We start from the raw sequence: 68,360 nt of genomic DNA on the forward strand, positions 1-68,360 counted from the left end.
CCACAGGGAATACTGTCACTTGTGCCAATAACTCCTCTTATCCCGTTGAAGGAGTTGGACAGATTGTGCTGAATGTTGCAAATGGCAACACCTTTACACTTTTTGATGCATTGTATGTGCCAGGGATCAAAAAGAATCTGCTGTCAGTCTCCGCATTTGCCAAAACAGGTTTGGTTGTAAAATTTGTGGATGACAGATGTACTGTTCATGATCTCTCTTGTGGTGACATCATTGTAGCATCTGGTTCACTATGTCGAGGGCTGTATAAGCTCAATATGGATGGCAAATGTGTAGAGGATTCAGCATGTGCTATTATGGATACGCAGGCTATTTCAGATGCAAAACTGTGGCATGCACGTTTTGGTCATCTGAATTTTGCAAGTTTGCTGCGCCTGCAGAAATCTGAAATGGTGTCTTCTTTGCCTAAGCTTGAGGCACCTGTCAAGCATGTTTGTGAGGGCTGCATATTGGGTAAAATGCAGCGTGCTTCCTTTCCCAAAGATGGATCAGTGAGAGCTGAACGCAGATTGCAGCTTGTTCACAGTGATGTTTGTGGTCCCATGCAAACTCCATCATTGGGAAACTACCTTTACTTCGTGACTTTCATTGATGATTTTACCAGGCATGCATGGGTATATCCTTTGAAGGCAAAGTCCGAAGTGTTTTTGTGCTTCAAACAGTTTTTGGTTATGGCTGAAAATGTGTCAGAAAAAAAGATGGGCACCCTCCGTTCAGATCGAGGGGGGGAGTATATGTCTTCAGAATTTAATGCATTTCTGGCTGAGCGTGGGATAAAACACCAATGTACAGTGCCGTATACACCACAGCAAAATGGTGTGGCTGAGAGAAAAAACAGGTCTCTCATGGAAATGGCAAGATGTATGGTTAAGAGTCAAAGTCTACCACATGGTTTTTGGCTTGAGGCTGTCATGTGTGCCACTTATGTACTAAACAGGTGTCCCACCAAAGCATTACAGGTTGTCACTCCATATGAGGCTTGGCATAACCGCAAGCCATCTGTTGGCCATTTACGTGTTTTTGGTTGCCTGGCATATGCATTAGTGCCTGTGCAACATCGCAGAAAATTGGATGACAAAGCTGTCAAATGTATTTTTGTTGGATATAGTGCTGAGAGCAAAGGCTATCGTTTGTATCATCCACAGACAAAGCGCATTTTGGTTAGCCGTGATGTTGTATTTGTGGAAGATGCAGTTCAGCCCTTGGTTTCATGTACTAAGGAGACAGATATCAGCTCACGTGATGTCTATGATACATTGTTGCCTCTTTTCAGTGGTGCACAGTCAAGTGCAATACCTCATGAGGCAGTTTTTCAGCCTATGCAGGTTTTAAATGATGGCACAGATCAGCCTATATCTGATGCAGATGTGCATGAAGCACTTGAGGATGAGAGACAAGAGATTGAGGGCTCTAGGAATATGCCTAGATGGCTGGTGCAGACTTTGCGTGACAGCAAGTTGGATGCCCCTTTGTCTAGTCGCACTCGTTCTGGCTCTCATGGTGCCTCTTATGCATCAGATTGTTATGCATTGGCTGTTTCTAGTATGTGCGATGAAAGTGAGCCTGTTTCATTTGATGAGGCACAAAGTTCAGAAAATTGGATGGCTGCTATGCAAGCAGAATACGATGCTATTATGAAGAATGGTACATGGTCTTTATGTGACTTGCCCCTTGGCAAGAAGGCCATTGGCACTAAGTGGGTATACAAATTGAAGCGTAAGCCTGATGGCACAGTGGATCGCCATAAGGCTAGGCTTGTTGCAAAAGGTTATGCTCAAGAGAAGGGCATTGATTTTGATGAGACCTTTGCTCCCACTTGTCGTATGACTACCATTCGTAGCATTTGTGCATTGGCAGCTCATAATGGTTGGAATGTACATCAGTTGGACATAAAGACTGCGTTCTTGAATGGAGATTTGCATGAGGAAGTGTATGTATCGCAGCCTCGTGGTTTTGTTCAAAGAGGGCAGGAAAACAAAGTGTGCAGGTTGAAAAAGGCTTTATATGGTTTAAAGCAAGCTCCACGAGCTTGGTATGAAAAGATACATGCATATTTGACTGCACATGGGTTTCAGAATAGTCCAACAGAAAGCACTTTGTATGTTAAACGTGTGGATGGTGTACATCTAATCATTGCTCTCTATGTCGATGACATGCTGCTCACAGGACCAAATGAGAGTCATATTGCTGATTTTAAGGCTGATTTGAATGCCTCTTTTGAGATGTCAGATTTGGGGCATTTGCATCATTATTTGGGAATACAATTTAAGCAGTGTGATGGAGGTATTGCTTTGTGTCAGACAAAGTATATTGAGACATTGTTGCGGAGATTTGGCCTTGAAGACTGCAAGCCTATTGCTACTCCAATGGAGACAGGTTTGAAGTTGAGTCTTCATGATGCTGGAGATCACTTTGATGTCACACTCTATCAGACAGCTGTTGGTTGCCTCATTTATGTATGCATTACGAGGCCAGACATTCAGTTTGCAGTCTCACAGGTGAGCAGATTTATGCATAGCCCAGGCATTAAGCATTGGCAGGCAGTGAAGCGTATCTTTCGCTATTTGAGTGGTACTCGGCATCTTGGGTTGTTTTATCCCAAGGGGGGATCATTGCCGCCAGATTTACATGCTTTTTCAGATTCTGACTGGGCTGGTTGTTATGACACACGCGTGTCCACGAGTGGTTTTTGCTTCATGCTTGGAAGCTCATGCATATCATGGTTGAGCAAGAAGCAGCCTACTGTGGCCACTTCTAGTTGTGAAGCTGAGTACAGGGCAGCTTTCACAGCTACGGTTGAGTGTGTGTGGCTCAGACGCCTTATGGCTGATTTGGGTGTTGGGCAGCCATCTGCAACCACCATCTTCACTGACAGTCAGAGCGCATTGGCAGTTGCGCGGAACCCAGTGTTCCATGCTCGTACGAAGCACATTGAGGTGCACTACCATTATGTCAGGGAGAGACTCTCTGCAGGAGAGATCAGTTTGGCTTATGTGCCAACACAGGATAACCTTGCAGACCTTTTCACAAAGGCTCTGTCTCGTGAGAAGTTCGAAGCTTTTCGCAAAGCTTTGGGCTTACTCCCTTTTGTGGATTCGTCCACATAGCTAGACACTTCCCTATACATGAGTGCTAGCTCTTGTTCACCGCATCACTCCAGGGGGGATTTGTTACCATATTATAGTAGTGATGTGTGTGAACACACTTAGGACCGCCGGGGCACTTTTTCCCTCACTAGGAGGTTTTTTCCCCCGTGCATTGTATATACGCCCATTATCTTCTAGGGCTTGTTATCTTTCATTTTTGGCACTCATAATACACTACTGTGTTGTGCTCAAGCTTCCTTATCTTCTTGAAGTTGTGTGTGCATTTCTGCTACCCTAATTCCAACAAAGATGTATAGAAAGAACACAAGATGTATAGAAAGTTTCTATATTACCTTCTATTTCAACCACTCCAAAGTTGGCTTGACCTTCACCTTCATGTGTTGTTTTGTGTTGTGTTACAAAAAGTGAGGCCTCCTATCCTTTATGTCCACCAAGGGCTAGGGTTAGGCCAAACCTAGATCCTTTTTCCACCCACATGCCCACTTTATTTGAGTGTGTTCACACCTTTGTTACCTCTTTCTCTTAACCCTTGTACATCATATATTTCAACACCCCCTCTCAATGCCACTCGGTCCGGTAAACTCGACCCAGTAAACTCAACCGAGTAAACTATGTAGCATTGAAAAATAGCACAGGGTAATGGCTTGAAACCACATGATTCGGTTGCTTAAGTGTATAGTGTAGTGGTAAGATGTTTCTAGTGCTGACACAAGGTCTCGAGTTCAATTCCTCTTTTGCACATAATATCTTGCTCCAAATTTTTCTAAGTGCCAAACCCAAATTCACCCTCACCCTATAATGTAAACTACAAAGTAAACTACAATTTGCTGAGTAAACTAGGAAGTAAACTATGCTCACTTAGTAAACTATAAAGTAAACTAGGAAGTAAACTATGATTGCTTAATAAACTACAAAGTACACTAAGATGGAATTTTCCCAATTTACTCAACGTAATTTACATGGCCGAGTTTACTTCATCCCTAATGGCCCAAAAAGGCATCGTGATTTAGATCAATGCCATCCATTGATGTCACCTTTAAGATCCTGTGATAGATAGTGCTAAGGTTCACCCACCTGCCATCGTGTGATGTAGTTGTTGTACATACGTGGACATCATTACCAACGGGTTAACAAGCTTGAAGAACATCTAAAATATTCTAGATAGCCAGAAATAAAATGTGTCTTTGAATTCTTTGGCCCTACTATTAATCTGGTAGCTTGCTTCACAGCATGTGTTGTTCTCAATTTCTTTGTGAGATGGCATCACGACATTGGTAAAGTCCAAAAGCTTACACATGGCTTACCTTAAACGTGTATTTCGAAAAGCTGAATTTTAAGGGGAAATTCACCTTTTTTTAAATTCCTTTTTGGGGACACAACCAAAGATACTAAATATCAATTCTCGTGATTACTCGACAAATCCAAAAGACTATGATCTTATTAGTGAAATGATTTTTTTAAATCTTATAAAAATAAATACTTTTCTATTACCAAAGCCTTTTTGAAGTCTTTACCATGAATGTACCATTTCTTGCAACATGCATCTTCATAGTATGTGGCAAAGTAGATAAGTAAACAAAAATTGTTATGCTCATTGTTTGGACATAGTGACATTAACATGTCAGTCCCACAATTCATTATAGTGTGAATTGGATTATTGGGCTATATAGTGGGATTATGGCTCATTTTAGGGCAGCTCTTCTGTGGGACTTGGATCTTGGGGTTTTTTAATTACTTGATAGTCCCTTGGTCTGTCACATTAATGAAAATTATGAGGATTGGAAATGCATGGTATGGGGGACATGCATGCCTTTGACATGTGGATTGGGCCATGGGTGTATGGTTTTTAGCTTGAGAGTGGCTAACCATTTTATTAGGTTTATAGCCTATAATTGGGTCTTATACTAGCCAAGCCCACTTTTGTCCTCATGTTGATTCTTGATGCATTGGTGAGACCATGGATTATAGGCACTTGGCATTGCTTCATGGATATATTTATGTGTGTCTAGATTTTTCTTGGACACCAAGATAAGTGTGATTCTTGCTTTGAGGTGTTTCATTTAGTATTTTAGATTGACGATTCTGAAGCTTATTCTCGTTAAAATCTGTTTTAATTGTTTGTTGAAAGAATTGAATACTAATTGGTAATGAATCATGTTCATGGGTTCATGTTGAAAACCATGAAGTTGGTAGATTTGATTTAGATTTTATGTGGAAAGAGAAATCAAACTTTGACTATTAATTTCAGTTTCTCCTTAGGAAGAGAAAGAGGTTCCTTAGAGAACATTGCAATCTTTTGACGATAAAGTTCAAAAAAAGTCTTAAACCTTAAGATCGTGAAAATTTTGTTTTATTTTTTGAAATGAGAAATATTTATTACTATTGTATTTTTACCGATTGTTCTTGGCATAGGCAGCACTATGATAGTACTCATTAGCTTGCTTGATGTATCGCCTGCTCGTGGCACTTCTTCCAAAGTATGAAACTGAGTCCAAGTTAGGCAAGCAACCATGGCTGAAATTTGAAGGCCAAGCCCAACCTTCAATTAGAAGGCAGGGTCTTAAAGACCCTTGTCAGGTGGTGAAATCAACGGCCACCCTGCACACTGAGGATTGTGCGCACAAATCTTGACCATCCATCTTCATCGGTCTGGTAAACTCGACCTAGTAAACTCAACCGAGTAAACTATGTAGCGTTGAAACCACAAGATTCTGTCGCTTAAGGGTATAGTGTAGTGGTAAGATGTTTCTAGTGGTGACCCAAGGTCTCGAGTTCAATTCCTCTTTTGCACATAATATCTTGCTCCAAATTTTTCTAAGTGCCAAACCCAAATTCACCCTCACCCTATAATGTAAACTACAAAGTAAACTACGATTTACTGAGTAAACTATGCTCGCTTAGTAAACTATAAAGTAAACTAGGAAGTAAACTATGATTGCTTAGTAAACTACAAAGTAATCTAAGATGGAAATTTCCTAGTTTATTCAACGTAGTTTACATGGTCGAGTTTACTTTATCCCCAATGGCCCAAAAAGGCATCGTGATTTAGATCAATGCCATCCATTGATGTCACCTTTAAGATCCTATGATAGATAAGGCTAAGGTTCACCCACCTACCATCGTGTGATGTAGTTTTTGTTCGTACGTGGACATCATTGCCAACGGGTTAACAAGCTTGAAGAACATCTAAAATATTCTAGATAGCCAGAAATAAAATGTGTCGTTGAATTCTTTGGACCTACCAGCAATCTTGTAGCTTGCTTTCACAGCATGTGTTGTTCTCGATTTCTTTGTGATGGCATCACGACATTGGTAAAGTCCAAATGCTTACATATGGCTTACCTTAAAGGTGTATTTTGAAAAGCTGAATTTTAAGGGAAAATCCACCTTTTTTTATTTTTTATTTTTTTTCCTTTTTGGGAACACGACCAAAGATACTAAATATCAATTCTCGTGATTACGCGATAAATCCAAAAGGCTATGATCTTATTAGTGAAATGATTTTTTTAATCTTTATAAAAATAAATACTTTTCTATTACCATAGCCTTTTTTAAAGTCTTTACCATGAATGTACCATTTCTTGCAACATGCATCTTCATAGTATGTGGCAAAGTAGATAAGTAAACAAAAATTATTATGCTCATTGTTTGGATATAGTGAGATTAACATGTCAATCGCACAATGCATTATAGTGTGAATTGGATTATTGGGTTATATAGTGGGATTATGGCTCATTTCCGGAGCTCTTCTATGGGACTTGGATCTTGGGGTTTTTTAACTACTTGATAGTCCCTTGGCTTGTCACATCAATGATAATTTTGAGGATTGGAAATGCATGGTATGGGACATGCATGCCTATGACATGTGGATGGACATGGGTGTATGGTCTCTAACTTGAGAGTGGCTAACCATTTTATTTGGTTTGTAGCCTATAATTGGGTCTTATACTAGCCATACCCACTTTTGTCCTCATGTTGATTGTTGATGCATTGGTGAGACCATGGATTATAGGCACTTGGGATTGCTTCATGGATATATTTATGCATGTCTAGATTTTACTTGGACACTAAGATAAGTGTGATTCTTGCTTTGAGGTGTTTCATTTAGTCGTTTAGATTGACGATTCTGAAGGTTATTCGCTAGAATCGGTTTTAATTGTTTGTTGAAAGATATCAATACTAACTGGTTATAAATCATGTTTGTGGGTTCATGTTGAAAACCATGAAGTTGGTAGATTTGATTGAGATTTTATGTGGAAAGAGAAATGAAACTTTCACTATTAATTTCGGTTTCTCCTTAGGAAAGAGAAAGAGGTTCCTTAGAGAACCTTGCAAGCTTTTGATGATAAAGTTCAAAAAAGGTCTTAAACCTTAGAATCGTGAATTTTTTTATTTTTTTTTGAAATGAGAAATATTTATTACTATTGTATTTTTTGCCTGTAGGGAGCACTATGATAGTACTCATTAGCTTGCTCGATGTATTGCCTACTACTATACTGGCGGCACTTCTTCCAAAGTATGAAACTGAGTCCAAGTGAGGCACACAACCAGGGCTGAAATTTGAAGGCCAAACCAACCTTCAATTAGAAGTAAAATTTTACTTTGACCTTAGCTAGCCTTCATAAATGTGTATATCTATATTTCAAAAAACATAAAAGAAATTTAGATTGATGGCATTCTACCTGCAGCCCAATTTTAGAAGCGGCCTTCTCTAGAAGGCTTGCAGAGATTTTTTGCCCTCTCTGAAGGCACAAGTCGTCTGGACTCTGGAGTCAAGGTATTATTGAAGTACATGTGAATCTATTCATAGTCGGCAAGGGGTGTTGAACTGTTACATCACTGTGCCTAAAAGTTGTGCCAACCAAGTGTGGAGTGGATTCACGTGGTATAGCACTTCACCCGACCCTTGCTACTATAGGCCACCATGCACTAAAGATTGTGCGCACAAATCTTGACCATCCATATTCAAAGTAAACTCGGTCTAGTCAACTTGACCCAGTAAACTCGATCGAGTAAACTATGTAGCATTGAAAAATAGTGCAGGATCTAATGGCTTGAAATCACATGATTCTATTGCTTAAGGGTATAGTGTAGTGGCAAGATGTTTCCAATGGTGACCCAAGGTCTCGAGTCCAATTCCTCTTTTGCACATAATATCTTGCCCCAAATTTTTCCAAGTGCCAAACCCAAATATACCCTCACCCTGTAATGTAAACTACAAAGCAAACTATGACTTGCTGAGTAAACTAGGAAGTAAACTATGCTCGCTTAGTAAACCATAAAGTAAACTATGATTGCTTAGTAAACTACAAAGTAATCTAAGATGGAATTTTCCCAGTTTACTCAACGTAGTTTACTTGGCCAAGTTTACTTCATCCCCAACGGCCCAAAAAGGCGTCATGATTTAGATCAATGCCATCCATTGATGTCACCTTTAAGATCCTGTGATAGATAGTGCTGAGGTTTACCCACCTACCATCGTGTGATGTAGTTGTTGTATGTATGTGGACATCATTGCCAAACTGGTTAACAAGCTTGAAGAACATCTAAAATATTCTAGATAGCCTCAAGTAAAATGTGTCTTTGAATTCTTTGACCCTACCAGCAATCTTGTAGCTTACTTCATAACATGTGTTGTTCTTGACTTCTTTGTGATGGCATCACGACATTGATAAAGTCCAAAAGCTTACATATGTCTTACCTTAAACATGTATTTTGAAAAGCTGAATTTTAATAGAGAATCCACCTTTTTCTTTTTCTTTTTGGGGACACGAACATAGATACTAAAATTCAATTCTCGTGATTACTCGATAAATCCAAAAGGCTATGATCTTATTAGTGAAATGAATTTTTTTAATCTTATAAAAATAAATACTTTTCTATTATCAAAGCCTTTTTCGAAGTCTTTACTCCATGAATGAACTATTTCTTGCAACATGCATCTTCCTAGTATGTGGCAAAGTAGATAAGTAAACAAAAATTGTTATGCTCATTATTTGGACATAGTGAGATTAACATGTCAGCCGCACAATTCATTATAGTGTGAATTGGATTATTGGGCTATATAGTGGGATTATCGCTCATTTTAGGGGAGCTCTTCTGTTGAACTTGGATCTGGGGGTTTTTAAACTATTTGATAGTCCCTTGGCATGTCACATCAATGAAAATTGTGAGGATTGGAAATGCATGGTATGGGACATGCATGCCTATGACATGTGGATTAGGCCATGGGTGTATGTTCTCTAGCTTGAGAGTGGCTAACCATTTTATTCGGTTTGTAGCCTATAATTGGGTCTTAGACTAGCCAAACCCACTTTTGTCCTCATGTTGATTGTTGATGCATTGGTGAGACCATGGATTATAGGCACTTGGGATTGCATCATGGATATATTTATGCATGTCTAGATTTTACTTGGACACTAAGATAAGTGCGATTCTTGCTTTTGAGGTGTTTTATTTAGTAGTTTAGATTGACGATTCTGAAGCTTATTCACTAGAATCGGCTTTAATTATTTGTTGAAAGAATTTAATACTAACTGGTTATAAATCATGTTCGTGGGTTCATGTTGAAAACCATGAAGATGGTAGATTTGATTGAGATTTTATGTGGAAAGAGAAATCAAACTTTGACTATTAATTTCAGTTTCTCCTTAGGAAGAGAAAGAGGTTCCTTAGAGAACCTTGCAAGCTTTTGACGATAAAGTTCAAAAAAAGGTCTTAAACCTTAGAATCGTGAAAATTTTAATTTTCTTTAAATGAGAAATATTTATTACGATTGTATTTTTCTCAATTGTCGTTGGTGTAGGCAGCATGATGATAGTACTCATTAACTTGCTTGATGTATCGCTTACTACTGGCGGCACTTCTTCCAAAGTATGAAATTGAGTCCAAGTGTGAGGCACACAACCAGGGCTGAAATTTGAAGGCCAAACCCAACCTTCAATTAGAAGGCCAAATTTTACTTTGACCTTAGCTAGCCTTCATAAATATGCATATCTATATTTATTTATTTTTCTAAATCAGATTGATGACCTTCTACCTGCAGCCCAATTTTAGAAGTGGCCTTCTCTAGAAGGCTTGCAGGGCTCTTTTGCCCTCTCAAGGCACAAGACTGCACTCTGGAGTCAAGGTATTATTGAAGTACATGTGAATCTGTGCATAGTCGGCAAGGGGTGTTGAACTATTACTTGACCGGCATAAAAGTTATACCAGCCAAGTGTGGAGTGGACTCACATGGTATAGCACTTCACCCACCCTTGCTACTATAGACCACGGGGTCTTAAAGACCCTTGTCAGGTGAAATTCACGGCCACCATGCACTGAAGATTGTGCGCACAAATCTTGACCATCCATCTTCAAAGTAAACTCGGTCCGATAAACTAGACCCAGTAAACTATGTAGCGTTGAAAAATAGTGCAAGATAATGGCTTGAAACCACATGATTCTATTGCTTAAGGGTATAGTGTAGTGGTAAGATGTTTCCAATGGTGACCCAAGGTCTCGAGTCCAATTCCTCTTTTGCACATAATATCTTACTCCAAATCTTTCTAAGTGCCAAACCCAAATTCACCCTCACCCTATAATGTAAACTACAAAGTAAACTATGATTTGTTGAGTAAACTGGGAAGTAAACTAGGAAGTAAACTATGATTGCTTAGTAAACTACAAAGTAAACTAAGATAGAATTTTCCCAGTTTACTCAACGTATTTTACTTGGCCGAGTTTACTTCATCCCCAGTTTACTCAACGTAGTTTACTTGGCCGAGTTTACTTCATCCCCAATGGCCCAAAAAGGCACCGCGATTCAGATCAATTCCATCCATTGATGTCACCTTTGAGATCCTATGATAGATAGTGCTGAGGTTCACCCACCTAGCATCGTGTGATGTAGTTGTTGTACGTACGTGGACATCATTTCCAATGGGTTAACAAGCTTGAAGAACATCTAAAATATTCTAGATAGCCAGAAATAAAATGTGTCTTTGAATTCTTTGGCCCTACCAGAAATCTTGTAGCTTGCTTTATAGCATGTGTTGTTCTCAACTTCTTTGTGATGGCACCACGACATTGGTAAAGTCCAAAAGCTTACATATGGCTTACGTTAAACGTGTATTTCAAAAAGCTGAATTTTAAGAAAAAGTCACCTTTTTCTTTTTCTTTTTGGGACCACGAACATAGATACTAAAATTCAATTCTCTTGATTACTCGACAAATCCAAAAGGCTATGATCTTATTAGTGAAATAACTTTTTTAAATCTTATAAAAATAAATACTTTTCTATTACGAAAGCATCCTCAAACCTCATCCTCTTCTTTCCAAACCTCCAAATTGTTGCCACATGTTAGCTTTGTGAAACTCTTCCTTTATATAATATAAAGATAGAGAACTTGTCAAGCCTCCATCATGGGTATTTTGGGATCTCATTTGGGCCCCCTAAGGTAGAAGGTGATGGCTATGGGAAGGCCCTAATCAAGGCTTGGGGGGAGGGGGGCTACTTGGACCATCATGTTTACATGCCTTGACGGCTATTTTGGAGGCTTAGTGAGTGACTTTGAGGCCTTCTAATGTTCTTTTGGGTGTGAGGCCTTCTAATGTTTTAATGTAGGGATGAAGTATAATGCATTGGGAGGGTGCATAGCATAAGAGACTTGATATTGGGGCATACTTGGGTGGGTTTTGTGCTCACCAAATAAGAGGCCCTTGTATGTGAATCATAGTGTGTGTGTGTGAGGAGCTTAAGGGTAGTTAGGGCTGATGTGTGTAACTCCAGGTGGTAACTCCAAGCATATGAAAATTATACTGGATCATGATAGACATTCACCACTCACTTATACTCTTCAACTTAAATACTAGAATCTCACTTTCACATGGCATGCCACACATTAATATAATAGTAATTTCAGAGCCTACAATCATTGTCTCCTACCTTGCAACTTGAAAACCACAAGTACCCCTCGACTTAGTAGTAACATGCCTCTTGTCTCATGAGTATTTATTCAAAAATGCATCCACAAAACATAAGTATGAAAGTGTATGCAAAATAAAAACCACAAGCTACATCCAACAATATAATATGGTTTAGAGTTAAGTCATATGCAACAACTTCATATGTATATATAAGAACGTATAAATGATAGAAAACTAAAAATGTTTGGCAAGGTCCGACGAGCTTCCAAACACAATAGAAAAGCTCATCATTTCTTCTTGGAATCTCACCAAGGAAGCTCACCAAAAAATCACATCGGGCTAAAATGAGCTAAAACAAGGGAAAAGAAGGTGCACAAAATCAACAAAGAAGAAAAAAGAAATATGGGCAAATATCTTATTTTTAAAGGCTTGGCGAAATGTTTTTAGGTAGAAAGTTTTAAATCCATAAAACATGTTTTATTATTCCCTTGTTGAAGGTACTAATATCATGTATGTGGTTAAAATGTTTTAGTTGTATATATGAAAATAATTTGGGTGATTGTACACTGTGAAGGTATCATACATGAAAACATGTTTTATTATGCCCTTGTTGAAGCTACTAATATCATGTGTGCAATTAAAATGTTTAAGTCATATATATGAAAATAATATGGCTGATTGTACACTGTAAGGGCATCATATACAATCACATTTTGAGTATATACTCAAAGTCATGAGCTTAACGATTATAGTTGCATTATTTATATTGAAAAATTTAATGTCTAGGCACTATTGCCATAAGTGTGTTAGATTTATGAAGAGGATCATGCAAATTGAAATAATACTCAAGACTTTTATTTTGATAGAGAGAGAGAGAGAGAGAGAGAGAGAGAGAGAGAGAGAGAGAGAGAGAGAGAGAGAGAGATCATATCAACATATTAGAGAACCAAAGGATTTATGAGACCAAAAAGGTGTTACATGTAATCCATGTGCAAACTAGCTATCAAAACAACATGAAAAGAAAAAGTGCTGGGTCTACATAAAAATCTCGTGTCCTCAATGGAATGTAGGGCTATGATATTGACCTTCTATGGTGATCCCTCCCTATGGCATTGAAGGCTATCTCAAATCTAAAGTGTGGGTGGAGGACCAAGGCATCTAACTCTCTTAAGGGAGGTAGCTCGATCTATAACTTCTTCATGGTGCAAGTAGTGTGTGAATCTCTCAGGATCAATCATGGGGAGACTCGCCTATTACGTGCATCCCATGTGTTTTATGTGGTTCACCAAGGGATGGGTGAGTTATTCTAGTGGCTTTGTTTGCTAGGGGCTGAAGAAATCCATGATAGTAGTGGTCCTACTAGAATCTTGTTATCCTCTCCTTTTTGTGTATGTGAGCACGGCCAAGTCTTTCAGGTGTGAGCAACATGCAAGAAAGATTGCCAAATCTATCTCTAAATAGGCAATGCAATCTCTCCCATATCTCATAGAGTACACCAGGCATCTAAACAAGTAGTGCTCCTTTGAGTCGATCTCTCTAGTCGAGCATAGTCTACATATCCCAGATTCCCACAAGATACCCTCGGCTTATCTTGTCTCTAGTAATTTTGAGTATATCATGATCTAGCCAATATAAATCCTCATGGCATGTGATGTGCCAATGAAGATATCCAAGATTCTCAATGAACCCATCTTTTGTGACCCACAAGAAGTAAGCTAGCTTTGTAGGAAGCTTTGGGGGTGTCAACCATCATAGCTAATGTGACGTTGACTAAGATTTAGACAGATGATTAGTTGATATCCTACCTCAAGATATCCTAAGTTAAGGAAGGGTGGAAACCAAATGGTGCATCTGTAGCCCATTTGTATCAAACCAACTGGTCACACCAAGGAGTACCAAGACCTACTATATCCCTCCTATGCTAGGTGAGTGGAGTACTCTAGTTCAAGTCTCGGGAGTTTACCTGTATCCAAAGTATAAAGGTGTGATATACAAGTGAGTTTGGAAGAGGGCATCAAGAACTTGGGGCGGCACTCTAAACTCTACAATGGGGAATTAAGGGATTACACCTAATCATGTATGAGAACATCACAACATGCACCCTCTCTATCCGACTGCCAATCCTTCTCCTCTCTTAAACCTAGCCCCCAAAAAGAAGCTCCATACATCATGGCAAGTCTAAACAATGTGTCAAGAAGCTAGCTATTAGTGCTTAGTTCCTAAAAGTGAGGCTGGAAACACTACCTCTCCATCTAAGCTAGGGTTTCATATCCTCGATGAATGAGATGATGGGAGTGGTAGTAGTAAGACAGAGCCAAAAATGTGAAATCCAAGTATGCATGGTCAATCTAAATTAATGGTGGTGGGACTGTGAAATCTTGTACATGTTGTACAAAATTAGGAGACCCCATTAGATTGTCCTCTATGCTAGACCCTCCTCCATAAGGCAAACATGTGAGGTCACCGGACCAAGGCCACTACGACATGCCATTGTAAATGGCTAGATCATGCATCACCCTATCTCCAAGAGATCTCTACCATACCCGGTGATGTGTCCACTGTGGGAATCAAGGTCTTACCTATTTATGTGTGTGAAACATCTTCTAGGAATGGTAATGTGTGTGTGTGAACCACCTCTTAGATATTTGTGTACTTTGACAATAGCAACGATGTCAAGAGATGTACCTATAAAGGTATGGTACTTGTGTGAAGTAATATCAATCACATCATTCAGTCGTGTTATTCACTCTCTTTCTCTCTCTTGAGCACAGTGTTTCTCTCTCCGGCTGTCTCTCACTTTCAACTCCTTAGCCATGGTTGCCCATTGCTTCAAGCCTCCATAGCAAAGCTCAGCACTTAAACCTATATTTGGTATATCAGAGCTTCTTCGATCTCAGTTGTCCCCATGTAATTCTTACTAGCTGCTTATACTACCTGACATTTGAGTCGCTTGCTCACTCCTATTTGCTGCCTCTCGTACAGAACCAACATGCATGGTAACATTGCCAACACCTGATGTTGTGCGCAACCCTGCACTGCTCTGCCCATGTGGATTCTATTGTGCGATGCCCATACTACTGCGCATACTAATGCTAGTCGCCACCTTGCTCTGTTGACATACTGATCATGTTACTGCTAATGCTAATGCTAATCGATAATACTTATGCCTGTGTGCTACTACTGCTCACAATAGTTGTTGTGACCAGCATAACAAAAGAAAAGATGCATACATCAGCATAGAGAGGAGCATCTACAAAAAAAACTAAAGCTTCTACAAAGTAGTTATTGGGACTTTTTAATTTTTCTATAAATTCAGCGTAATCGGAGCATTAATCTCAAATCTCCCATCATTTGTTAAAATTAAGGGCATACAACAAGCATTAGAGTATTGGTACAGCTCCGTGTAGTTTCTAAAAAGCCCTAATTTTTAAGAAGCCCTAAATTCAATGGAAAGAGTTTTCACACATAGTGGACTAAGCTCATATCATGGCCTCCCACACCCGGCAGACTACACTTAAATTTGCTTTAATTTAGTCTAATGAGAGAAGGACTTTGGCCTTTCATTGAGGGGGAGGAAAAGATGCCCAAAGCAGAGAGCTTGGAAGCTCCGGGATCAAAAAGCCTTTGGCCTCTTAGCCCTAGGCCTTTCCAACAATTTCATACACTATGTTACTGATCTCCAAACTTCCAAAGAAGCCTATGAGATGCTAGATAAGCTCTTTGGAGCACAGGGAACAAGCTCTAAGGTCTCTTTACAGATAGAGTTTTATGGCCTGATGATGCAGTCACATGAGAGCTTCAACACTCATGTGAACAAGATGAAGTCCCTGATGAACCAAAGTCAATGCCAATGCCTAAAGATCCCTACGAAAAGCTCATTACCACACTCAACGATCTCCCAGACCTTACCTTGGAAGGAGTCATCAACTCCTTCAAAGAAGATGAGAAGAAGTTCAAGAATAAGGCGATAGGAGGGGATAGCTCCTTCTACATAAAAAAGAACTTCAAAGGTATAAAGTGTTCCCTTTGTGGTAGGAACAATCATGTAGAGAAGGATTGCTATTCAAATAAGGACTTCTATTCAAAGAAGCCATCAAACATTGTTGGAAAAATAACTACCATGAGAAGAACCGCTTTCACACAAAAAGGCAGAAACAAATATCATGGAGGAGATAGAGCTTCCCAAAGAGAAAGCTAATTATTGTCATGATGATTGGGCTTTCTAAATTCCAAGTTATATGTTGTTTTTCAATAGTGTTATGTGTTGTTTTTTGTTGTTGTGTATGTGACCTGATCCTATGTTATCTCTACCCTTGGGACCCCATAACTGGCATGAGAAACTAGAGACATAAGCCCACATTTATCCTTGACATAGTATGAGGCAATACCTTGAGGGGGGGTTTGTTGGGAATCAAGGTCTTACCTTTTTATATGTGTGAACCATCTCCTAGGAGTGGTAATGTGGAAGTGTGTGTGTTTATGTGTAAACCACCTTTTAGAGGGGTTATAATAGTATCTAGAAATTTGCATACTTTGACATAAGAAATGATATCAGGAGATGTACCTTGGAACCTATAAAGGTATTGTACTTATTTGAAGTGGTATCAATCACATCATTCAGTCGTCTAATTCACGATCTCTCTTGAGCATATTGTTTCTCTCCCCAACTCTCTCTCACTATTTTTTCCTTAGCCATGTCTTCCCATTGCTTCAAGCCTCCATCGACAAGCTCATAGCACTGAACCCTACATCCACTATCTTTTAAAGTCCTAAGCTATGCACTAGTTGTCTTGTTGAAGTCTCCTAGGAGAGAATGTCTTTGAGAACTCCATAATGTTTACAAATAGTGGTACATAAGGAGACATGTCATCCTGCAATACATCATGGGCAAAGGTAGGTGTCTCTAGAGGAAAGTAGTATATTGTAATATGGACAACGTTGCCTCCTAGCTAGTTGAGGCATATCCACATAAATATGGATCCATCTAGCATCTGTGAAGCATAAAGTAGCATACTACTATATGGACAACTTTGTCTCCTTACTAAATGAGACCATAAAATGAGCCCCCTTGTCTCATTTGACCATAGTAAGTATCTGCTAATAGGTGAGGTCAAAATAACATTGCCACATCCCCTAATCCTAACCTCACAGAGGTGCAAGTTTGTTGTAGTAATCTCGGGTATCCCTCTCTCAAGGCTTTGTCTCTATGTAGTAGAAGACAACATCCTAACCTGTGTGTGTGTGTGTGTGTGTGTGCGCGCGCGCGCTAGTCCCCTTAGGTCTAACCTAATGTGCCATTCCAATCCCATATTTCCATCTCGAGTAGTTTTAAGGTCTCATAGACCTTGTGTCCCTATTTGCGGTAGTGCTTCATGATGATGAATCTCTCATCCCAGTAGACAATGTCTAATTCCTAGATTACCTATCCGCCTTGACCTTCACCATGCTGACTTTTCTTTGCTCTACCCGTAGGGATCTACCCATAGGGTTGTGAGATCATCCCCAACGGTAGATCTTCATCCCCTTAAGGGTTGCCTTCTCTTTCAAAGGCAAGGGTTGCCTACTCCTTCAAAGGCAAGGCATGACTCTATATCCACTTGAGAATAAGAGACGCCATGCCGCATGCATTTAATCTTTATCTTGTGGCATATGTCTTCCCCATCCTCTTTTGGAGAGCCCTTTGCAATAAAGCATGTCACCCTCACATGGAGTATCATCCCCAACGGTAGATCTTCGTCCCCTTAAGGGTTGCCTGCTCTTTCAAAGGCAAGGGTTGCCTACTCCTTCAAAGGCAAGGCATGACTCTATATCCACTTGAGAATAAGAGATGCCATGCCTCCACAAATTGCATGCATTTAATCTTTATCTTGTGGCAGATGTCTTCCCCATCCTCTTTTGGAGAGCCCTTTGCAATAAGGCATCACCCTCACATGGAGTATCCAAGAATGGCAATGTTTCTCCTCCTCAAGCATGGCATTCATGATTATTAGCATTCATGCAAAACATGCAAAAGCTAAAGGGCCCTTAGAGAAAATAATCACATGCAAGGAGCCTTGGAGTATAGAGGGCCTCCAAGAAATCAAGTCTCAAGAAATGAATTCGACCAAGAGCCCATACAATCAAAATAGAGCAAGGCATCAAAAGAGTTGACCCATGAGAGCCTTGATGAAAGACCAAAAGAACTCACATCTAATGGATCACCATAAAGCATCTTTTAACAAAGAAACCAAAGCACATGAACACAAATCATATATGCATTATAACCTATGATGGTGAGCCCTACACGAATGGCATGCAATGAATAGTGTAAGAAAATAATTTAATGAAGTTATTCACAAGAATAAATTGGAAGAAGATACTCAAGACCTTGGTGTGTCCCAGGAAATTCACACATCATCATCCACATCAAGATACCATTAACCACCACATTTAGAAAATTGGATGTGAAATATCATAGAATTTTATGCCCCAACATAGTAGTTTGATTAGCTTGTCAACAATAAAAGTTTCAAAGTGCATGTCTACATTCTTCACCTTGTGCTTCTTGGGTACAATGAGAGCATTACATGCCCTTTTTTGATAGACTTCCATGGAGAGATTTTGTGTGTCTTGGGTCCAACCTTGTGCTTCTTGGGGTGCACAAGGAGAGTAAGCATTACATGCCCTTTCTTGATATACATCTTGGGTACAAGGAGAGTGAGAATTACATGCCCTTTCTTAATAGACTTCCATGGAGAGATTTGTAATGGACTACCTGCTTTGTGGACCGCAATGTAGACAAACCAAATGGATTCACACCATCCATTCCTAGGCCAAGCCATAAGTGATGAGACTCCCTTTTGAACTTTGACCATTCATGCTCTATATATTGCAACGCTAATGAATCAATAAGAAACCTTCATGATGACATTGGTTCAATGATGGTTCACATACCATATCATTAGCTCTACAATACATTGAAACATATGGAGTGGATTTACAATATAGTAGGAAAGTGCCTCAACATTGTGGAAGTGTTTTTCCACCTTTTTCTTTAACAATTCTAGGCACTTGCTATGCATCACAATATAGTAGGAAAGTGCCTCGACACTACGAAAGTGTTCTTCCACCTTTTTCTATAACAATTCTTTCCATAATCCAGGCACTTGCTATGCATCACCCACCTGAATATTCATACACAATTATCTACATGTACTCTAGTATAATCCATAGCAAGCATGGGAAGTAAATTACTAGCTTCACTCCTTGTTTCTAGCATTAAAATGCTTAGTTGGAGTATCCTCTCTTATTTATGTCATAAGAGAGGATAGAAAAAGAAGACCTTTGCCAAAATAGGTTCGTGACACTATTATTGATAATATCCATCCATAAGATGATTCCAAGTTTAAGAGTTCTAAGCAAACCAAAAGAGTGGAGTATTGACACCCCTCATACAACTACATATTATTACACCAGAGAGTTCCAAGCATACCCAAAGAGTGGAGTATTGACACCCAAGATACAACTCTATATTTGCTTCTTGCTTACAAGGTCTCCTCCTTGGTTATCATTTAAGGCTAAGATCCCTTCTTTGGCCTCACATTGCAACAAATTCTTAATGATTTCCTACATGACCATGAGTGTCAAAAATTTTGAAGAAAAATTTTGTGTTAGAACTAATTATGCATTTTGTAGATTCTATATAGCCCTAGGAGGTACACCTCGGAGAGGTACCATAAAAAAACACATTCTTGTAGGGATGGGATGGATTGCACACCCACTAGTTGTGAAACAACTCGTAACTCTAGAGCTTCCCATGAGAGTTATTGCCTTGTCTTTGGAGAATGAGGAAAATATCAACCTTCATTCTCATCATTAAATGGGGCCTCTACTTCTACTTAGGTGATTCATGAACTTATATAGCCCTCTAACCTCATCATGTTGGCTACCCCTTGAAATTCCTAGCTTAATCTAGGGTACGTAAAAGTGCCTTGTTAACACAAGGAGAGTACAATAATTTTCAAAGACATTGTCACAAATAGAGCACATGCATGGATGCCCATGAGGGTATGTAGTAACCTTTTCGCACTCTCAAGACTCTTCATGATGGTGCAGTGGCGTGGGATTATGCTTCTAGGATGGCAATCATGGGGAAATGAGTTTAAGAAAAGAAAATATTGGAGAAAGCACGCACGTGGTAGGGTTACACTAAAATGGAGTCACTTTAATGGTGATGACAAGAACTTGTTTTTAACACTAATTTGGAAAAAAAAAAACAAGTTGCAAATTGTTATTCTGGCTGAGAAATGATCACCAAAAGAAGAACCCTATTTTGTAAGTAAGTGAAGATAAAGAATAATACCACCTTCAATAAGAAGGATCTTAGTCAAAGACCAATAACTTAAAGTGGTGGGTGGGTGGCATCCACTCAAGATCAATCACCTTTAAGGGTTGCTTGACAAATAGCCTCCTTCATTAAGTGGTGGGTAGGTGGCATCCACTTAAAGGTTTCTTGACAAATAGCCTCCTTCATTAAGTGGGGGGTAGGTGGCATCCACTCAAGATCAATCACCTTCAAGGGTTGCTTGACAAATAACCTCCTTTATTATGGTCAAACATAGAAAGAATAAGAAGACCAAGAATCGATAAAAGCCCCTATTTCATTAAGGTCAAACAACCTCTTTCATTAAGGTCAAGCATAGAAAGAATAATAACACCAAGAATCGATGAAAGCCCCGTATATACACAAGCCATGGTGATGTATTTATGTGCAATAGAAATGAATGGATTTATTACTCTACACCAATGACTGGATTTTTATCTTAATCTCTAAATACTATACATTATCACTAATTATCTATCTAAAAGGAATCTAATGGTATCTTATAACTAGGATCTTATAACTAGGAAGCACTCGTATGGGAATAATGAACCTAAGATGGTCTACCTCCAGAAGGAAGCTAATGTTAGCTTAGATCTAGGAAGCACCAGTATGGGAATAATGAATCTAAGATGTGCTATCCTCACTAAGACATCTTGTATTAATTCCAAGAATTCAAATCTTTCTTGGTTGGCTATCATCTTGAGAAAATACAAAGGCCATGGTGATGTAGTGCAAGTTTCTATAACATATTAAGACCTATAATGGTGGATAGATTGCTACCCTTTACATCAATGATCAAAGAAGGGACTTTGAGATTTTGACATAGCATTTACTACTTATAAAAGCCCAAAAAGTTTCAGTGTTTGATCAAAGAATGGACCTACACATATAATATCAATTAGATTCATGAGTTGTCCAAACATGAATTGCCCCACCAAGGTACCCGCATTGAACATATGAACCTATGCTTAGTGGGAAAGGCCATTCGATGGCTTATTATTTTGATACCTACAATTAAGGTAAATTTAAGAAGTATGAAGGCAACCTTCATCTATGGGTTCTCTAGGCAAGGCCCTAGGTAGAGTGCAGTAATAGAACTCTACATGATAGAGCGAAAACCTAAGTAATTATACCGGATTACATCTTATGCATGAAAACCCCGAACTCATGATGTGAGAACTAGGAATCAATGACACAAGTGATGTTTCCTCATGGGATTCAAGAGAAACACTTTGCACAACCTAATCATAGTCTCAAATCCAGATTCCTTTGATCAATGTTGCAAACAAAGCATTCCACTTAGATGACAACATGGAGGATAACGATGAAATAAAGTATTCCTCGTCATCAAAACCAATGGAGACAAGGCCTAAAGAGAAATTAATCATTGAAATGTCCATCATAGAATTCTATACCACCTTGCTTGAAAACTTTGGGAAGAAAATCCAAAGAGACCCCAACTCACATTGTCCAAACCAATGATTACAGTATAGCCAATATGTCTATACTACAATCATTGTAAAATTTTGGGTCATGACACATCAAAGTGTTTCCATTCATGCAACAAATGTACAAATGTCACCTCAAATCCAAGGAACCCCATCCCATGCTTACATCAAGTTCCCTTACCCTAAATAAAAACAACCCAAGGGGTAGAAACTGCTAAGAAAGTTGTTCGATAAACATTATAGTGCTTCTTTTGTCATGGACTGCTAAGAAAGTTGTTCGATAAACATTATAGTGCTTCTTTTGTCATGGACTGCATAAGGTGGCAGACTACTTCAACACCTAGTTCATGGCACCTTACAACCCGTATATGAGAAATGTGCCATCAATCACATATTCATAGACTACCCACCGATGAGAGTCATTTATTACAAGCTGCCTCACAATACTCAACACTCAATATCTTAAGTGTATAGAATGGACAGTTGTCCCAATGAATGTGCTCACCTGTTGCTTGTTTTGCAAGCCAAGGTACAAGTAAAAGGCCAAAAAACCTACAATAGATGACTCTACACAATGGGTGGAGGAGAATGTGAAGATGATGATGTACCATCTTTGCATATCTACGCTCTGATCCCAAAATGTACCTAGACCTAAAAGACTATATAAAAGAGCATTCTAATGCCAAAGGTGAATTGCCAAACAATTCACAAGCCTCCCAACATGTCTCAGCAAGGATGGTCAGTGAACCTATAGAACCATTGTACGCATTGGGAGCTCTTGACAAAATTGAGAGTCATGAAGAAGAACCTACTAACACAATGGACCAATTCCTTGACAATATACATGAAAAATCAAACTCAATACTTCCCCTTGAAACACCTCTCAAGGTATGGCTAAACATTTCAGTGGGAGTAAGAACGAGAAATGTTAAACGGGAAAGAGCGTTAGTTTACCATGACATTTCAGTGGGTACGAATGTTAAACGAGAAAGAGCGTGAGTTTACCCTGACACTAGCCACAATATTATGTCTTAGGAAACTTGGACGTCTTTGAGATAACCAACAATTATCCCTAAAGATTGTGTTGCGCTTTGTTGACACTAGTGGAGAATTGATCAAACCTTGGGACATCTCAAATAAGCCGTAGTCGCACTTAGTGGAACCATGGTACACAACTGCTTCGAAAACACTTAAGGAATCATCCTTGATGGAGTCTTGATGGGTGATGCATGGTATACAATTAATTAATAGATGTAACTGGTCACCCCAAGCACTTTCACAATGCTTTTGCATAAGGAGGAGGAGACCTTGTAAGTGTTGGAACCTCATCATACTTGACCATGATCTAAGTCTTCCTAGAATAAAGGTTGGAATTGAAGTGTACATGACGATACAAGCTCGACTTTACCCATGGCATGAGCACGAGCTATGACCTTGGAACTTTGAGATTTGATAGACCAACCTGCATTACACGCTCAGGGTTCCCTTTACAATGGATATGTACATGCTATGTTTGGGGTACTTTGAACAAACAATACTTTGAACAAACAGTACTTTGAACAAACAGTACTTTGAACAAACAGTCTACATGCAAACTAACCCCTTGAACTACAAGTTCTTTGTGCTTGAGTATTATGTGTTGAAAGCCGATTTAATTCTGAGATGTGAATGGATCATTGCTGCCGAAGATAAACTATGCTTCACCAACAATACAATCACCTTGAAGGTCAACAACATAAAAATGGTGGTACTATTTTGTGATAATGAAAAGATCCAACACTAACGATCTCTATGATGCTCAATTCAAACTAGCTTCCTCCTAGAAAGCTCCTCTACTTGGCATGCCTTCTCTATCAATAACCATCTCTAATGAATCCACTATTCTATCAACTCTAACCTCATCATCAAAGAAACATGCTCCTATCTCCAACTCAATAATATTTTAGTCGATAGCCATTGACATGTCCCACCAATCCTATTGACACCAACAACAAAGATCAAATCTCTCTAGCAAGTGTAATCTTGTGCAACCCTCAACATCCAGACCTTGTTCCCAAGAAAGTATAGCTTCTTCAATGACTTCCACTACTAAACATCAAGACCTACCCTCTACCTCCCTCTGTGTTGTAGTCCCCCATGATGAAACCTCCCCTCTTCGACCAACCTCACCAAGGTTTACATCAAACTTCATCATCACTAGCCCCTCTTGTAAACATCCCTAAGGTGGTAACGACAACACCGAAGGTCATCACTGTAAACTGACAAAGGTAAATCCATTGGCATGACCTCGACCCATCGAGTGCATACCCGAGCCTCAATGTTGCCCCTCTATTGAAGACCCTAGCTCAATCCATTGGCATGATCTCAACCCATCGAGTGCATACCCGAGCCTCAAGGTTGCCCCTCTATCGAAGACCCTAGCCTCAATGCTACCCACACCCACAGACACCTCTATTGAAGACCCTAGCCTCAATCCATTGGCATGACCTCGACCCATCAAGTGCCTCAATGTTGCCCCTCTATTGAAGACCCTAGCCTCAATGCTACCCACACCCTAGCCTCAATCCATTGGCATGACCTCAACCCATCGAGTGCATACCCAAGCCTCAATGTTGCCCCTTTATTGAAGACCCTAGCCTCAATGATACCCACACCCATAGACACCCAATGCTTCCTCGCAAAAGATGGGTACCAAACCTTCAGTTCCACGGTCGAAGAAGGTACATCCACCATATTAATTAACTTCAAGATCTACAAAGCATGGGTGAAACTTTTTTGCTAATACTCAAGGCTACTACCAAGGTGGAAATCCAATTTGGTTGCCTCACTAACCCAGGCCACTCACTCAACACAAATCTCAAAAGTCTAGAAAGAGGGGTACCTAACTGCCAACTTCCACCACAAACCCACAAGAGGTTGACCATAACCTCTACCAACTCAAATGTTGCAAAGAACTTGTCGCAATCTCAAGGATACTATGAACGTAATTGATGAATGTGGATTCCAAAGAAATCCACAAGGTCCCCTAAGACCACACAAAAGAAGAAGCCTCAATAGCAATGGCACCAACTCTCAAGCCAAAAGATTCAGAAAAGATGGGTCCCCATGCACCTACTCCATGCTCAAGGGTATCATGAAGGCAATTTCTTCACATAGGTTGCCTAACGAAATAAACCAAAACAAAGCCTCACCACCATCCTTAGCACCAAAGTCTCACTACCATCCTTAATAACAAGAGCACCAAAGTCTCACCACCAACCTGAGTGACAAGAGCACCAAAATTTGTAAAGAGTTGTGAAGTATCATCACTGGGATTGGGATCAACTTCTTACCTCATATTCTCATCCCACACACTTGTCATACTCCACTTTATCCATTTACTTTAATGCATGATTACAACAAGGTCTCCAACATTGATGTATGGGTTGCCTCTACATCCCATAGCACATAAATTCTAGAGTTTGTGAAGTAATTTATCCCATGCACTTTAATGCATGATTGGCACCAAAGTCTCCAACATTGATGTATGGGATGCCTCTACATCCCATAGCACATAAGTCCTAGAGTTAAAGTGATCTCAACAAGAAACAAGAGTTGGCACTTCCTTCTAGAAAAGCTAATTGAGAAATTCAATGTAGTCGATAAGAAGATCAAGAAAAGCCTCAAAGCATGAATATGAATGGCTAGAGAAGGCTATAATACCCTCAAGAAGTACCAAAGTGAGCAGTATAAATCTTGTGGAGTAACATAGTGATTTATGCACAAGTCTACACACAGCTTCAAGGGCAATATAACAGCATGTAGCATGTATTCTCAAATATTAATGTGGCATACATTGATGATGGTGCATTTTGAGAAGATATAGACATGGCTAGAAATGTCTTCAAAAACATGGAGCCCACAAAAGATAATGAAGACCACGATGACAATGATGCCAAGGATTAAGAAGACTAGGAGAAGGATGGCAAGGACAAAGATGCAGATTCTACGAAGAAACTTTTAACTACCTATTTGTATATACAAAGCTCTTTTCTTTTTAACAAACTTTAATCATCCTGATGATTTTAGAGAGAGAATAGATTGTTCAAACATCTTTCAACTATTTGTAGATTTTGAAGTCATTATAAAACGCCGTTATCTCCTCCTAATGGATTTAAGGCATACCCAAACCATGGGACCAAATAAAAACCAAGAAGGGGGAATGTTAATCAATTGTATTAACGACACATGGTTGATTTAACATATGTTTACAACATCTTTCAACTATTGTAGTCTTTGAAATCAACGTGATAACACCCTCAATGGATGAAAGACATCATGCACAATTTATGGGATGGGATTGCGACAAAGAAAGGAAAATGTTAATCAATTTAATCAATGAGACATGCTTCATTTGACATTTGTCTCCATTAGTCTTGGCACTTGTAAAAGAGCCACACAAATTGTAAAGTATCTTCAATGTGTTGTAAAGATCTCTTACCTTCTTCTTGCACCATGTGCATAAATCTTGTATCATGAAAAGATAAACTTATATAAGGCTTAAGCAAAATTAGAGCATAGGACATGAAATTGGGCACACTCAACTCAATTCATGGGCCACCATGTGTGAATAGGACTCCTAATATAATATGTATTATCTATGCATAAAAACCTTTTTTTAAAAATAGAAAAAAAAAAGAGAGAGAAGAATAGCAATATGATGGTGAACACTTCTTACAAAGAGCAACTTGAAGATACAACTCATTCATATCTTAAACAACAAAGACAAAAGCCGATTCATGTAGCAAAAGCAACATTACAAAAAACAAATGAGTGGAACATATATTCGAATCAGATGGTTGTGTCCTTGCTGCTCTAGACTCCTAACTCCCTCCCACTTAGCTAACCTTCAAGCTATTTATTGTTTCAGATGGATTCTGGTCCCACTAAATTCTATTGTACTCAAACCATAGTCACAAAAAAAAACACGTTTTGTCATTTGGAAACCTCCAAAATGTTTCGAAGCGAACGTTTCTAAATATAACCTCGAAACCTCTTGGCCAAGGAAGTTTCTAAAACGCTCGATCGGCTGGTTCCTGATTGCCACATGTGTCAATTTAGAGTCTCTCTCATGTTGGTGTGACGAGTGAATGTGAGTTTCATTGCAATCTCTTCAGAATGTTTGACAATGTCCTAAGCAAGGCATTCTATGCCACTCACACAGCCTCCAAAATAATGCCACCTCAAGAGTGGTCACTTCAGAATGTTTCAGACAATGTCCTAAGCAATGCAATCTATGCCACTCACACAGACTCCAAAATAATGTTACCTTTACTGTGTGCAGGACACTCCAATGTTGCAAATTTGGTTATACTTCCACCTAATAGACCATAGGTCGGTTATCACGACTATAAGGTGCTTCAAGTTCGTGTATTCTGAGACATGCATTCATCTCCTTTGACTGCTCTTACTTAACAGTAATTCACATTAGCAATAAGCAGAAAGGGGGGAGAGAGAGAGATAGAGAGAGACTTTCTTATTATCTAGAGACCAAATTTTAGGTCTAGAATCAGAAATAAGTACATCAAAGTGCCGTGCACTACCACCATCACTACGTACGTATGTGCCTGAAGCAAGCTTATTACAAGTTCTCATGGCTCCTCATCAGTTGCATCTAAAACCATGTCATGCTCAGGCCTGAGGTGCTGCTGCACATGATCATAAGTTGTCAAAAAAGGTTCTGAAATTTCTCTCACACGGCAATGCTCACCTCTAATTTGTGGCAGATCACCAGTGTGTGCTCCTCTGCCTCAAGGTATGAAGAGTGTAAACCTCTTTCTGGGAGGCTGATCACACCATCTATCTTTCTCCTCTCAGTTGTGCAAGCTGGTTTGCACTGCCAATGAAACCTTTCATGCTCTCTACATGATTTCGGTAGGAGGGCATGTTCATATGGATTCATGTGTCGCAGTAACTTGTGTGATGTTTATTACAGCCACACTGACAGCCAATGTTGCAAGTTGCAACCTTAGAAAAAGCTGTAGCCCATTGTCTACTGAAGCAAATTTGTGGAGACATGTCATTTAATGCATTCCTGTCAGCAAAGACCTCACTTTATGGTTAAATGCACCTCCAATCTCTCGAGTGTGATAAGCCAGTTACTAATCTTATCTATATCCACAGAAGGTCCAATTTCTATGGTTCTCAGAAGTCAACTTGTGAGCATACGTAGGGCGTACATCCAACATATGAAAGCAATCTCCTCGAGAAAATTGGCAGGGTTCTGTATCCTTCTCAGCCACTTAAGCACTGGCATCAACATCAATGTCTGCTTCCAGCGATGTACCCACCAACATCCAAGAGCACTTGTACCAAGAATGCAATTGACCCAAGAACTAGAACAAGATCCTTGGAAACTTTCCTTTTACTCTGCACTGGAAGAATAGTCATAATCAATGCCTTCATAGGCTGCATGTAGTGATAATGGGGTTTTTATGTCTCCTTGCAGAGGCATTCTCAGATCATTGTAGTCAATTTCAGGGGTCTGAGGCACAATATAACTGATGTCTTCATTTTTCGTCCAGGCCTGTTAGCATTATGTGTTTCTTCATGATTAGAAAGATCAGATGTTTGTACCCCTTCACCCTTGAAAGAGCAGATGTTTGTAACTTACTTGGAACCTATCCAGACATTGCTGGGAATTCAGTCCAATGCCATTCGCTCTTGTAAAATCTCCACTTTTGAAGAAGTTTGTGGACGTATAATGTGGATCTCTCTTTTCCAAAAACTGATTGACTATTTCTGAGGTGTTTTCAGAGGCAGATCCATCCTCGGTGCTGCCATAAGGATTTCGCTGCATGGCATGTGGCTTCAGATTTTTTTGAACACTGGCAATTAGTTAAGAAATAATTGGCTTCAAATTTTTTACCACTGCACTGGAGATGGAATGCCTTACCAAGGAGTACTTTGTAATTACAAGCTTGGGATGGTCAATGGACCATCAGATGTCCAAGTACAACTAAATTGATGAAAGCTAGTCAAACAAATGTTTTAATGTCACAATCACAAGCATATCTGTAAATGGAAGGAAATCCCCCCCCTCCGACGGCCCCACCCCGAGAGGTCTTCAGATAGCCAGCCACTGGCTATGTCAGCCCTGGGCATCCAGCCCGGCTGCTTTAGCTGCCCAAACTGCACCAACCATTTTATGGTGACTTTTCTATGGCTCTAGCATCCAAATTATTGTTTGTTCTTCCCGAGTAAGCTCCAAATGGCAAGTGGCTACTTTAATTGACATGTGTAAAGCTAAATTGACAAGTGTAAGGTGAAATGACAAGTTTACAGTCTAGATGCCACATGTCCCATTCTAGATGCCACAAGTCTTAATTTAAGAGGTGATTCTTCCATAACCGTCTATGGTAAAAATATCTCAACTCATAAAGAATTTGACAAAGATGCTTTAGTAACTCTTGATCCAAGCCTTGACGCGAACGGAATTTCCATTAGACTCTGCCCAAAATAGCAACTCTCCTAGATTCTCGGAGTTGCATGCTTTAGGTTCAAGAAGGCGTCCTTGTAAAGATTCACATGTTCATGGTTTGTTCAAATGAATTGAGCATCTGGTTTCGCCTTTGAAACCACTCATCAATCATCTGGGCGTTCTGGTCAATTTGACCACCCGACTAAAAACTTTGGGCGTTCTAGCCAATGTCATATTCCTAACTGTACACATGCGGAGGAACACCATGAAAGGGTAGGCATAGACCCTGCTGTGTGTTCTAAGCTTGGTTTAGTACATGTGGAAGGGCTCCATGAAAGGATTGATATCCTCGTGTGAGTTCCTAGCATGGCTTAGTACATGTGGAAGGGTTTCATGGAAGGGTAGATACCCTGGTGAGAGTTCCTGGCATGGTGATGAAGTCTCATGGAAAAGTGGACACCCTGGTGAGCATTTCTGGTACCTGTATGGGCGGTGCCCAAGACACGTTCTGTACAAGATGAATAAGTTGGGAGATGGAATCTAGAATATTGTGCATAAAGCATTTGTGTGATTGGCATGCCTGAATGACTTGTTTTAGTTGCCTGGACAATGCTTGGTATTTCTGCATGTAATTGTCCCCAAGCACCTACTTCCTCTCTCTTCTCTAGTGCAAGTGACTACTTATGGCTCACTTCTGGGGCTGGTCGACTGCTGGACAGGAGGCATAAGGGCTGGTTTTTGATGCTCCGAAGGCCCTAAATTCAAGGCAATCAACAAGACACCCTTCTCTACACCTGGGGTGACCTGTCCGGCAAGATTCTGGGCTGAAAACAGGGCCATACAGTCCATTTCAGCAGGGTTCTTCACCACAAAATCAAAGGAAAATGGTGCTTATACCTGCGTGAGGCCTATGGCTCTAAGGGTGGAACCTGTAAGTGGCCAGAGCTAAGGTTTTCATGGCTGGTTATTCGGGACAGCTCTACTGCTAGAGGATGTGATGATTGATCACGTACTAGAGTATGGTTGTGCCCGAAGGACTCTTGGAGAACTGAGACCAAAGTCTCAAGCATTTGTTTTACTTGTTTTCATCATATTCTAGATGTATCTGGTGCCGGCCGACAGAGTGCTTACTGCATAAGGGCTGATTGCTTGCTCCTACAGGTGCTACAAACCCAGGCGCCTACTTCCTCTCTCTTCACTAGTGCAGGCGACTACTTCTGGCTCACTTTTGGGGCTGGTCGACTGCTGGACAGGAGGCATAGAGGCTGGGTTTTTATGCTCCAAAGGCCCCGAACTCAAGGCAATCAACAAGACACCCTTCTCTACACCTCGGGTGACCTGTTCGGCAAGATTCTAGGCTGAAAACATGGCCCAGTCCATTTCAGCAAGGTTCTTCGTGATGAAATCAAAGGCAGATGGTGTTTATACCTACGTGAGGCCTGTGGCTCTAAGGGTGGAACCTTCGGGTGGCCAAAGCTAAGGTTTTCATGTCTAGTTATTCAGGACAGCTCTATTGCTAGAGGGTGTGATCACATACTAGAGTATGGCTGTGCCCTAAGGACTCTTGGAGGACTGAGACCGAAGTCTCAAGCATTTGTGTTACTTGTTTTCATCATATTCTGGATGTATCTGGTGCCAGTAGGAGTGTTTACTCTTGGGCACCCATTTTCTTGTACAGGAACACTTTGTTGGTAATAAAGATACCTTTGGGGGCGGGGGCGGGGGAGGGGGGGGGGGGGGGGGGGGGGCGCTAGCCCAACTTCAGCCCTTAGTGTTGTGCCTTGTGCAGATTTTTTCTCTCTTTTCAGTGTTTTTAAAGCATGCTCATGTGTTGTCACATCCCTATGTATTTTGCCATGATGATATGTATCGGTAAAGTTTTTCTGTGCACACGTTTCCGGATTGCGACAACCAATGGCCACCCATAAATTGAAATGAGCATTCTAGTTGTAGCATGCAAGAGGTTGATCGTCGTAACACGCAACAAAGCCTTCTTTAAACCCGTGTGAGTCTATGCAATTCCACTTAGAGAGAGAGAAAGCAAATGAGAGTCGACACAGTATTGGGTCCCGATTTGCCCATTGAAGGGCCCCCCCTGCAAGCAAGAGTAATTGCTTATATTGATCTTTGGAGAACTTACAATGAGTATGAAGGATGGCTGAGGACTGCCAAATGCAAGGACGATGTAGACCCAACGCAGGCTGATCCAGATGCCGTCCAAGATCCTTTGAATGGCACTTCAATGACCACTATGCAACCCCAAAACTGAGGGATGCACATATGCTGGCTGAATGCTGAAGATGCCCTTCGTGGAGACCTGGGAATGCTTGGAACTGATCCTAACTTGTGCTGAAATTGCTGAATACCTGAATGAAGGAATGGGAGAGATGCGCATACTTCTATATTTACAAAAGCAGCCAGTCCCTTGTGGACAAATAATAATATTTTACTGCTTTTTGTGCTGGCCGACCTGACGCTGCTCATGACTTGTTCCATTCCTCCTGCCATGCCGGCCGACTGGCCAGCCTGTGAGGAGGCTGTTTATGCTGGCCCGACAGCCTATGGAGAGGCTGTTATGCTAGCCCACAGCCTGTGTTCCTAATGCAAACCTAATACTAAGGCTGACACTACATGCACTATCTGATAAATTCTCCAAGTGGGTTAAGAGGACTAACACATGCAGACTCTCTATGGCTGTGGAGACTGATCTACATAGCTCGTGCCTAACATGTCCCGGACTGGGCTCACAATGGGACATGGCATACGACAAAATATTCCTAAAAAGGTAAATTCTACTAATGAATGATGTAGAGCCAGTGTGTCACATAGCACTCCAATGAAGGGTGCATATGACATTCCCTCCTGCTTAGCTTAGCAGCAGGTTCATTGCTTCCAAGTAGTCCGCCAAGAGCTGGGGGTACTCGGGGAAGAACTCTTTGTCGAGCCATATTGCTTCATGGGACCTGGGCACCTCGGTCTCGAAACTTCGTGTAGAATTGTCATTGTCTTCAACCGGATCCATGCTTCCACCCGTGGAGGAGAAATTGTTCAGGCTCAATTACTTCGGGTCATCTACCACGTCTGATTATTGCTCATCTATAATATCCTACAAAGCTGGACCATGGAAAACATTATGCATAGTCCAACTACCACGAAGCTTAAGCTTCATAGAGACATCATTGATCTTTTTAATGATAGGAAATGGTCCGAAGCTGTGAAAGGATAATTTTGGACAATGTTTGCCCACTTGCTTCAGTCTTTGCTTCATGATCCGAAGATATACCCAGTCCCCTTCTTTGAAGTTGACATCTCTTCTTGATTTGTTGGCTTGCTTGGTGTATGCTTCCTGTGCTTTGGCAAGGCGCTCTTTGACAAACTCAATTATCTCTAAAAATGTTTATGTGGTCTTGTTGGCCTCCAAGGAAGGTGATACCATTCTTGTCAGTAGTGACGAGAAACGGCGACCAAACGTTGCCTCGTATGGAGTTTGACCAATGCTAGATGAATGAGTGTCGTTCAGAATGGCCTGAACCAAAGGAAGATAATGCTCCCACTTTGACTATCTGTCATGGCAATACAATTTGAGAACATCAAAAGTCAGTTAATTGCATATTTCTATCTAGCCGTCTATTTGTGGATGGAATGCACTGGACAGATGCAACTTGGTCCCATAGTTATCCAACAAAGCTCTCCAAAAATTTGAAGTAAACTTGGGATCCCTGTCTGATGTTATTGTCCTTGGCAAACCTCCGATGGGATACCAATGGCCGATGAAGAGGCGAGCGATGTCTTCAGCAGTGGCCATTTGTTTGCATGGGATCAACATGCAGCATTTATTGAATCAGTCCACAATGGTAATACACTGTGTTCCGAGATCCAAATGCAGCAAGAAGTGGTCCTACAAAGTCCATACTGATATCTTGGAAAGGACCGTCAGGAGCTGGCAAAGGTTGAAGGAACCCTACCTCTTTCGTATGAGGTACCTTCACTTTTTGGCATATTTGACATCCTTGGACATATTGATAGACATCCCGTCTCATCTTTGGCCAATAGAATGATCGCTCTAGTTTCTCCAGTGTACTGTTGATACCACGATGCCCCCCAACGAGAGAATCATGAGCATCATGGAGAAGTGCACGTCGCTTTGCCTTGAGAACGCACAGCCCGTTCTTGTAAAATAACCAACCATCATGAATGGTGTAGTGACCCGGTTCTTACTACAGGGCCAATCTAAATTGAGTCCCAAATTCCAAAGAATCCTCGTATTGTGCATTCATACTGTTGAGATATTTTCCCTGTATTTCAAGCATAGTGGACTCCTGCAAATTTTGAATTGTGCCTTTTCAACTGAGAGTATCTGCAACGCGGTTATTTGAGCCAAGGATGTATTCAATCATACCTCCAAATTGTTGGAGGACCTAACTCCATCTAGCTTGTCTATCACTCCATTGAACACTAGGCATGGTCTATAACCATTTCAGTGCCTGGTGATTTGTCTTCAGGATAAACTCTCTCCCGTAAAGGAAGTGTTTCCAATGTTTAAGTGTTGTCATCACCCCCAATAACTCCTTGTTTGTTAATCCAAACATACAACCTTGCACAAAAGAGATGGAAAGAAGAAGAGAAACAACCATGCAAGGGTCGAGTCGGAGATGTGCACTTTGCCAACCCTAATGAGGGTTAAGTCCCCTTTGTGAGGCCGCTAGGGGCTCACTCCACCACCACTTGTGTCACCCAAGTGGAGATTCAAGAGCTAGGTGAAGAGCAAGGAGGGAGCTATGGAAAGCTTAACCTTCACTCTATGCCACATGCATGCAAGAGGGACCTTGGAAGAGAAACAAGAGAGGGGAGAGGAGAGGAGAAGCAAGATCATCACCATCCCTATAAGCATACACCACCACAATCAAACATGCACGCATCAACATACAAGCATGCATCCACAAGCTCAAGAGAGTGAGAGAAAGAGAGAGGCAAAACGCAAATGAGACTAATGGGATTGTCCCCTTTCATGTTTCATGAAATATCTTATATACAAGAGCTCTCATTTTACAATGACCAGCTGCCCATTTACAATTTGGGAGCCCAAAACTAGCTTCCTAACTCTATGTGCATCTCTTTCCTATGACTGGCATTACGTAAGCCGTAAGCTCGGTTATCCCACGTCTCTTTTATCATTTAGTGCTTTGCGCGGTTACAAAAAGATAAGATACAAGAAGCGTAGCCACGCTTGAAAAATAATGTTAACCGGAGTGGTTAACATACCTGCCTCCCTAATTTAGGTCCGTCCTCGGAGCTGGCTGGATCTAGCGGTAGTAGATCGAATAGGTTCTGACAAAATCGCTGAACGAGGTAGGAGCCCGGGGGGGGGGGGGGGGGGGGGGGGGGCGCTCAATGGAAGGCTCGGTAGCTGGTCCAGAAGGTAGTCTCCATCATGTCTTCAAAAGTCTGGAGGCCCCAGGCTGGCATCCACATGACGTGCTCATTGTAGCCAAAGATTTACTTTAGTATTGGCCCTTTGTTCATGTTGAAGACCAATCCCTACGTGCCTTCATGGTAGTGGTTCCAATCGGGGAATGCCTCCAGCAGTTTGATGATGAGGTTAAAAAAGAGAATAGTGGCAACCACCGTAGGATCAAGGACCTGATCGTATCTTCGGATGAATTCGTGGAAGCGCTTGATCATGCTCTCTTCGGTGTACGGCAGCTGGGGCGTCGGAGGAGCGAACCATGGGAAGTTGAATAGCAACTTGGGGTTCTTTTTCTGCTCCTCGTGGAATAGGTTTCACGCCCATCTCCTCCTGATTCGCAGGTACTCGGGGTTGATTCGAAGGGGGCGCGACGCCTTGCAATAGTTCTCCCAAATATAGGATTTGAGTAAGAAGGGGCGCATCCAGGCCGGCACCTCGCCCATGAGATCGAACGTTATGGGACGAGCAGCAACGGGTGGCCGATAGTAGCCTCCTCGCTGTCGGGGGGATGCTCTCGCGTCTATGTATGGACACAGGACATGGATGTCCATGAGATCCGTGATTCGTGTGAGTGGCGCCACCTGGAGTTGTAGACCGAGCAGGATTTGTATTGCCTGCTCGAACTCCGTTCTGTCGAGAGGGTCATGCGAGTTCAATGGGTCGAGAGGAGGTCGACTTCCTCACACTAGAGTGGTGGAGGCGGCAGGATCTCGCCTTATTCCAAGGGTGGGGAGGGTATTCTAGGTGGCGGTGGCAATGAGGTTGGAGGGGTTGGTGAGGAAGAGGTAACCGTGGCGACGCTGGCATGAAGTACGGGGGGAGGCTTTGCCGATGTTGAAGGTAAATTTGTGAGGGCGGTGTGCATGCCTAAGTGTAATGTCAATGTGGGAGGTGAGGGGGGGTGTTGGTGAGGAAGGTGGAGTTGGAAAACGGATGGGAGTAGATGATTGGGAGAGGAAGAGGGGGAGTGTGGGGGTGCCAGTTGGGGATGGGGGTGGTTGGGTGCTAGTGCTTGGGTGAGAGGGGATAGGCAGTGGAGGTTGATGTGGGGGAGATGATGGGGGAGGGTGAGGAGGTTGTGCTCCTGGGGCGCCATCTCCGCCATCGTGGTCGTTGCCGTTGTCATCATCGTCAAAGTATTCTGGGCCATGCGATCTGATGAAGGCCTTTGCCTCCGCAACTTCCTCTAGGGTAAACTCCATCGGGAACGCCACGTGCGAGTCATGAAATTGCATGATGCTCGTGGCTTCCATCACTTCCATCTGGATATGGCATCTTCTGTAAAGGATTAGTAGGCCAACTGCGGAGTAAGGTGGAAGGTCGTCGCGGCGGAGGGAGCGGTAGGCAACATTCACTATCTGCCAACCCTTGCAGTGGAGGTAGCGAAGGGCTTCTGCTGTCCTTGGGGAGGGGTATGGGTACCATAGTTGCAATGAAACGCGTTTCATTCCATCTGAATGAAACGAAACGTTTCATTGGAATGAAACGCGTTTCTTTCATGCTGCCTGGGAAAACCTACGTTTTTCAACATTTTCTATCCAAAGAGCACGTTTTTCGAAGAAGAAAAAAACGTCTACAGGCGACTGGGAAACTGATCGAAGGAGCTCCTGCCTTGCACAAATCAGCTCCTCTAGTTTACTATTTGCCATCATTCATGCATGATTGCATCTATCAAGCTTCAGCATACTTTACTTTGTGTATTTCAGACTTCAATTTACTTTTTTTGTATCAGCTCAAGATTCAAGCTTTTTGTGATCACTTTGAGTGCCATTATTGAGTAGTTGCCATTATTGATGATGAAATCCAGATCTTGATTCTTGATGTTGCCAGCTTATTTATGCCAATTGGTCAGTGACTCAGTTGGGTGCCCACTGTAACTGGGTCACCCAGATTCTTTAGTTTTAGCTTGTAAACATGTTTTAATGTGTAAATGATGCATGTTTAATATTGTTTTGTAGGAAAGGCAACATATTTTTAACATATTATAAACTTGTATATAAATTTTGAGGCCTGTACCCCCCTTTTTTGTATGAAACGTTTTTGAAACTTTTGGAAAATGAATGAAAAGTTTATGAAACACGTTTCATGAAACGCCTGGCAACTATGATGGGTACGGACACAAGCCGTCCGGGACCGAGAGATCTATCATGTCGTTTGGGTCCCCAGGCATCCCGAACTGGAGCAGGTGCGACCAGCTCATCAGGTTATGCTGGAGGGGGTGGGTAGGATGGTCGAAGAAGATGTGGGGGTGGGTGAAGGAGATGAGGCCTTGGAAAAAGAATTGGGGGAGGAAGGTGATGTTGTGAACGGGGAGTTTGGTGAGCATGTAAGCGTAGGTGGTACAGGAGATTGGTTCCTCGATGAAGATGTATGTAGCAGCAGGTTGAGGCGGACCATCCTGTAGTGGAGGTCGAGTAGCTGGAACGGGTCTTGGGGAGGGATAGCGAGGTCGGGGAGCTTTGTCGCAGAGTAGTGAGGGGGGAAATCTGTTCATCCCACAGGGGCAGGGTTTCAAAAAGATTCTGCTCGAAAAAAGCATGTTTTTGTCCCTGTACCCCCCTTTTTTGTATGAAACGTTTTTGAAACTTTTGGAAAATGAATGAAAAGTTTATGAAACACGTTTCATGAAACGCCTGGCTATGATGGGTACGGACACAAGCCGTCCGGGACCGAGAGATCTATCATGTCGTTTGGGTCCCCAGGCATCCCGAACTGGAGCAGGTGCGACCAGCTCATCAGGTTATGCTGGAGGGGGTGGGTAGGATGGTCGAAGAAGATGTGGGGGTGGGTGAAGGAGATGAGGCCTTGGAAAAAGAATTGGGGGAGGAAGGTGATGTTGTGAACGGGGAGTTTGGTGAGCATGTAAGCGTAGGTGGTACAGGAGATTGGTTCCTCGATGAAGATGTATGTAGCAGCAGGTTGAGGCGGACCATCCTGTAGTGGAGGTCGAGTAGCTGGAACGGGTCTTGGGGAGGGATAGCGAGGTCGGGGAGCTTTGTCGCAGAGTAGTGAGGGGGGAAATCTGTTCATCCCACAGGGGCAGGGTTTCAAAAAGATTCTGCTCGAAAAAAGCATGTTTTTGTGCCGCCTCCTCAGCGGCCTTTCTTTTGGCTTCTTCAACCTCCTACTCGTCGGGGGTAGGGCCCTGGCTAGACTGTGGGGGAATAGGCTCTTTGCCTTTGGGGTCCGGGTGATGGCGCTTTGCCGGTGGTGATTGCGAAGAGGATTGGGGTGGAGGCAGAGATATGGGGACTGCGTGCAGCCCACTGAGTTGTACGGCCCTAGGAAGCTTCTCCCACCCTGCAGCGTGGTAGAGAACTTTGGTGAGGGTTGCGGCTATGAGCTTTCTTTGAGGGTTCGAGCAGACCGCATGCAGCTCCTTGTGTAAATACTCCACCCAATTCATAGGCATCCCCTAGTGAACACTGGCCGCTGTGGATAGGCTGCAGCGCTAAACATGTCCCTCCACCTGGTGGTCGATAGAAATGAAAGGGCCCGTGTTGGCATCACCAGCTCCTCCTATGTGATGTTACTCCATTCCATGCCGTCTTTAGTGGTTGTCATGGCCCTGTGAAAATGGAACGGCACAAGTGTGGGCATGGTGGTTGCTGAGTCAAAATATTAAATGATTCACATTTGGGGTGCCCGGACAGAGATAATGATGTGTGGACATCTCCAGGTGTGAAGGGGGGAACTAGAACATTAATATTTTAATGTTTTATGTATGGTTGCCCCTAGGCCTTAGTGGCCCCTAGGGAACTTTAATTATTATTAAAGTTGGGGCCCTAGGACAAGTTTGGAGAGGGGGCAACTCCACTTTTGGAGTGCATGCTCTCTTCACTCTCTCTCTTGCTTTTGGGAGACATGCGTGCAATCTCAATCGTGGAGAAGAGGAGAAGAAAACGTGGTGAAACCGATCCCGTCAAGTGGGAAAGACTCCGTTGGACACCCACACGCTTAATAGCACAACTTTAAAACCACAAATATGAAATGGACAACTTAAAATAACTTGAACTTTAAATGAACAGAAATGGAAAGATGGACACCAGCACTGGGGCCGGAACGGGCCGACCCCCCCCTCAATATATGATATATTTATTGGGAGTATTTAAAGAATACAATGCTCCATGGGTTCTGAGAACCAGATAATGTCCATGTACATATGAAAACAGTACCAAACAAGTAGGCTCGGATTTCGATGAAGAAAACTCGAAGCAGATCGACCACTAGTGTGGTCCAATCGCTACGGTCCTGTGCTTTCACTGGACTCCGCGGAGAGCGCCACACTGGTGTTCCGAGACCACGCACAGACAGGCGCTCTCGTACTAACGCCTGGCTCTCCCGATCTCAGCACCTTTGGACCGAGGTTCGCCCATATAGCTTGGACAACCTGGCACCGAACGGGTGTAGGCCGAGCGGGACGAATCTTTTACCAGATTTAAACATATAATACTTTACTCAAATCTGAAAATCACTTACTTGTGGATGGTTGATAGGAAACCCATACTCGAAGTATGAAGGAGATGAAACCACCCTTGATGAAGAAGCAGTTGCCTCGTGGTGAACCACCAAGACAAGCATCACCTCGAAAGACCACAGCCGCCTGCTGTGTTAGAATGAGCACCACTTACTGGTGGTGGATAATGTCCAGCCTTCAAGTATGCTGCCGCCTGTGGGGAGGTAGTTGCAGCCAGCCTGTAGAGGGGCAGGCGCAGCCGGCAGCAGAGGGTATGGCCTGTTGGAGGAGTCGCCTGTAGAGGTGGGGAGAGAAGACAGCCGCCTGCAGCAGCAGAGGGTCGCCTGTAGAGAGTCCACGTCTCAGAGCAGCCACAGCAGTACCTTGTGAAGGGGCAAATTCAGCAGTCGCCTGGGGTAGTAGGCGCAGCCAGCAACAGATTCAACCGCCTGTAGAGAGTTTGGCGCAGGCAGCAGCATAAGCAGTACCTTGCAGGTTTCAACGCAGCCACCAGCAGCAGGGTTCAGCCGCCTGTAGAGGGGCAGGCGCAGCAGTAAGGAGATGGGTGGCCACCTGCTGTGCAGTTCACAGCCAGCCGCCTGGGGACAGGTTCGTGCAGATTATAAGAGCCGCCTGCAGCAAGCTAGTCGCTAGCCCAAAAGAGCAGCCAGCGCCGGTTGATGAAATTCACCCCCAGATTGATGCGATGGGATTAACGCTTGAAGGGGAGATTTCTTTTAATTAAAATTCAAGTGAAGTTAACCTTAGAGCTACCCACGCATGCATGTGGGGGATGAGTGGGGGTTGGTGACCATGCCCACCCCCACACTCACTTAAAAGTGAGGCTCCCCACCTTGGCCCCAAAGTGGGTGCCCAAAGGGGGTGCCCACTTTTAAATAAGTGTGAACCCCTAACCTTATAAATCAAAAGGTTAGAATATAATAACATTAAACAACATGTACCATATACTTACCACCTGTTCACATGCACTGAAACTCGTCAGAATACAGGGCAGACTTCACGACTCACTGGCAGGCGTCCCCGCTCAGTAAGTAACACGTCAAGCAGGCAAACACACGAATACATGTCATGCGAAAACAGTTTCAAGCATACAAATCATGTGTGCATGTGCAAATAGTAACATGGACATATCTCCCGTTCATGGAACATGTACAAAATATCTGTCGGCACAAAACTGGCTCGACATAAAACATAAAAACCTGGTCTTCCTATGGAGTGACAGTCCCATAGGTAGGACACAGTTCCAGGCACGAGTTTCCCTAGGTGTGACAGTCCCATAGGTAAAACACGGCACGAATACTGGCTCTTCCATGGCGTGACAGTCCCATGGATCGAACACAGTCCAGGTCATACACGGGTGGCACTGATCTGGCTCCCGTCCATACGACACCATCCTGCTAACACACGGGTGGCACCAGTCTGGCTCCCGTCCATGTCAGCAAAATACTGGCCTCTTCACATGAGACACTGGCCTGGCCTCAAGTGAACGAGACGCAAAAACTAGGAATGGACCAAATGGTCGGCCAATTGGTGACACGTGGGAACTAGTCAGCTGCTCTGCAGAGAAGTCTAGCTGCTGATTTCTGTGTGCTAGGACAGGCCGTACAGCACCCGTACAGTCCTGTACGACAGCAGGTACTGCTGCAGGCATAGGCGACGGTTGTGGAGCAGGTACAGACTGTTGCAAGTGGCTGCAGCTACAGTTTTCAGGCAGCACAAGCTGGTACGACTGCAAGTACACTGTACGGTCAGAGCAGGTGCTGGACAGAACTGGTACTGACTGGCTGAGCAGGCATAGTCGGGTACAGAGACTGGTTACAGTGTACCTACAGTCCTGTACGACTGCAGGTACACTGTACGGTCAGAGCAGGTGCTGGACAGAACTGGTACTGGCGGCGCTGACTGGCTGAGCAGGCACAGTCGGGTACAGAGACTGGTTGCAGGCAGCGCATGCAAGTACAGTGACACGTGGCCTGTACGGACTGGTACAGTGCAGATTTTAAGGTCTGTACAGTCAGGTACAGCACTGAAGTGGATACAGAGAGGAAGGTACAGACAAGTACACCCACACGTGTGAAGCAAAGTTGTTGAAACAAGTGTGCAAGTATAGACTGGTACAATCACTTCCTCCGGTGCAGATCCACGAGCTGATTTTGGTAAGCTCTGAATTTGTTCATCTACTTTTCTTTCCAATAGCTTATGTCTGCTGCAGATATGTGCTATCTGGCCCCTTGTGAGAGGAGGGGTATGGCAGATTGAAAAGAGTGGAAACAGAGAGATTGGACAGTGAATGTATGCTTGTGCTGAGTTGTGGAATCATGTGCATGAGATATGCCAGATGTATGTTCAAGGTTGTCCTGCTGAATAGTCTTGGCTGATCAGAGGGAAGCACAGAGTGTTGCTTTGAGACACAAATCTGTGTGTGTGAATCCTCTGGCTGAGAGGTATTGTGGGCTGTCAGACAGATTTGGGGCACTCTAGCTCCAATCCAATTTGTTTTCATAGCTAGACTACAAGTGGAAGGGTGACAGCTAGTCTACCGCACTTTGGTTTCTACCAGAGGCCGGTTTCAAGGTTCCGTTGCCGGGACCAATCATCAACTTTCTTAAGGGGGTGAGCTCGTGGTTGCCTCGAGGAAAGTCATTGCTGAAAAGAATTCAGCAACATGTCTGATACAAAAGATGAGTACTTCTATCATGAAGAGGAAGAGCCAGAGACCTCTCCTGAGAGAAATGAATCTGAGGATAATCTTGCAGGAGAACAGGCTGCAGATGATGAGCATTATGAGGATGTAACACAGCCAGAAGATGTACTTGGTAAAGAGGATGATGATGCTCGGTTTAAAGATTGTTTGGCTGGTGTTATGGATGTGTTTATGCAGCTCACACAAAGTGAGAAGTTTGCTGAATTTATGAGATCCCGTACAGAGCCCGAAAAGAAGAAGAAGGAGGTGCGTTCTAAGAACCTTCCTCAGGGTCATAGTGGTGCCATCCCACAGGATCCATCTTTTGGCCAGTTTCCGAACATGCAGCATGCTTATGGTGCTAACTCTCAGAGTTCCTTCTTTGGACAGCCATCTATTCCTCAGCAGACTATGCATCTGGGATATTTTGGTGGTGGCTCGGTGTTCCAATCTATGACTGGGGGTTATCCTCAGGGAGGCATGGGTATGCCAGGGCCTTTTGGAGCTAATTTTCAGCCTGGTATGCAGGAGAATATGTATGGTGGTATGCAGTCCGGTAAATATGTTTGGGAGCATGCAACCTAGAATGCAAGCAAATATTTATGGTGGCATGCAGCCAGATATGCATAATGGAATGTTTGGAAACATGGCTGGAATGTATGGTATGCCAGGTGTGGGAATGGGAAATGTTGACCCTATGATGGGCATGAATGTTGGGGGCAGCAATCTTGCGAAGCCACTTCCATATGATAATCTAACGCCTATGGGAAAGGCGAAGGATTATAAGGAAGGGGGAGCTGCTGTGAAGTTTGATACCTTCAGTGGAGCCAAAGATAAACTGAAAGCACTTACCTTTTTACAACAGTTTGATGCTGTTTTTTCTGGTGGGAATTACACAGAGTCCTCTAAGGTGAGGAAAGCTGCCACTTTTCTCAAGGGCCATGCTTTGCAGTGGTGGTCTACTCTTCTTTTGCAGGGCACTACTTGGATACAATTTAAACAGGTTTTCTCTTCCATATGGCTCACATCTACATTTGAAGTGGATGTTATGACTGCATGGCACAAGTTGGATGCTTCAAAGTGTGAGAACTTAGAAGATTATAACAAGAAGTTTTGGGAAGCTTTACTCCCAGTGACTTCTTACCGTCAGTACCTTTGTCTGAGCAGGTAGAGAAGTATTGTTGTGGGCTGCCCAAAGAGGTGCGAGATTATTGTATCAAGACTCGAGTAACGAACATGTCACAAATGATAGAGAATGCTATGACAGCTAATGCGTTACTCACTGGAGGATTATCTGGGTTTAAAGGAAGTAAGAACTCGAGCAAGAAGGCTGAAAAATCTGGGCATGCTTCTCGTGATGCTAAAGGGTCTTCAGAGACGAGGTATAAGAAGTTGCCAATGCCCAAGAGGACTTCTGAGGAACGACAGGCTTTGAGAGATGCTCGAAAATGTTTTTACTGTACTGAAGAGGGACATATGTCATTTAATTGTCCCAAGAGAAAGTCCCAAAAGGACTCTGACAATAAAGGAGAGCCCAAGTCAAAGAAACCAAAACCTTCTGCAGGGTTAGTTCCTGATCTGGTGGGGGAACAGCCAGGTGGTGAGGAGACAGAGTTGTGCAGGGCATGGAGCAAAGTGAGAGATCAAAATGCCTTGATATTCTTTGACACAAGTGCTAGAGCCAACTTCATTTCACCAGATTTGGCTCGCCGATTGGGGATTCGTGCAGAGGAGATGGGGCCGTTATATGAGGCTAACATGGCTTGTCCAGGGTATGCAGAACCCGTTACTCCTATCATTGGGAAGCTCAGGCTGTAGTAAATATGAAAGCAAGAGCAAACTGAAATGAAACAAGAACACAAATGAAAGACAAAGAGTTACCTTGAGATGAGTGTAGACAAGACACAAGATTGATACTTTCATTGATGTGACACCCACAATATATAGGTGAAAGTACAAGAGCTGAGCATGAGTGCATATGGGATAAGTCCCTGAGTGCCACGTGGCATACACTGAGATGACCAAGACCAAAAGTACTCCTAGTGAGCACTTATTTCCAACACCCTCCTTAAGTGGACACTAGGAGGAAGACAAAAAGACAAGACTATGACAAAAGATAAGACCAAGACAGAGAGACTAGACAAGGATTGAGAGACAAAAGATCCTGAGACACCCCTCCTCAAGTGATATCCTCATATGGGTCCACAAGGGTAGGGACAAGATGGATCTAAAACAAGACACAGTCAGATTGATAGACAGATAGACAGACAATAGATAGACAGACAGACAAGACTAGATAGACAGAAGACTGACTGTAGACAAACAGATGGACCTTGAAGACATCCCCTCCTCAAGGGCAATCTCTGCCTCTGGAGTAGGGACAAGAGAGAGGTCCTAAAGTAGAATGAGTAAGACATAGAACCCCTTGACCTACATCATCGGTGGTCAAAGTGGTAGACAAAAAAGATGAAGTAATCAGAAAGCCCACTCCTCATCATAGGAATGAACAGCAAGATCTGCTGATGTAGATGCTGCAGCAACATGGGCTGAGGTAGATGCAGGGGCTGATGTAGAGGTTTTAGAGTAGCAGTCCTTCTCCCGGTGATTATCACGGCCACAAATGGTGCATGGATGAGCCTTGAAGCAGTCCTTCTCCATATGATTAGTTTTTCCACAATGGGTGCAAGGCTTTCTTACCTTAGAACCTCCTTTCTTTGCTAAAAATGCAGTGTCAGTTACCTTTTGTTGTTTTGTTCTTTCCTCTTCTTGGAGAGCATTGATGATACCTTCAAGAGTAGGATTATTGTGATACTTGAAGGTAGTGACAAGAGTAGCATAGGTGTCAGGTAAGCTTTTGAGAAGCACAGCAATAGCAATATCTTCGGAGATGGGGGACTTCACTGATGCAAGCTGAACCATAAGACTGCGAAAATAATTGACATGAGAGGCTATAGTAGCTCCCTCCTGCATATATAGATCAAAGAATGAGATCATAAGTGCAATCTTAGAGTTTTTAGAGCGGGGTCCAAAAAGGGTATCCAAAGTGATCCATGCTCGAGAAGCAGACTGTATGTCGGAGATGTGATGAATGTAATCATCTCCAAGACCGAGCAAGATGATAGCATAGGCTTTGTCATTCTTGGCAGTAGGAGCATAAGTGATAACTTGCTCAATGTCGGAATCTTCGGGAGCAGCATGGTGAACAACGTCCCAAAGACTTTCTTTCATAAGATGGCACTTGATTTTGATTTGCCAAGTATGAAAGTTGGACCCATTGAATTTGTCGATAGACATGAGAGAATGAGTAGAAGAGGCCATGTGGGAAGGTCTTACCTCTTGCTAAAATGCAAGGGCAGTGTCTATTCCCTTACAAGATTGCAGAAATGAATGAGAGAAGAGATCCAAACTGTTTTTAGAAGCCGGCTCTCTCACCACTTGTCAGGGCCATAGCATGTGACAGCCCATCGAAGCATGAGGAACTAGCAGTTTACAGATATGAGGATAAGAAAAGGATTGACCAGCGAACTGTGAAGGAGACAATGCACAGTACCTTGTAGACTCTTCAAGAGGAAGCGATGGCAGAACTGAATGCAGCAAATAGCTCGTTGGAGGAAAGTCGATCTGCAGCTTCTTCTAGATGATGCGCACCCTTGAGTTGATGAAGAAGGCAGCCAAAGGAGAACAGTACGGCGGGCTGTATGAGTCTGAACAGGGTGGACAGCAGGAAAGTGGGCGGACAGAAAAATTCAGGCCAGCGGGTTGCTTACTGATATGACGAGCTGCATGTGCAATACTAGAGGACAGAAGCTGAAGCGAACAACATGCAATACTAGAGGTCTTCAAGGTCCATCTGTTTGTCTACAGTCAGGTTTCTGTCTAGGATATCACTTGAGGAGGGGTGTCTCAGGATCTTTTGTCTCTCAATCCTTGTCTAGTCTCTCTGTCTTGGTCTTATCTTTTGTCATAGTCTCGTCTTTTTGTCTTCCTCCTAGTGTCCACTTAAGGAGGGTGTTGGAAATAAGTGCTCACTAGGAGTACTTTTAGTCTTGGTCATCTCAGTGTATGCCACGTGGCACTCAGGGACTTATCCCATATGCACTCATGCTCAGCTCTTGTACTTTCACCTATATATTGTGGGTGTCACATCAATGAAAGTATCAATCTTGTGTCTTGTCTACACTCATCTCAAGGTAACTCTTTGTCTTTCATTTGTGTTCTTGTTTCATTTCAGTTTGCTCTTGCTTTCATATTTACTACAGAACCAAATGACTACAGCAAGAAGAGGGGCAGTCGCTCACACGAAACAAGGGCAAAGATGAGGGGAGCCAGGATAAACCTGCTCTGATACCATGTAGTAAATATGAAAGCAAGAGCAAACTGAAATGAAACAAGAACACAAATGAAAGACAGAGAGTTACCTTGAGATGAGTGTAGACAAGACACAAGATTGATACTTTCATTGATGTGACACCCACAATATATAGGTGAAAGTACAAGAGCTGAGCATGAGTGCATATGGGATAAGTCCCTGAGTGCCACGTGGCATACACTGAGATGACCAAGACTAAAAGTACTCCTAGTGAGCACTTATTTCCAACACAGGCTTCATTTGCAGGGTTATGTGGACAGCGAAGAGTTCTTCATCATGCCCCTTGATGGCTGTGATGTTTTGTTGGGTATGCCATGGTGCCACAGAGTACATGCGGTGGTGGATACATTGAATAGGAAAATCATTCTGACTCATAGAGAGAAAGAGCATGTTTTGGATGTAAAACTTAAAGGGGAATCTGTTCCTATTGTATCCGCTTCGGCAATTTCATCAGTAATGAAAAAGCATCTTTCTGCGTACTTGATTTATGTAAAGGATGCAGAGGATGATGAGTCTAAGTCTAATTTGTCTATGTTAGATAAGGACAGGACTGATTTCTTATGTGGGTTCCAAGATTGTTTTTCCGAGTCATTGCCAGGAGAACTTCCTCCTGAGAGGCCAGAAGATCATGCCATTGATCTAATTCCTGGTAGTACTCCACCGAATAGACCGCCGTACCGTGTTAGTGCAGCCCAACACGAAGAGATTATGAGTCAGGTGCAGGAGCTTTTGAATAAAGGGTTGATACAGCCTAGCTCATCACCCTTTTGCTCACCTGTACTCTTAGTGCAAAAGAAGGATGGTTCTTGGCGCATGTGTATTGATTACAGGGCGCTGAACAAGAACACCATCAAGAATCGATTCCCCATACCGCGGATCGATGACATTTTGGACCGCTTACAAGGCTCCACAGTCTTTAGTCGCATTGACTTGAAAAGCGGGTATCATCAGATACGTATTAGACCCGAGGATGTGCATAAGACAGCATTCCGAACCACGTTTGGGTTGTATGAGTTTTTGGTTATGCCCTTTGGTTTGACAAAAGCACCTGCCACATTTAACAGAATGATGGACAGGATTTTCAGGCCTCATAGAGCGTTTGTGGGCACATTCTTTGATGATATGATTGTGCATTCACAAACTGAGGAAGAGCATAGAAGGCATTTGGCCATTGTGTTTGCAGAACTCAGAAACCATAGGCTGGTTGTTAATGGCAAAAAGAGAGAGTTCTTTTTGCAAGAGATACATTTCTTGGGGCATATTGTGTCTAAGCATGGAGTCCGTATAGATCCAGCAAAGGTGGAAGCAATTCTTAATTGGCCAGATTTGAGGACCGTGCATGATGTACGTAGCTTTCTAGGATTGTGTTCCTATTACAGGCGGTACATACGGTACTTTGCTGAAATTGCTTCGCCTCTTCATGCCTTGACAAAGAAGGCAACTCCGTTTAGATGGGCTGATCGGGAAATTACAGCATTCAAAAAGCTCAAAGAAAAGCTTACTTCGGATCCAGTATTGGTGTTACCGGACCTCCGAAAGGCTTTTGTTGTCCAGTGTGATGCATGCGGAAGTAGCATTGGTGCAGTTCTCATGCAAGAGGGACATGTGATAGCTTATGAGAGTAGAATATTGCAAGATGCCGAGAAGCATTTACAGGTTTATGAGAAAGAGATGTTGGCTGTAATTCACGCTCTTTCTACATGGAAACACTACTTGCTTGGGGCTGATTTCACTGTGCAGACAGATCATCAAACCTTGCGTTATTTCCTCACGCAAACTAAGCTTTCAAAGAAGCATATGCGTTGGGCAAACTTTTTGTCTATGTTTCACTTCCAGATTGTGCATGTGGAAGGCAAAAAGAATGTAGTGGCAGATGCTTTGTCACGCAAGCCACAGGTCTCCGCAGTTTCACTTGCTTATCATCATGAGCTTGATGAAATGAAAGAGCAGTATGCCCATGATGAGGACTTTGAAAGGTTGTATGATCAGATGTCTCAACGGCATGAGCATTACACTCTCACAGATGGATTTTTATTGATGCATGGCAGACTGTGTGTTACCAGGCCATTGCGACTCAAGGTTATGATTGAAAGTCATGCTCCACCGTATGCAGGTCATAGAGGTATTGACGCCACGGTAAAAGCAGTGGAGACTTTCTTTTATTGGCCAACCTTGAGAAGAGATGTTGATGCCTTTGTGAGACAATGCATCGTATGTCAGAAGGTAAAGTTTGACCGTCAGAAGACACCAGGGTTAATACAGCCTTTACCTATTCCAGATAGACCTTGGGAGAGCATTGCCATGGATTTTATATTTGATCTTCCACGGACACAAACGAGCAATGATGGCATTTGGACTATCATATGCAGGTTCAGTAAGCAGGCCCATTTCATTCCCGTGCGTAAGACGATCAAAGTGGATCATATGGTGAAGTTGTTCATGGCGAACATCTTCAAGTATCATGGATTGCCTACGTCTATCATTAGTGACCGTGATCCACGGATGACGTGTTTGTTCTGGAGAGGGTTGTTTGACAACATGGGTACAACTCTCAAGTTTTCATCGTCATTTCATCCACAAACAGATGGTCAGTCGCTCGGAAGAGGCTAACTCTACAGTGTTAGATCTTCTTAAGTGTTATGTGTCAGAGCACAAGCAACAATGGGAAAAGTATCTTCCTTTAGTGGAGTTTGCATATAACAACACTATTCATACCTCGACGGGCAAGGCGCCTTTTGAGATTGTGGAAGGAGGGAAGAAGGTACCACCCATTTTGCACACAAAGGATAAGATCTTTGAGGCTGATCAGTATGTGGAGAGTATGGATGAAGCTTATCGGAGAGTTAAGTTGGCACTCCAGAAAACTCAGCAGAAGCAAAAGAAAGCCGCAGACCGTCACAGACGTGCTTTAGAGTTTGCATTGGGTGATTGGGTTCTTTTGCGCTTTGAAAAGGCTAGACTCAAGAAGATGAAGGGTAAAGAGCGCTTATTCCCTAAGTTGAGCATGCGTTATTATGGGCCTTTTCAGGTATTGGAAAAGATTGGTGAGGTAGCCTATCGTTTGAAGCTACCCGGATGAGGCTCAGCCAGAAGTTGAAGAACTTGATGAGGTTCTGATTCCAGAGCAGATACTGGCACATAAGGAAAGAAAGGTACGAGGTAAAGTTTCCTGTCGCTATCCTGTGAAGTTCAAGAACTATTCACCGATGGATGCGAAGTGGATGGAGGAAGGTGACTTAACAGATTCACCTCAGGTTTTGCAGCTTTATCTCGATGCCTTTGAGTTAGAGCCGACTCTTGTTGTGGCTCATTCAGGTTCAGCAGAGCATGGGTCTGGAGCATTACCTGATGCTCAAGAGGGGGGTAGCACCTCCACTCCCTTGATACAGACAGGCTCAGATGACATCTAGAGGTCGCTTGGTGCAGTTTTTATCTCACCCGAAGGTACTGGTGGCTGACATAATATCTGTTTATGGGACTTCTATGATATATGTGTACTAGTCACATGGGATATTGTGGTTGTGTATGGTTCACAGTGGTATACAACTTGGACTACTACTATGCCATTGGTTTGAGATTGGGACGCTGATCTTGCCATATTGTATATTTCACTTTGGATATTTTGTTGTATCACCAGAATGCAATCGAGGACGCTTGCCATTTTTCAAGAGGGGGGTATGTCATGGCCCTGTGAAAATGGAATAGCACAATGTGGGCATGGTGGTTGCTGAGTCAAAATATTAAATGATTCACATTTGGGGTGCCCGGACAGAGATAATGATGTGTGGACATCTGCAGGTGTGAAGGGGGGAACTAGAACATTAATATTTTAATGTTTTATGTATGGTTTCCCCTAGGCCTTAGTGGCCCCTAGGGAACTTTAATTATTATTAAAGTTGGGGCCCTAGGACAAGTTTGGAGAGGGGGCAACTCCACTTTTGGAGTGCATGCCTCTCTCTCTTCACTCTCTCTCTTGCTTTTGGGAGACATGCGTGCAATCTCAATCGTGGAGAAGAGGAGAAGAAAACGTGGGAACTAGTCGGCTGCTGCTGCAAAGAAGTCTGGCTGCTGATTTCTGTGTGCTAGAACAGGCCGTATAGCACCCGTACAGTCCTGTACGACAGCAGGTACTGCTGCAGGCATAGGCGGCGGTTGTGGAGCAGGTACAGACTGTTGCAGGTGGCTACAGCTGCAGTTTTCAGGCAGCACAGGCTGGTACGACTGCAAGTACAGTCCTGTACGACTGCAGGTACACTGTACGGACAGAGCAGGTGCTGGACAGAACTGGTACTGGCGGCGCTGATTGACTGAGCAAGTACAATTGGGTACAGAGACTGGTTGCAGGCAGCGCATGCAAGTACAGTGACACGTGGCCTGTACGGACTGGTACGATGCAGATTTTAAGGTCTGTAAAGTCAAGTACAGCACTAAAGTGGATGCAGAGCGGAAGGTACAGACAAGTACACCCACACGTGTGAAGCAAAGTTGTTGAAACAAGTGTGCAAGTACAGACTGGTACAATCACTTCCTCTGGTGCAGATCCACGAGCTGATTTTGGTAAGCTCTGAATTTGTTCATCTACTTTTCTTTCCAATAGCTTATGTCTGCTGTGCAGATTTGTGCTATCTGGCCCCTTGTGAGAGGAGGGGTATGGCAGATTGAAAAGAGTGGAAACAGAGAGTGTGGACAGTGAATGTATGCTTGTGCTGAGTTGTGGAATCATGTGCATGAGATATGCCAGATGTATGTTCAAGGTTGTCCTGCTGAATAGTCTTGGTTGATCAGAGGGAAGCACAGAGTGTTGCTTTGAGACAGATCTGTGTGTGTGAATCCTCTATGCTGAGAGGTATTGTGGGCTGTCAGATTGGACATACAGGTGTATTCTCTTGGCTGATTTTGTTGTACCCAGCCTTACATATTTTTGAAATTGAATAAAGAAATACCGCAAGGGGCGCCAAGCTTTGGGGCCAACAGGTGTCGTTTTATTTTCAGATTTGGGACACTCTAGCTCCAATCCAATTTGTTTTCATATCTAGACTACAAGTGGAAGGGTGACTGCTAGTCTACCGCACTTTGGTTTCTACCAGAGGCCGGTTTTTGTGGTTGTGCCTTTGAAAGTACCTTTTGTCAACTGCGGAGCATTGGTGAGCCTCACATACGGTTGGTCTAGTTGGGAGAGATAGAGGGCTTCTCTGATGAGGCCCACGCTGAGATGAACGGTTTGCCTCTGCCCCTCATTTTCCAGCACCTAACCTGTGTGCTGGTTGGCATCATAAGTCTCGCTAAAATATAAGCAATTGTAGAGGTCAGGTCCCCACAGCTCCATGGTACGCAGTCCTCGGAGCCCCTGAAACCGGCCTCTGGTAGTAACCAAAGTGCGGTAGACTAGCAGTCACCCAATCTAATTGTAGTCCAGCCAATAAAACAAATAAATAGGAGCTAGAGTGCTCCAACACATGAAACAGAACAACACATGTTGGCCCCAAAGCTTAGCGCCCCTTTCGGTATTTCTTTATTCAATTTCAATGGAAAAGTTTAAAAGATTACAACATGGCCATTCATGGCTCGTATGTCTGCAAGTCCAATCTGCCAATCCTCTGGACCTCTTAGCATAGTGGTTACACAGCTTTGTGTCCCAAGAACACAACACTGTTCTCTCCTCTAATCTGCTAAGTCAGTGCATCCATGAGGCCTTGAATATGCATCTGATTGAGCCATGCACATAACCACAAACTCAGCCATGAAAACAGTCCACAAACTCTTCCAAATCAGTCCATAATCTTGCCCTGTTTCCACCCTCTGAACTGTCAAACCCTTCCTCTCACAAAGGGCCAAAGAAACGACTCCGGAACAGTCACGAGCCAGTGAAAAGAGAGACTCAATATGACACCTCTTGCAGTCCCACCTGCTCACAAAGAGAGAGAGAAACTTAGTCCTTGTGTCGCTTTTCACAAGAGAGAAAAGACGTGAGGAAAAGCCCCATTCAGTCTTGCCCTCTTGTCTTGCAGCCGGGAGAGAAAACCTGTGAGAGAACTTGTTGTCCAGTCTTGTGTTCCCCTCCTACAGTCCATGCTTCTCAGCTGACAGTCAGCTTCTTGCCAAAAGCAAAGGAGAGAGAAGAAGAAGAAGATCCTGCAGGCGCCTGTATACTCTGCAGCCAGCAGCCAACAGCCAACCAGTCCTCCAAGAGCTAAAGAGAGAGATAAAGGAGGCTTGTGTCTCTGTTCTATAACATAGCACAACAGCCAGCCCTTTTACTCTTCAAAAAGCATGCATAAAGTGCTATTCAACTGTCCCTGTAGCCTCAATAGCACAGCCCACCTGCAATCCTTCCAAAAAGCAACCTATAACCAGCAGCGCAGAACCCCTGTAGCTGTTTTCCCAGGCCAAAGATTAGCGCTGCCCGCCAGCAGTCTTTTCCCCAAAAGCAAGAGATAGAAAGAGACGTGTCCACCCTCCAAAAGTGTTGAAGCCTCCAAAGTTACCCTAGGGGCCACCAAAGGTTATAGAACCTTTAAAACTTTAATTCTTGGCCACTAAAGGTTATAGAACCTTTTAATCTTTAATTCTCTTTGTCCCCTTCACACATGGGGTTGTCCACTAAAGGTTATAGAACCTTTAAAACTTTAATTCTTGGCCACTAAAGGTTATAGAACCTTTTAATCTTTAATTCTCTTTGTCCCCTTCACACATGGGGTTGTCCACACATGTTTCCTTTTTATCTGTCCACCCAAGTATGATGTAACGCGCGGAAGCTCTGGGTAGTCTTCTTTCAGCCCTAAACACTCTTGAAGACCTTCTGATGCAAAAACGCACCATGATGCAAAAACGCAGGTAGAGAGAGAGTAGAGAGAGAGAGTGAGGAGTGCTGGAATTTCAGTATATACTATGTACAAAAAAGGTACAGATCTTTACAGCCATGGGCTGCCTTCATAAAAAGGTTCCTAACCCTAAAATCTGTCCCCTATGGGACCTCTAAGTGACCCACACCCCTAGTGGGTGGAATGTGTAATGCTATGAGCAAGGGGGCCCTTTTATAGGCCTTGGAATAAATGATGAACTGGCCGATTGCTGGTCGGCCAGTTACATGTCCATTAATACCCCTTTAATCCAGCCGACTGGATGTGCCTTTGGTCTTTGATGCGCCTGCTGCTGCCACGTCAGCCGACATGCTTTCTGGTACAGCCAGCAGCTCCTATACTCAGCCGACTGTACCCTGGTTCTTCTCCACATCCAAACTGGCCACTTGTGCTCCAATCCCTGGCTCTGTCTGGTTCTGCTCTTTATCTGGTTGCCTCTTCTGGATCTAGCCCTGAGCATGTCCATGGCATCTGTGATGCACATGACATCCCCCTCTGCTAAACTTGATGACGGGAATCCGACCTGCTCTTGGATGACTGTCATCATCCCAATCCTGTTCCGAAGTCCCTCTGTCATCATCCATCCCTGGCAAACCTTTTTCTCTGAAACTCCGTTCTGTTCTCCAAACCACTCTGTCTCTGGTGAAGATCTATGCATCTGGTCTTCCTCTAGTCCACAATCCATTCCTGCCCTGACTCTGAACACCGTCTTGGTCTTCGTTCCTGGAACTGAGTCTGGCACTCTCACATCACCCTTGGAGGATCAACCTCCCTTGGGACCGTACCCTGAGAACCCATCTGGCTCACGGAACTGCCATCCCCGTCTGGCACTGTGGAACACCACCAACAAACCTCCTGGGAGTTCTTCCCGATCTGTGTTCCCGCCTTGGGCTTCAAATCCCTGTACTTTCCTGTACCTTGGACCTGTACACCATCATCTGGGACTGAATCAGTGTTTAGCTTTGCTGAGCCTGATGCTCTGATACCAATGTAACGCGCGGAAGCTCTGGGTAGTCTTCTTTCAGCCCTAAACACTCTTGAAGACCTTCTGATGCAAAAACGCACCATGATGCAAAAACGCAGGTAGAGAGAGAGTAGAGAGAGAGAGTGAGGAGTGCTGGAATTTCAGTATATACTATGTACAAAAAAGGTACAGATCTTTACAGCCATGGGCTGCCTTCATAAAAAGGTTCCTAACCCTAAAATCTGTCCCCTATGGGACCTCTAAGTGACCCACACCCCTAGTGGGTGGAATGAGTAATGCTATGAGCAAGGGGGCCCTTTTATAGGCCTTGGAATAAATGATGAACTGGCCGACTGCTGGTCGGCCAGTTACATGTCCATTAATACCCCTTTAATCCAGCCGACTGGATGTGCCTTTGGTCTTTGATGCGCCTGCTGCTGCCACGTCAGCCGACATGCTTTCTGGTACAGCCAGCAGCTCCTATACTCAGCCGACTGTACCCTGGTTCTTCTCCACATCCAAACTGGCCACTTGTGCTCCAATCCCTGGCTCTGTCTGGTTCTGCTCTTTATCTGGTTGCCTCTTCTGGATCTAGCCCTGAGCATGTCCATGGCATCTGTGATGCACATGACATATGAACCTTTAAATATATAACTTGCTCACCGACCACCATGCTCACACTTATGCTGCACCAATTTCATAGGGTCATGACAGCCCCAACTGCTCTAGGCGGGCGGTGACGGCAAGATCCACTGCAATGGCCCTGTAGCATGGCCCAGTGAAGTACAACAGCATATGCTCCACTTTATGATTATTCTTCATGAGTGAGTGGACCGTATGTTCGCTGACTTGCTTCATCAGCTGCTCCCCCAAGTGTGATAATTGAGTTGGGTGGCGGCCACTACTCGAAGCGTCCACCCGCCGAGCACTTCTTCCTAAGAGTGGGGTGGTGGAGTACCTCCAGGGAGGAGTCCGATGTGTCGGCCATGGGTAAGAGAGGATGGTAGAAAGGGAAAGCTTGAGAAAAAAATTGACAAGAGTTTGGGTAGGCTAAAGGCGAAAAGTGCGTCCAAGTTGTAGATTTGGACACCATTACTTCATATCTTGAATGTATGACCTTTTGGTGTATCTATCTTGACTCCTTGATGTAAGATAATGGCGGTAGCTCTTGTTAACCCTAGGAATGGATTAACACTTGTGTATGGTGGGACTTCAAGGTTACCACTTGACTACCTCCTCTGATGATGATGGGTGAAGTAAATTTCATGGTCTTTGACTTTTTGGAAGTAGAGACTCCTTTCATGTTGAGATAGGCTTTCACTGCAGCAACACCATCAATTGTAGCACCCTTCTCAGTAAGAAAGTCTTGAAAAACTTTTGCTTCAGCTTTAGCATTAGCTCTTCTCTCCATCAAAGCTTGAATCTTTGGATTTGCTTCGAGCTCTTTGCACCTTCTCATAGTCTTAAAAAGACACCGTCAAAGAACGTTGACAACCTCCAGATTGTTGATGACTACTCTTCTCTCCTTCTCCCGACATGGTGAATGTAATTTGTGGGCTGGCCAAAAATTCTCACACCCCATGAAAGTTCTCACAAGAAGACTTAGCTCTGATACCATGTAACACAAGGGCACGTGAAAGTGACAAAATTGATGAACTACTTGTAACAAACCCACTTAATCAACAATCACAAATAATGAAAGAAAGTAGGATTCAAAGAAATGAGAAATGAGACCTCACTGAGAGGGAAACATGCCCCTCCCCCTTTGCGAGAATTTATTGAATCAAACCACGGGTACAAAGTGCCTGAATCTTTACAATAGATGAGAAGTTGTTATCCAAATGAAGAGGGAGTGCTCCAATTTATAAGGCTTCAATGCTCTAGAATGGAAAGAGTAAGCTCCAAATGACAAGTGGCTACTTTAATTGACAAGTGTTAAGCTAAATTGAAAAGTGTAAGGTGAAATGACAAGCTTAGGGACACTTGTCTCATTCTAGATGCCACATGTTCCATTCTAGATGCCGCATGTCTTAATTTAAGAGGTGATAACCTTCTATGCTAAAAATATCTCAACTCGTAAAGAATTTGACAAAGATACTTCAGTAACTCTCGATCCAGGTTTTGACATGAACGGAATTTCCATTAGACTCTGCCAAAAATAGCAACTCTCCTAGATTCTAGGAGTTGCATGCTTTAGGTCCAAGAAGGCTTCGTTGTAAAGATTCACCTGTTCATGGTTTTTTCAAATGATTTGAGCATCTAGTTTCGCCTTCGAAATCACTCATCTAAGCATTCTAGTCAATTTGACCACCCGACTGAAAACTTTAGGCGTTTTGGCCAATGGCCACCCGGGTATAAGTAGAAATGAGCATTCTAGCTTAATTAGCTACTCAAAAGATATACAAATCACAATTCATGCTCCATGAGCTATCTGGTAATTACCAACTCACATGTGGGACAATTTTGAGCAAGTCAATGATCAATTTGAAGAACAAAGTAGGAGGCTAGTTATACACTGACTTATGATTGATGACTGAGGTTGATCAAGGCACCTAACTGAGGCTACACCTCCTGTTCTCGGGAAGCCACTGAGGAACTCCTTTGAGGACCTAACTTCCATGGGCTAAATGCTGAGGATTCACCTAATGCATGCCTAACCTTCTTGAATCCTAATGCTTCTTAACTGCTTGTGTTTACCTTACTTGGACCTGTACACTCCTCACGACAATGCCCTTGAGACTTGTGACAATGCCCACAAGTATGACGCCCCTAGGGTGGACGTTGGTCCTCGTGCGATGAAGGTAGGGTGAGTGTGACTACTAGTCAAGGAATGACTACTAGTCCGGGTACGGGAAATTTACATATTCTGATGTGAAGCTGTGGGACCTAATGCTCTAATACCAATGTTGCATGCGCGAAAGCCTTACTGTACTGATCCACAGCCCTAAGCCTGATTAAGAAAAAGATGCTGAATAAACATGATTAAGACAGAGGAGAGAGAAGAGAGAGAAAGTTGGTGTCAGGGTTTTCTCTATATTATGGTACAAAAAGGTGACATGAATGTCTGTACATCTTCAAGGCCCTTGGTCTACCCCATAGGGGTGACCTCTGGCCTTCTACATGCTAATGCTAACTTCTACTTCTTCAAAAGGTGAACAGATGCTGACTTATGCTTATATATATGCTAGAGTTGCTCGTCGGTCCACATCCCTACTATCGGCCTGTTTTGCTGGACAAAGTATATTCATAAAATGCCATATTAAATGCTGCGCTTATTTTCCTTGATTGCCCCAACTGCTGGCCGACTGAATGATGCTGGCCGCTTGCTTGCTTGGTTACTTTGCTGGCTGCCAAATGCTGTAGAATAGTCTTGACGGCTGCCGACTGGTTACCCATGCTCTCCAGGATGCTGTTGTTGATGATGATGATGTCCTAACTGCTGTCCTAAACAGGGGTTATGCTGTTCATGCTGAGGATTCAACCATGGCACGGGTGTGCACATGACAGTACCCTAGCGTGCAGAAGATGCCTGCTGGCATGAGTCGGCCGGCATCAGAACTTATAAAAGCAGCAAGTCGGGTAGTGTCCAGTCGGCCAGCCTTAAAGGACAGCATGCGCAGCATTTAATGCTGTAAAATAGCATTCTCTATGCATTGCTGTCATCAGCCTATACAAATCATTAGCATGGAAGTGTCTGGACAGCTAACCTGGCCTAGCTAACCTGGCCTGTATGGGTACTGTACTGTTGGCTAATTGTCTAAACAACAAAAAAATTATGCCTTATTCCTCATTGTAGACCTGATGTTGGCCATCAACCCTACCCATGAGCGGTTCCATGTGGCAAAGCCTTCCAAGCTTATTCTGCACATTGTTTTAGGGTGTTTTAGGAGACAATAACGACATTGTTAAAGGTGATGTTTTCTGAAATTAGAATCAGAATGTTGCCTTACAATAAGTCATGCACTTGTATGTCACCTGTGCATAGGCCTCGTGAGCATGTTGTGAGCAATGAGATCCAGCAATGCTGTTCTTTTCATTAGAAATAACTGTGTCTGCCTTTTCAGTTTGCTCTGACATTTGAGTTGAAAAATAAGGAGTCTCAGATAAGCACACTCTCAGGCATTTACAGATGGCCAGAACATTATTGGAGAGAAAACCAAAAACATTAGACTCCATTCCTTAAGCACACATGTGTATGAAAGAGTGAGTGACTGCAGATACAATGCATACCTTTACACAAAAGCACGTATCTTTGATGTGCTTCTGCAAGTGTTTGCTCCAGCTTCTTCATCTTCTCTGTACTCCATGCATCAGAACCAAGCTCATGAAACAAGGAACCTCTTGCTGCTTCATTTTCCAAGTTGATTTCAACACCTGTGTTCATTTCTCTCACTTTCTTCACGGTTTCAGTATCTTCTTGTAGTTGACACTTTGCTGTCCCTACCTTTGCTTCAGCACATACACAGCCATCTACTCCCGCCCTCTTCACGGTTTTCTCAATTCTGACTCGTCTTGCCCTTAATTCCACATCAACGTCCGGAGAGAATTGGGTTAAATTCTTTAGATGAGAGTCCGGCAGTTTATTAGTCCTCAAAAATTTTTCCTTTTGAAGGTCACCTTCAAGCGCGTAAATCCTAAGTCTTAGGACAGATATTGCTGCCTCTCTTAGCTGTGTTGCCGCATCCGCTTCTAGCTTTTCTTTGACAAACTCTAGATTCTTCTCCTGCACTGCTTCAAGCTGACCTTGTAACCTATAAACTTGATCTTGCAGCTCAGAGATGGTGGCATCAGCTTCATTCAATTGTGAAGAAACTGACTCTGCCCTTTGGTTTGCACTTTTTAAACTATATTCCAGATTTTGTAATCTCTCTTGAAGTCCCTCGATAATCTGAGTGGCACAATGTAGCTTTTTTTCAGTGTCTGCTAGTCCTTCATTTGACCTACAAGAAAGTGTCAGCTTACAAAACTTTCCAGGCATTGTTACATATCATACAAACAGGTGGGTAGCCCAAAAAATGTAAATTAACTTCCTAAACTTTGCAATATATGTGCTACGCCTTCACTCTATGCAAGTGTAAAGCTAAAGCAATCAAGAAGCAAAAACCATTAACACATTACATACAGCAGAAGGGCTATTGAGCTTTACTTGCCAGCATTAATCCTTTCTAGTTGCTTCATTCCCTGAAGTTCTTTCATGTAATGATCCTTCTCTAATGATAACTGCAACTTAGTGGCATACTCCAGTTAGATGATAAGATACCAGTTCAAGCCAAATTCATTAGTGTAGAGTCCATATTAATATCGACGGTTGTTAGTTCTATTGTACATGGAGGTGACGATCAACTTTCATGCCGCGTTCATTGTAGCTGCAACTTGGAAGGCGTAGTTTGATAACTTTGAGATCGGGGGCAGATAGCATATAGTCTTATTTGGTGTACTGTGTAGTACGTGATGAGTTAACACCGGAAACTGACGACAAAGGTTTGATGCTTCGGACATGTATGATTTTGAAATTTTATGAGTATATTAATTAGATTCGGTTTTGTGCATTCAAACCTGAGCATTCATGTTCTGGAACTCCAACAGATTGTTCTCAAATCTGGCCATGCTTTGCCGGACCCATTCCCATTCATTCACTGCATGCCCGCGGATCTGGACAGCCTCTTCAGTCTTCTTCTGAAGCTGCTGATGGTACTCATGGAGCTTAACCACCAGTGCGCAAACCTTCTGTTCAAGGTGGTAGCCATAGCCTTTGAGGAAGCAAGACTCTGCACCAAGGCTCTCAACCTTAGCCAGGGCATCATCTCTCTCCTTCTGCAGCCTCTCCATCTCCATCTGCTTGCCTTCAAGCAGGCAAGCGGCCTCGTTCTCTGTCTCTCTGAGGCGATCCTGTGTCTCCTTCAACTCCTCAAATGCCCTGGCAAGCTTCTTCTTACAAAGGATATGTGCTGCCTTGACCTGCCCTTGCAGAAGCACTCGATCCTTCGACATAGCCAACAGGAACTCACGGAGCCTGTCAATCTCCTGCCTAAGAGACTCCCTCTTGTTTTCATAGATAAGATCCCGCTTGTAGGCCAAGTAGCCAAGTGCCTCGATCTCCTTGTCCATATTAAGGTAAGGGTTTCTTCTCCAATTCAAATTGGAGGATTTCTTCTGCTGTTGAACCAAATATTAGGATTTCCAGTTCTGGAGAAGTTACGGGAGTTAGGGTTAGGGTTCTGAGAAAGGGTTAGGGCTTTTTCGTCTGTTGGGATTTCTGACGTACGTATTAGGGTTTCTTCTGGCGTCGAAGTAAGAGTTAGGAAATTTTCTGCCGTCCAAGCAGGCGTTGAGGTTTGTTCTGCTGTCCAGGTAAAGGTTAGGGTTCTTCTGCTGTCGAAGTAAGGGTTAGGGTTTCTTCTTCTGCCTCTAATAAGGTCTGGTGTCGGTATTACGGTTGGGGTTTCTTTTGCTGCAGGGTTTTGTTCTCTTGTTTGGTTTGTGCGTACGCAAAGGGAAGCAGCAGGAGCTTCTTTTTCTTCTTGCAGTTGATCTTGTCCAGCAGAATAGCATTATGCGGGATGTGGAACATGGCGCAGGTCTGCTGCGAGGGGAGGGGGTCACAACCGGTGCCATACTCCGCGAAGCGACAGAATTGAAATAAACACTATGAATATTATTCTCATTCAAAAAAGCTCAATGCATTTTCAACGGAAATCTGGAAAACATGTGTGAAGATTGACACGTGCCAGATAGAAGAAGAAACGCATTTGCAAAACCGTGCCATGTGCTTAAGCGCGTTAATGAAACTAGTGGCTTGAACTCCTCAGCCAATGGGCTGTTAGCTTTGATACCACATATGTTAGAAGCATTCATCACCAATGGATTTTAAAACATGAGTGCGTTGTACGACCATTTGAAAGTAACAATGTAGCTATTCTAGACGATACACATGCCAGTGCAACTTGATTCTCTCCACGTAATCGAGAGAGCAAGGCATTATAAGAGATAGGTTTTGTCTGATCCACCTGGTCCATCAAAGAAAAAAACACCACCCTGGTTCAAAGAAATAGCCTCAAGGATAGTATCAAATGCTCTTGATTGACAACTATTTAGACTCCTTTCCATGGAAATGGACAAATCAGCCTATTGAACAGAATCAAACATCATCTCTTCCATCAACAAACCATTGTTGACACTAGCAACACTTGATTTATTAGGAACAAGCAACCCTTCAAAATCATGCATCCGCATTCCATACTGTTGTAAGAGGTCTTGCATTTGCAACACAGAGCTTGATTCTTTGCTATAGAATGACAAACACCAACATCTGCACACCCTCTCTACTACAAGGAATGGAAAAAATCATCTGAAAGCTCGGTGGAGAATTTATTCCAAAAGTGTTCAGAGCATATAGGCTCACAAAAAACCATTATAATGACAAATGATTGACGCAGCTGGAATCATGTTTTTTGAAATGCAGCTTCTTGGAGACACATATACCACTCCTTATCGCTCTCTAACATTCCTCTGGCTTCACATGTAGCCTTAAAACAAGGATACCAATATCCATTCACTGTTGGTAAATCCTCAAAAGATTTACAGCCTTAATACACCATAAGTAACATGCGTAAGTAATATTGCTCACCTGCACTAGGACTAACATTATACATACGTCCGATCATATTTTTCCTTTTCCTTTTAGTCCATGATCAAAGAGTTGAATTCCACACCCACTTACAAGGAAAATCAACATATAGCAAACTACTTGCATCCGTATACAATTGATTAGCTCTAAACCATTCGGTCAAAGATATTCTTTGGTTTATGTCATAACTAATCACATCACGTAAATCATCCTGATCATTGAATATCACATTATTGTGCATCGAGAGATGGACATGCAACCTTTGTATATCAGGCTTTTCATCATGCAAATCATATTGGTATACGCGCGAGCATGCCTGTGACACAGACATGTACCGTGCATCCAAATATCGACTAACCTCATCAATAACCCCATGTGTGTCTTGCAACTCTATAGTAGCTCTATCATGTCCTTTGTATATATACTTATACAAATACTTTACGGCTGTAATGGTAGAGCATACTTCTATGTTAATATGGGCTTTGTACCTCATAGAGAGAAAAGGGTTATATGGAACAATCCATCGACTATCCACCCTATGATCCTTTACTTGTATGAAACTACCATTGTCTCTCTGCATGTAAATATCCATTGTCATCAACGCTAGTAGTCTCGGAAAACTTTTGAGGGTACTGATGTTTGCACCTCCCATTAACCATGCAAGGAGAGTGCATTTTTAGTTCCTCACATGGTCCATGGACATTACAATGACTAATTATGTTGTGCAACTCAGGAAATATCACCTTATCTCAGGAAGTTCAGCACATACCAACATATCATAGCAATCTCAACCAGTTTTCAATATTAATGTGGCAAGCCTCTTTTTTGAAATTCAATATTAATGTGGCAAGCCTCTTTTTTGAAATTCAATAACATAAGCAAATCCCAACACCTTTCCAAATATTACTTTTTTCACCAATAAGTGCATCATGTCTTTATGCTTCTCATAAAAGACCCGCTGTCAAGTCAGGTTGATCGTGGGCAACCTGACCCAGCAGTAAAGCATTGGTTATTTCATACCACTTTAGGATTGCAAGTGAAGGTAATAAACAAGTTAGGTTTACCCATCTTTGTAAAACAATTGCCATTGAATCCTGGTACAATTGATGCATATATCTAGGCCCCCCAGTATATGATGATGGTAAAACTACCCTGCGTCCAACAATGCCCCCAGAGACTCTATCTGCAAGACCTTGGTATACTTTAGGATGCAATGCTTTTTTATTATTGCGTATCCATACTAATCTAGATTCTTCCATGCTTCTATATGCATCAATAATGTATTGTTTCAAAAGTCGACCACTGCGTAGAAGGCAAGCATTTGTATCTTCCCTTATCTGTAGTCTATATGCATAATATTGATGTTGAGTTATGGTCTTTGTCTCCTCATTTGAACCTTGTCTATTCCTATCATTGAGTGGAATTCCAACATGCCAACCATCCTCTCCTCAAGAAAATAGAAGAACATATAATAGAGGCATATACGAACGGTGCAGGTTAGATATTTTTTTATAGCACGTGTGCGCGACACTATTTGAATATCTCTATGCCCCACATGTAAATCATCTCCTTGACCCGGCATGATAGCTGCTACCTCACTTCTTGTAGGAACCAAGTATTGCCTTGAAGTTGATCGTGCTTCAATGATGACCATTCTCAAATCTGCATGTGGACTTGACTGCAACATTTCTCTCATTGTACGAAGTGCAAAGGCATACAAATTATATCCATACATCATTGTCTGCAACCTCTCAAGTACATTATGGTTTAAAGAAGGCATCCCATCAAGTCAATTCTCTAATTCATGCTCGATATCATACACATATAGTTGGGCAAATCGAGGAGCCACATCTTGTGTTTCATTAAGTATTACAGAACCAACACGATGATACGTAGTACCATGGATTCGAAAATTGAATACTCCTCCCCCCTAGTGAACTGATTATCCAAGTGAGCACCCAGTGAAACGAATGCCGAGGCATTATTGTAAGAGCGTATATTCTTTTTGAATTCCTTACTTGCATTATCATTACCAAGTAGCAACTCAACCAATGCAGGAGGTGGATTTTCCAAAGGTAGTAAAGAGACATTCCCACTTCCACAATAGTGTTTTCCCACGTATTATCTTAGCTTTCTTGATGCCTCACATTTCCAAATTATTGCATTACAAAAATGACACTTATAAGTAAGGGCTCCTAAAATGAGTGAAGAGTGCAATCTCCGAAGTACACCACCATAGTAGTTGGGTGATTAACATTCTGAGGAAATGAAAACACACGCCTTATAGAGTGACATTTGGATTTAATATCTTTCACATCGCCAACGACACAACAAATAAAATGAAAATTATCATCCACAGGCAACTCATTTAAATCAAATGAAAAAGTGCCTTGATCCATATCTCTCTATGCCTATGCATTTCGATGTTCATTAATAGGTTCTTGAAGTACCGTAGCATTGGCAATTGTTCTGTTTCTTGTAAGTAAGTGGATTCCACCATGGACTCCTCTATGTTCCTCCTCATTTTCAACCCTTCCAAATGTTTGAATTTCATTTTCATTAAAGTAATCCATTAAATTAGCAACATTTTTTTTAAATGTAAGCCCTTGTCCTTGAACGATTACAACGAAACACACGTGTTGCATCCAAAACTCAAAGCCGACGAACTTGGTTCAAACTCAAGTATATACAGATCCTAACCATCTTCAATCTCCTTCGAAACACAAAATAACAAATACTAACTTCATTTTTTTACATTCTTAACTTCAAACAGTAACATAATATTCTACTTCAACAGCCATTATCACACATGTAACCCTGCTCCAGATAGATAGATAGTGAGTGAGTGAGAGAGAGAGAGAGAGAGAGAGAGAGAGAGAGAGAGAGAGAGAGAGAGAGAGAGATAGTGAGTGAGAGAGAGAGAGAGAGAGATAGATAGTGAGTGAGAGAGAGAGAGAGAGAGAGATAGATAGTGATGAGTGAGTGAGTGAGAGAGAGAGAGAGAGAGAGAGAGAGAGAGGAAATAGAAGTTGAGATATAATAAAAAAAGTGCAAGAGAACAAAATAGAAGAGAGAAGTATTGAATTTGAGAAAATAGAAAATTCATAAATATCGCGAAAATGGAGAGCCAAATTTGAAAGTTGCAATACAATTTGTCCCTTGAGTAAAAACATCATAACTCTCACAAAATCTCTAGGCAACTACCCGGGCTTCTATACGGCTCATCTTTTTCATAATAGCATTGAGTCAATTTCCATATATCTTAAGACTCAATACCTCCAAGCCTAAAGTACGTACTTGCTCTTTCAGAGAATCCACTTGTTCTTTGCATTGCCCATTACATCCACCTAGACGTTCCCCAATTTCAACATGCATATTCTCCATGAAAGAAATCATGTCTAGTTGGTTAGCCTCCATGTGACCATTATTGTTAAGGACGCGATGGAGATGATGAGACAACTCATCTCTTAGTGTATCTCCCCTTTGGCTGCCACTTCCACGCATCTCATCCCAAAGAGAGTCTAAGCACTCCTTGCAAGCAACTTGATTTTTCTCAGTGCGCTCGCATATGTCCGCAATATTTTGTAGACTTTTAGAGTTTGGTTGTTTGGATGGAAACCTTGACCGAGCAAGGTGTTTTGCAGCTCGAACATTCATCAACTCAGGTGGAGTAGACAAAGCTACTTCTTCATTGGAAGAATCCTTCGCAACCAATATAGCTCTTGAGTGGTTATCTTTCTGAATCTTCATTTACTGAAATCCAAAATTAATATCTTAAGGCTCTATAAATATCTCTTTATATCTTTGCCAACATATAACTAACCCTAGTGACCTACCTATATACATGTAGATTCCTCCTAGATAACATATAACTAACCCTAGTGACCTACCTATATACATGTAGATTCCTCCTAGATAACTATCATAGATACATATAACCATCTCTCTATATTTAATGTATTGGCAAAACCATTTTTTTTAACTTTTTTAAAAACGTTTCTTATCTAATATAAGAACTGTTCTCCAAGGCTACTATAGTTTGTAAATTCTCTAAGACCCATTATGCACTCTCTAGAACTCTCTCTACAATCTCAAAGGAAATAGTCTAATGAATGGAATGTTTCTAGCTTAGGTAGCCAAGCACACCAATATTATAAACTGTTTAGACGTGGTAACACACTCAATGAGATTGAAAGAGAAATAGAGAATATTTTGATGTGCTCTCTCTCTCTCTCTCTCTCTCTCTCTCTCTCTCTCTCTCTCTCTAGCCAACCATATTTTGATGTGCTCTCTCTCTCTCTCTCTCTCTCTCTCTCTCTCTCTCTCTAGCCAACCATACACATAAACAAAAAAAATCTTTATCTATACATCACATATTGACAATAAACACACAAATAGATAAAGACAAAAAGGGCAATAAAAAAACTAACCTCAAGTTGAAGAGAGAATTGGATTCGAAAGCCAACTTTGATGTTATCGTCCTTGTGCTTCCTTCTACACAAACACACAGAGAGACCAAACAATTAATAAACTTATGATCTCTATATTTTTCTAACCCATTCCTAGTTACATTTCACACCAAATACAAAATAAAAGGTAAGAGTAACTATTTGTGTATTACATGATTGTGTGTTATGTGTGTGTGTATGAGAGAAAGAGAGAAAGAAAGACAAACAAATAGAGAGGGGGAGAGATAGATAGATAGATAGATAGAGAGAGAGAGAGAGAGAGAGAGAGAGAGAGAGAAGAGACATCCATCAATAATCTCAAAGCTTATGACATTATCTTTACCAACTTCCTTAATGGAATGCACTTCAATATTTCCCTAAAAATGAAACGCTTTTCCTCGGAGCTCTTACATCTACTACCCACAATGTAAAAGCCATCTAGTAATCCCAATACCTCTTTGATTATGAGGAGCTTGAGATTGTCATCTAGCCTATAAGGGTCCAAGACTATATAAACATACCGAGGATTAATATCGTCCCACCCATCAAATCCAAGAACTTCCTATTTTAGGCTAGGCTGGCATCCAAAAAAGCCCAATTGTGGCATCTCCTCAAAGAAGACAGTATCTAACAATTTATTATTGTCATAGGTCAACTTTAAGATATTTAATGATATGTCTTTGCATAAAACATAATCAAACTATACATTAATAACAATCATGATCTTTTTTATATTTAGCAAAAGGAAGATTATGAGAAAAGAATGAAAAAATAAAATCCATTCAAATACCAAAAGCAATCTAGAACCAATGGTCACTGAAGAAGAACATAACCAAATTTATTTTCGAAGCAGCTTATGCTTTGGGATACATTTAACAATTTCATGAAATACTTGTCGTACTTGATCTCTATAAACATGGACATTAGAGTCTATTTCATAACGATCAATCAAGCCTAGTCTTTCTTTAATAATCATAAGCGCAATATTTTCATCTAACTTGCCTAAATCTAAATGTATATTAATTTGATAAACATCGTTCCATCCAACAGCTTCAACCAGCAATGGTCCAGACCAAGTTGGACTATGAAAAAAATGACGCTCAAATTCTGCAACCAAATTCACCCTCTCCTCAAAGGAGAGAGAGAGTACTACTCATGTGCTAAAAAGAAATGCAAGTAACCTCTTCCATCTCTATCAATCATACATACACGCATGACTACTATGTGTGTGAGTGAAAATTTTAATTGTAACTACTCTATGCATGCGCATGGGTGTAAAAAAACAAATTACAACTACTATGTGTGTGCACGTGTGTTTGAATTAATACATGTAAGTCAAACCCTTTTCTCGGTGTGTGTGCGAGTGTGTGTGTATAAGAAGTTGCTCATACTAATATTTTGAGACACTTCCACTCTCTCTTTCTCTCTCACACACACACTCATGCACACCCACACTTTAATACATGTAAGTCAAACCCTTTTCTCGGTGTGTGTGTATAAGAAGTTGCTCATACTAATATTTTGAGACACTTCCACTCTCTCTTTCTCTCTCACACACACACTCACGCACACCCACACTTTTGCTATTCAAATAACTAAATTATTTTAAAATACTTTCACCTTTATAAAAAAATTCACACACACACACACACTTTTCCTATTTGAATAACTAAAATATTTACCTCTCTCAAATATTTACTGCTATTCAAATTATTAAAACATTTGAAATACTTTCAACTTCAATATAAGGACTCTCTCAAACACACATGGCACACACACACACATTCAACACACACAAAAAGTTTCAACTATCTCTCTCTCTCTCTCTCTCACACACACCCCCCCTCCACACACACTTTCTCTATTCGAATTACTAAATTATGTCTCTGACTCTCTCTCTCTCTCTCTCTCACACACACACACATACACACACCCCAAATACAATCACACACACGGCAAAGTTAATGCAATAACTCTCTCTCTCTCTCTCTCTCTCTCTCTCTCTCTCTCTCTCTCTCTCTCTCTCACACACACACACACACACACACACACACACACACTTGCTATTTAAATTTAAAAAAATTTATAAACTTCTATATTTCTATAAAGTTCCATAATATGGAATTATATATAAAAAACAATTTAATAAACTTCCATATTTCTA

General features: G+C 42.3%; 1 protein-coding gene across 4 annotated transcripts; it reads right to left on the minus strand.

Annotated features, from left to right (window-relative positions):
• Positions 1 to 27,350: 27,350 nt before the first annotated feature.
• Positions 27,351 to 60,748, minus strand: LOC147624933 (uncharacterized). 4 transcript variants are annotated; one of them, XR_015268894.1, is made up of 5 exons: positions 59,678 to 60,748; positions 59,268 to 59,341; positions 58,352 to 59,061; positions 28,495 to 28,674; positions 27,351 to 28,407 (listed from the first exon to the last, which is right to left on the minus strand). XR_015268894.1 is itself a non-coding variant. In XM_086818174.1 (5 exons), exons 1-5 carry the CDS (start codon positions 60,227 to 60,229, stop codon positions 57,902 to 57,904), a joined length of 1,512 nt encoding a protein of 503 aa, XP_086674300.1. In that variant the 5' UTR covers positions 60,230 to 60,748; the 3' UTR covers positions 57,126 to 57,901. The 4 variants fall into 4 exon arrangements, 2 of the variants coding, with proteins under 2 accessions (XP_086674301.1, XP_086674300.1); XR_015268895.1 differs by having other exon boundaries at positions 28,495 to 28,708; XM_086818174.1 differs by lacking the exons at positions 27,351 to 28,407; positions 28,495 to 28,674 and adding exons at positions 57,126 to 57,982; positions 58,097 to 58,191.
• Between the last annotated feature and the right edge of the window lie 7,612 nt (positions 60,749 to 68,360).

Source organism: Cibotium barometz, chromosome 24 (genome assembly GCF_041138505.1).
Source record: "Cibotium barometz isolate CiBa-2024 chromosome 24, ASM4113850v1, whole genome shotgun sequence".
Classification (NCBI taxonomy): Eukaryota; Viridiplantae; Streptophyta; class Polypodiopsida; order Cyatheales; family Cibotiaceae; genus Cibotium; species Cibotium barometz.

What these genes read in the sequence shown, in the direction of transcription:
- LOC147624933 (XM_086818174.1), bottom strand. Translation starts at nt 60,229, where the DNA reads ATGGACAAGGAGATCGAGGCACTTGGCTACTTGGCCTACAAGCGGGAT. An exon ending in TCCAGAACATGAATGCTCAG is followed by an intron (nt 59,342 to 59,677) that starts GTTTGAATGCAC and finishes ACTAAGTTGCAG; the next exon opens with TTATCATTAGAGAAGGATCA. An exon ending in ATACGTGCTTTTGTGTAAAG is followed by an intron (nt 58,192 to 58,351) that starts GTATGCATTGTA and finishes CTCAAATGTCAG; the next exon opens with AGCAAACTGAAAAGGCAGAC.